This window comes from Maylandia zebra, linkage group LG22, assembly GCF_041146795.1.
Source record: "Maylandia zebra isolate NMK-2024a linkage group LG22, Mzebra_GT3a, whole genome shotgun sequence".
NCBI lineage: Eukaryota > Metazoa > Chordata > Actinopteri > Cichliformes > Cichlidae > Maylandia > Maylandia zebra.
This window is the reverse complement of record NC_135187.1, coordinates 8,157,351-8,228,562: the sequence shown is the minus strand read 5'-3', so window position 1 is coordinate 8,228,562 and position 71,212 is coordinate 8,157,351. Positions and strand designations below refer to the sequence as shown.

At 39.6% G+C, this 71,212-nt stretch overlaps 4 protein-coding genes and 1 long non-coding RNA gene across 10 annotated transcripts; all 5 read right to left on the bottom strand.

Annotated features, from left to right (window-relative positions):
* Window positions 1–2,967: 2,967 nt before the first annotated feature.
* On the bottom strand, window positions 2,968–11,205 carry LOC143414488 (CD209 antigen-like protein A). 6 transcript variants are annotated; one of them, XM_076878942.1, is made up of 9 exons: window positions 11,096–11,205; window positions 7,470–7,544; window positions 5,751–5,868; window positions 5,573–5,647; window positions 5,059–5,169; window positions 4,025–4,102; window positions 3,663–3,814; window positions 3,437–3,561; window positions 2,968–3,216 (listed from the first exon to the last, which is right to left on the bottom strand). In XM_076878942.1, the coding sequence occupies exons 4-9, from the start codon at window positions 5,601–5,603 to the stop codon at window positions 3,057–3,059; spliced, it is 657 nt and encodes a 218-aa protein (XP_076735057.1). In that variant the 5' UTR covers window positions 5,604–5,647; window positions 5,751–5,868; window positions 7,470–7,544; window positions 11,096–11,205; the 3' UTR covers window positions 2,968–3,056. The 6 variants fall into 6 exon arrangements, with proteins under 6 accessions (XP_076735057.1, XP_076735058.1, XP_076735056.1 ...); XM_076878943.1 differs by lacking the exon at window positions 11,096–11,205 and adding an exon at window positions 8,061–8,348 and having other exon boundaries at window positions 5,573–5,673; XM_076878941.1 differs by lacking the exon at window positions 11,096–11,205 and adding an exon at window positions 8,061–8,348.
* A 7,678-nt stretch (window positions 11,206–18,883) lies between these two features.
* LOC111501310 (CD209 antigen-like protein C) lies at window positions 18,884–25,737 on the bottom strand. Its single transcript, XM_076878940.1, has 8 exons — window positions 25,661–25,737; window positions 22,533–22,643; window positions 21,477–21,554; window positions 21,189–21,257; window positions 20,989–21,048; window positions 19,763–19,914; window positions 19,554–19,663; window positions 18,884–19,287 (listed from the first exon to the last, which is right to left on the bottom strand). Exons 1-8 carry the CDS (start codon window positions 25,689–25,691, stop codon window positions 19,143–19,145), a joined length of 756 nt encoding a protein of 251 aa, XP_076735055.1. The 5' UTR covers window positions 25,692–25,737; the 3' UTR covers window positions 18,884–19,142.
* A 12,615-nt stretch (window positions 25,738–38,352) lies between these two features.
* Window positions 38,353–46,104, bottom strand: LOC143414786 (uncharacterized). Its single transcript, XR_013095462.1, has 4 exons — window positions 46,047–46,104; window positions 41,060–41,136; window positions 40,464–40,586; window positions 38,353–39,041 (listed from the first exon to the last, which is right to left on the bottom strand). It is a non-coding gene; the product is annotated as an uncharacterized LOC143414786 (long non-coding RNA).
* Window positions 46,105–52,800: 6,696 nt separating this feature from the next.
* On the bottom strand, window positions 52,801–56,502 carry LOC101479050 (C-type lectin domain family 6 member A-like). Its single transcript, XM_004572704.3, has 7 exons — window positions 56,404–56,502; window positions 56,133–56,213; window positions 54,578–54,691; window positions 54,282–54,326; window positions 53,447–53,598; window positions 53,215–53,336; window positions 52,801–53,119 (listed from the first exon to the last, which is right to left on the bottom strand). Exons 1-7 carry the CDS (start codon window positions 56,486–56,488, stop codon window positions 52,933–52,935), a joined length of 786 nt encoding a protein of 261 aa, XP_004572761.3. The 5' UTR covers window positions 56,489–56,502; the 3' UTR covers window positions 52,801–52,932.
* A 9,092-nt stretch (window positions 56,503–65,594) lies between these two features.
* LOC101484321 (galactose-specific lectin nattectin-like) lies at window positions 65,595–70,834 on the bottom strand. Its single transcript, XM_023154549.3, has 8 exons — window positions 70,773–70,834; window positions 70,587–70,673; window positions 70,107–70,229; window positions 68,729–68,806; window positions 68,170–68,229; window positions 67,912–68,060; window positions 67,668–67,792; window positions 65,595–67,578 (listed from the first exon to the last, which is right to left on the bottom strand). The coding sequence occupies exons 2-8, from the start codon at window positions 70,612–70,614 to the stop codon at window positions 67,407–67,409; spliced, it is 735 nt and encodes a 244-aa protein (XP_023010317.2). The 5' UTR covers window positions 70,615–70,673; window positions 70,773–70,834; the 3' UTR covers window positions 65,595–67,406.
* Window positions 70,835–71,212: the final 378 nt, after the last annotated feature.

Sequence of the window (71,212 nt, the reverse complement as noted above, 5' to 3'; positions counted from 1 at the left end):
ATAAAATAAATAAATAATGAAAATAATAAAATAAAAATAAATAGTGGCATAGCTTATGTATCTATTAATTTCTCTTAGTAGTACACCCTTTTTTGTTTCAGCCTAACGCAACAAAAGGAGGATGGCACCACCTAGTGGCGCTATTCTGCAACTGTAATTGACAAGGAGGCATACAACTACGTTTTCTGTGATGTTATGTCAAAAACTGCATGTTCAACTGTTTAATACGACTTTTTAAGGCAGAATGAGATGGTGGGTCACTGTGGTGTCCAGTCTGGCCTCAGTCCAACACAAGAGACAAGAAGAGACCAATCTTTTCTTTTATATATTCTGTGATCATGACCTCCTGTCTTTCATAGTGAATGATTGGAAGTCAGTGGAAAAAATGGAAGTCAAATTGGAAAGATTGAAAGTCAGCCACCTCCTCTTCCTGTGTCTCCACTGCTCTTCCAGTGTCCTCTCCTTCTTATTTGAGAAGGAAACGGCGCTTTCTCACCTCTACCAGAATCTGTGGCTCCATCTGTGGCCCATTCCGGAGCATCAGAATACTGCTCTGGGGTAAGTGACAACAACTTTTCTCCTTATTATCTCCCCAAGCTGGAGAAAATGAAAAGAAAGACTGTTGATGTTTCCCAGCCTGCTAACCCAGAAACTCTCAACTCTTAAGGTCATTACATTTGCTTTGCTTGACTCACTTACAAAGACTGCTTATTATGTTCCCAAGCTCTCCACTTCTGAGGCTGTTGGAAGTGCTGCTAACCTGGTTCTGCCAGAGACTGAAACTATGTAATGGCCTACACAGAGACTTAGTTTGAGGCTCCAGCCAACCCCCGGCACTCTGAGGGCCGTGGACCAGTGCTGCCTCCTGCATCAACTGGGGGCTCAGCCGTGCCACCCCAGCCTCCTGTGTCAGCTTGTTTCCCGGTGTCTGCTGAGTTCTCAACGCTGCCACCTGCCAGCGTCTTTGTTCGAGACTATGCCTGCTCTCTTGTGCTGAGAATCAGCCACCACCAGAGCCTGCTGTGTGCCCTGCACAGCCCCACCCTGAGCCAGATTTTAGTGGGACCATATTTTTGGTCTTTTAGTACCAAACAGAATTGAAATCAATTAATCAGTGCACACTCTTGTACATGTGCATTCGAATGTGCACGTGAAACTGGTCGCATGACACCCAATGCACACAATCACCACTCTGGTTCTTCTCATCAGTGCAGGTGAAACCTTAACTTTCCATGACTGGGGAGGATGGGGTAAAAAACCTCTCAGTGGTAGCATGGTGCATTTAAACATGCCTAAATCATTTTCAGCACTTTCAAAATTTTTGTACATACATAAATCTGTATGTCTGCTGTGTATATACACACACATGGAAAAAATGGGCCCTTTAAAACTTGACTTTTAATTCCTACAGTAAAACCCATCACCCATGCTGAGAACCTATTTATTTACTTCTAGGCTGGAAATTGTAATCCACTATTATTATGTTCTTCTAAAAGCTCACTGAAAAGCCTTCATTTGATCCAGAATTGTAGTGAGAGTACTGATGAAGTAGAAAAATGTGCTTTATTTTCCATATTAGCTTAATTTCTTTCCCTTGGACTCTACAGACAGAGGACTCTGCCAGTAGTCCTTGGTTAAATCCAGAGTTGTGAAAAAAATAGCAGTGCCTAACTGGTCAATGAGCTTATTGGCCCGGGGAATGGGATAAGCATTAAATCTCATTTACCTTGCGGTAGTAGACATAGAAATGTATAGACCCATTTTTCTTCATCACAAGAACTATGGGGCTACACCACGCCCTGTGTAACTCTTTTATTACCCCCATTTTCAGCATTTTAGCCAATTCTCTCTGAACAGTTTTCTCTCTGAACAATTTCCCACAGGCACAGCCCTACAGACCCTACAGTTTAGACCAGGGGTCTCCATCTCCAGTCCTTGAGAGCTATTGTCCTGCAGCTTTTAGACGCATCCCTACTCCAACCAAGCTGAATCAAATGGTTGAATTAGCTCTTTGGAATGCCATCAAGTTTGGCAAAGGCCTGGTAACAAGCCATTCATTTGATTCAGGTGTATTGTAACAAGGATGCATCCAAAAGCTGCAGGACAGTAGCTCTCTTGAACTGGAGTTGGAGACCTCTGGTCTAGACTCTCTGTTGTACAGCCGCTGCTGACATTCTTGGGCCTGCAGCAAATTTTATTGTGACAACATCCCCAAAGTGTGTGGCTTTGCTCTCATGTCCACAAGGTATTGAGTCTCATTTTTTGCTGAGCTTAAACCTTCCTCCCAGGTTTCTTTAATTCGGTCCTACAACCCTTGCTGCTTCTGGCCAAACATTAACTCAAAGGGAGAAAATCCCATGGAGGCCTGGGGAACCTCCCGCATTGCAAACAACAGAGGGTCTAACCAGCCATCCCAATTGCGTTTGTCCTCGTGAATGAATTTATGAATCATGGACTTTAAATTCTGATTCAGCTGCTCCAACAGCCCATCCTCTGTGGTCTTCTGCCCGCTTTACCATGATATCCAGGCCAGATGGTGGCAGTGGACCCATTCCGGTGTCTGCCAGGAGCCCTTCCACAAGCACTGCCATATCCAGCAGACGAGCTTCTCACTCTGTGGGACCGGGCTGCAGCCACCTGGCCACTGTGTTGTGCAGCTGCCTGGTGTAGGCAAAGGGCAGATCCTCTGACCCCATCCAATCTCCCTGGAAATTGCGGCAGTGGTCCGCTGGGGACACCCCCAGCCGTCTTAAACACCGGCCCTTGCTGTTGCCGGGAGGTTGAAGGCCACCACCATGAAACCAACCAATTTACATTAAGTCAACCAATTCTGCATAAAAGAGTGGTCAAATATCAAACCACAATTATGACAGAAGGCTGGTGATGTTGCTCTTTTAGCACATAATACATGAATAAGAAAATCAGACACAGAATAATTATTAAAATGTATTTCATTATAAACAGTGTATATAGTATTTTTTTCATTAAACATTTCTGGATGTCTTTAAATGTTTGCAGCATATCGTCTGCTCATACTGTTGTTCCTGAACTGAAATTTAACCACACAGAATCAAAGCCGGTTTCTCACAAATACTTCTTTGTGGTACTTTGCAGGAATTATCAAACCAATACATTGGCCCCATCCCCACACAGTCGTCTCCATCGGGATCTTCTCCACTCAAATCATCTGCCTCTTGATCCTTCCAAAATGTCAACCTAAGGGATGAAGAACAAAAAGAGCAGTCACAGTAAAACGGGGTCACCCAAATGTCGCTAATAGATTGTCTGATTGTTGGATATCTTAGTGTCTTTTCCTTACACTATAAAGCACCTTTAAGGTGACTGTTATTGTGAATCTATCTATCTATCTATCTATCTATCTATCTATCTATCTGAAATGTAATATATAATATAATGTAATTGGATTGAATCAAACCTTTCGTTCAGTGGTGAGCCGTCCACCCACAACCATTTGCCCTCTTCTGCTGAGCCTGTCAGGCCGACCCAGAAAAGGTCGTCATATCCCGTCGTTTTTTGTTGAACATTTTCCCCCAAGAAACTCTAAATGAAAAAAAAAAAGATTCAATTATTTTGTAAAACTTTCTGTTCTGGGATGACGAAACATGAGGGTGAGAACATGAGCCTGCAGCAGTGTTTAATACCTGCTCCTCGCTGCTGTCTATCTTAACCAGGCCTCCTCCTTTAGTGCTACATTCAGTTTTGCTCTGATCCCAGGATGATTTTCTTGTGGAGAAATAATAGCACTTTCCTCTGTGTTGCTCCCAGCCATCTTCACATTTGTAATATGGTTCAACTTTGAAGAAATTACATCAAAGACAGGCAGGTGGAAGAAATCATGTTTATGGTTGTAAGTATGAAAATATTTCCTGCTTAGGATGTTGTGAAAAAAAAAAAACAATGAGCAAAGTTTAATAATACTAATATTTTGTGTTGTGTGATTAAATTCCAGAGGTCACAAACAAACAAAGGTTTAGTACAATAAGCAGGAGTCTCATATTCTTACCTGTGACATCAGTTTTTACAGTTACCTGCTTCAGTTCAAGGTTTCTGAGCATTTCCCTGGTTTTCAAAAGCTCAAACACTTATAAAAAAATACAAAAAAGAAAAAATGCAAATCAGTCAGTAACATTTTTGGTTTCATTTGCATTTAAGTTGCAGAGTCTATAGCCAAGGAGAAGATCTTTGTTACTAGAACTTCTCTTATGTCAGTAAATTTGTCCCAATTTTGATCACATTTGAGGAGGTTTTGGTAGCATGCAGGTAAAAAATATATCTATATAAACAGAGAGTAGAGTAACATGGCTACTGAACTGAACGCACAGCACAACCATTTAAAAACTGTTTCATGAACTGTATAGTAAAATGATGATTATTTCTAATTAAATATAGTTGTTATATATATGTAGTATACTGAAAAGTCATATATTTAATTTGTTTAAAAACAAATGTCAGATATTCTTCTTCCACTGACGGTGACAGCACACTAAGACTCATAAAGAAGAATATCTGAGCTGCAGTTTAATTATGATTTTTAATTTATAGGTTACAAATAAAAATAATCAATTACATATATTTAACATATGAATTACAAAAAAACCCATTGTGTTAAAATGCATAGTTCCACCTCAGAGTAAAACACATTTATGAATGACTTTCCCATACATCCAATTTATTAATGATGTTATAACTCAAAATTATGTAATGTTATGGATTTATTAACCTTAAATAAATAAACAATTAACTGTAATAAAGTGCACGTGTTGGTTAAGATGCAGGTGATTAAGCAGGTGATTGTATAGCTCGCTGGACTTTAACAGCTAAATTACTGTTAAAATTTATTTTCTTTTCAATTAAAATTCTGGAAAATTTGTCCTGAAGCCTGGATTTTAAAATAAAAGGATTAAATATGATGCAGATTAATTAAAAAGTCATAAGTTAAGGTTTTCTTCACAATTTTATAGTAAACATTCTGATAATCAATTTACAGTAGATCAGACACTTATCAGTAAAGCTACATGAATAGAACTACAAACTCACAGAGATAAATTACCACGAGAGCCGATACCAGGAGAACACAGACAACCAGCACGGCCACTCTGAGCTTTAACGCATTGTTTGATTTTGCATGTTGGGAGTGAAGAGCTTCACCTGATTCAGAGGAGACAGAAAGTGAACACACAAGTACGTAAACATTTAATAAATAGTGCTAACTGTAGTGCAGTTGAGGAATGCTGTAAAGATATGTGTTTGTGTTTGTCTTGTTTAAAATGATATTTTTTTAAACAGGTGAGAATCAGAGCTGGATTAGACCAATGAGAAACATGACACAGTTTATGTTACATAACAATATGGTTGACTTTCTTATTCTTTTTCTTCATAAATGAGGTTTTTATATTTTTCTGTGATAAAACCCAGAATACAGACTTAAGATATTTCACCTAAAAGAGTATTGTTTAATTTCAGAACACGTTGTTCTATGAAAACAGCATTGTTCATAAAAAGTGTAGATTTTCTCCTCCCTGTTGATTTACCACCCCATTAATGTTCTTACCTTCTATGTATTTCTGTGGACGGCTCATCATGCTGAGGCTTCAAGCTCCCGACTTCAGAGTTAGTCCACCTGTGTCTGAATCACAATAACAAAACAGCAAACTGGTGCTAATCATTTAATCAATTCCTTCAATATCTATAGAAAATTAAGCATCAAGCTTCACCTCTGCGACCCTCACCTCAGGCTTTTCAAAAAGAAATGAAGCACAACACCTTTCACAGCTCTCTGTTAAAAAAAACAAACTTCCTGGTGACTTTAAAGGATGGGGAGGAGGGTCTATCTACAGCGCAGCTCATCTATTTCAAGACAAATTCAAAATTGTATCAGTGGTATTCAGCCATCTTTTATTTTTCTATAAAGAAAGAAAAAAACTGAAACACAAAACAAAGCTGTTGGTCAGTCTTGACTAACTCTGTAAAATCACTGTTGGTTCTCATCAACTTTGTTACCTGTGATCTCATCATTAACCCCTGATGGTTTCATTTAATTTCACTTGAAAATATATAAAGTGAAACAGGAGAGTAGTTTCTGTATGTTTAACAATAAGAGTACATTTTATGGCTGTTGTTGAAAACATGTTTCTGTCTTTCTTGTTTAGCACTATACACACATTTAATATATTCCTAACATACTGTAGCGTTGTGCAGCTGCAAGGACATTAACCCTTGTGTCATACTAGGGTTGTGTTTTTCAAGTATTACAATTTTTCTCACATTATCGCATAGCAGTTTCTCACAATACCAAATGTGAGAACCACAGCCACAGGAAACAAGACCTTTTATAGATAAAGACCAAATGTGAAAATATCACCTAATCTAACAGGTGGTTCCTCCTTTTTTTTCCTTTCTTCTTTTTTGGGTTAAATATTATCACATTCACTGCTATGTCGAAAAATTGAATGTGGCTTTAAGTTTTAGGTTCAGGTGTTGTTTTATTCCTGCATTAATTTAACACCACACTGATATTCATACCTTATGTGTAGCTCTGCAGACGGCTCATCATGCAGATGTGATATCATGAAAATATTTATTCTGCAAGTATTCATGTTTTGAGCTTTAAAAAAAATGGCAGAAAAACATCCTTCTGTGGTATTTTTTGGATATTTCATGAAAGTCTAGTAGACAGTCTCTTTAAAAAAAACATTTATTTAATAAATAAATGTTTTTACTGTTTTCTAATAAATTAACTTCCTGTTAAATGTAATAGGATGAGGATTTTTCAGTAACAGTTTTATTTTCTTTCATTTAAAACGATGAAACAAATTATTTTCAGTATCACTGAGCTCACCTAAGCTATGCTAGTCCCATATTTAGTTAGTCTGATTTCATACAGACGAGATCTCAAATGCTGGTTTGCTTAAATAACTTGCTCATCTGTGCTATCTGTGTATCTTTTTGGGGGAGTTTTGAATGTTTTATTAATCTGCGTTTGTCCCTTATTTTTTTTTAAATAGATGTATGTTTTTCATTATTATTATTTTAGACATCTTTAATTTCAATAGACTCAGGGCAGGAAAAAATTATCACAGTGTTCACCATAATTTCTCAAACTGCACATCTACAGCTCACAGTTGTATCCATGACTTTTCTGGAAGTTTGCATACACAATTTACAAATATTGTTCAGAATTATTTTATTTATTTTTATTAAGCAGTTTTGGAAGGAAGGTTTAAATGCACTACTCAACTTATTTTACAGTTTGAACTGACTTTTAGACACATACAGATTTATGATGTCCAATCACTGCTGATTTACCACAAATACTTCCTTTTTCAGACTTTATAATTTTGCAAAAAGCATTTTTTTCAGACTGTGGGGTTGAAGTGACTACTCAAATCTGAATGAAGCTCCCTCTTCTTCAGGTTCCTGTTGATTTATCACCACATTAATGTTCGTACCTTGTATGAAGCTCTGTGGATGGCTCATATTGCAGAAGCTTCAATATCCTGACTTCGAAGGTAATCCAGATGTTTCTGCACCACAAAACATTTATTCTGTAAACATTCATGTTTAAATTACGCTTTGACAAACAGCAGAAAAAATATCTTTGCATTATTTAAAAGAGATTCCTCAAAAGTCTTCATCATCACTTCATTTTAAATAGCAGTCTTATTTTTTATTTTATTTAACATTTGCTGCCAAACTGCTGTGAAAGCTCAAGGCATGAGCTCCACTAGACCCCTGAAATTTTGCTGTGGTCTCTGTCACCAAGATGGTAACAACAGCTAAATTGGGAGGCGGAGCCTCCATGCATTGGACTTAATGGTCCAGCACATCCAACAAATGCTTGATTAAATTGAGATCTGGGGAATTCGGAGGCCACGTCCACCTCAAATTCATTTTTGTGCTTTTAAAATCTTTGCTGAACTATTTTGGCTTTATATCAGGGCACATTATCCTGTAGAAAGAAGTCACAGAAGTTTCATTAAAGAGTGTACATGGTCTGCAGCTGTACTTAGGTAGGTGGTATGTGTCACAGTAACACCCACATGGATGGCGGGAGCCACGGTGTCCCAGTAGATCAAAGCATCACACTGCCTCTGCTGGTTTGCATTCTTCCCATAGTGAATCCTGGTGCCACATGTTTCCCAGGTAAGCGATGCACTTGATGTAAAAGAAAATGTGGTTCATCATTCACCTTTTTCCAGTGCTCTGTGGTCCAGTTTTGAAGCTCACATACCCATTGTTGGTGCTTTAAGTGGAAAGCGATCAGCATGGGTACCCTGACTGGTCTGTGACTATCCAGATCCAAACAAAACAAACTGCAATGCACTCTGTATTCTGACACCTTAGTATCGGAACCAGCATGCAACCTACAAGAGCTGCAGTTTGGAGATGTAGTCATCTAGCCATCTTGCCCATTTTTCCTGCTTCTAAATGCATTTTGTCATGTGTCAGTTGACCACCTGTCTGGTCATAACATTATGCCTGATCAGTGCACATTCCCTTTAAACATGGACACAACATCCTTCAACATATTTATCCTCGTTTGACGTATGTATCCTCGTGAGCCAAATGGTCGACTTACTCACATGAAACAAAAACTGAGTATCTTCCTTCTTCCTGGGCACACTGGTCTCTGCATAAAGGTCTCAACAGGAAAAACACAATCAACAAAAACCCTGATCCTCCCACACAGAACCTTAAGTTTTAAAACATGCATGACAGAATAGTTTCCCTGATTGCAAAAAACAAGAGAATACACCCTCATCCCATTCCGTACCAGTTCTAAAGCAGTAGGTATGCCACATTGTCTTAAGAGTTTGGTGGAAGTACTCTAGTGCCTCCGGGCTTTCTGCATGATATGCACTAAAGACTTGATGCTTCACAGCCAGGAGCTTCAGTATCTAATCAAATACTTCAGACATAAAGTCAGTACCTTGGTCTGTTTGAGTAATCTTGGGCAAACCAAAAGTGGGACCAAATGTTTACTATTATATATAGAAAGATTGTTACTGTAATCTATTGTTTTTTTTTTCTAGGAAACATGGAATGTGGGATGAATCTTCATACAAGGAGACCACTTAAATGAACAGCTGCAGGATTGTCAATTTTCCCAATGTCATTTGTGCCAATGAATCTTTGACCTAGTTTCATAGAAAGAAATTTCCAAACTTTCTGACCCAAACTATTCTGTGAGGCCGGAGACTTCAGCTGATCAGCCAAACTCCAATTCTTCTCAGATGTTTGGAGATGTTTGGTTTGTCTACAAAAATGGCAGCAACGTCAGACATGATGCTGGATGGAGATACAGCCACTTCTCTTTCTATTACAGGGGATAATGCTGGTTGATAATCCAGAAAGGCCTCAAAGGATGGTAGTCTGGTTGCGGATGAAGTGAGTGTTTTGTGTGCATACTTTATCCATGGGAGCGGTGAACTTCAGGAAGCAGGATTAGTGGAAACAACGCAGCAGAAAGCACCTCAAGTTTTTGATTGACCTTCTGAGTTTGACCCTTAGACTCTGAGTGAAATGCAAAAGCCAGACTGACTTTTCCTTCCAAAGCCCCAAGAAAAACCTTATTTGCAATATAAACTGGGGTCGAAGACTGGAGTCTATGTCTAAAGGAATATCATGGAGCTAGAAAACACGTTTAATCATTAGTAGCGCTGTAACGACTAGTCAAATAATTTGAATAATTATTCCTTTAAAGCACGGCAAATGTGTTAAACGCTGTAAACACGAGTGCTTCATCCACATTTGCGACTAAAAACAGACGTGCAATGCAAACGTGTGAATAAAAAGTCTGACAACAACAAGCCCACACAGCCTGCACATTTAAACAGAAACACTGATAACACAACGATGATGAGTTATGGCAGTAACGATGACGCTGGCACAGCTGAACGTGGAGCCGGAGTCTGTTTACACACCGTGAAGAGCAAAGAGGCGGACCCTTACCGAGACGCTGAGCTCAGGCTGAGTGAAAGAAAACGTGTTTTTAGCGTCCAAAACAGCAGCGCTGTTCCTGTAATCAACATTTAAATCTTTACTGACAAAACCCGAGCGTGAGTCCTCCATCAAAGCGCCTGATCAACACACTCCGACGCAAAGAAAAGCGAACTTTGCAGCTGCTCCATCCACCGCCGTTTGTTTTATATAGAGAAAAATCTGCAGCAAGTCTCCCGAAGTTGTATTAAAATATGCAGGTGAACTGTTAACTGATACGAGACTGGTTAAATTATACAGCTCGCTAAAGGCTGAGGCAGCCGTCCTATTTTACATGGAAGTGATACCTGCAGCAAACAGGGGTGAGTCTAAAGGGGGGCATGGGGTGTACTAGGCCATATTAACTTCAAGGGTTTTGTAACATGTTTTGAATTGAATGTGAAATAATAAAATAATATAAAGTATTTTATTAATTAAATTGCATTAATATTTTAAAGTATAAAAATAAAAGCTTTTTTCACAAGCCAGTAAAAATGTAAATGGGCCATTAAAACTCTGAGCCACTGACCTGAAGGCTGTTAAGTTGGACACTGAATTATTATTAATATTAATTAATGTCTGCACCATTATAACATCTTTTTTTTTTTTTAGCAGCATAAAAACCTCCTATCAATATCAGAAAGCCTTCCAAGAAGACAGAGTTAGTTTAGGTTGCTTATGCATTTTATTTAATTTGACTTTGACTTTTGACTGTACTTTAGATTATTTATATATTTTTGCATTTCAGAAAATGTTTTCTTTAAAAAAAATAATTTCAGTATGGCATGTACATACAATCGAAGGGTTTAGTTTTATTTATTTATTTTTTGACAGATGTTGTATGCAGTTAAACTTTAAACACTGCAATTTCTAAAATGGAAACCAATGAGCAGTTCATTTTGAAAGACTTGTGTTTTTGCCCATTTGAATATTTATTATTGGCGCATTGGCATGACCATGGGCAGCTAGGTATACACAGTAGCTGTAACAGGCCTGCGATTGGTTGAGATTTGCTCTTACTTCTTGTGCAAACTGAGCATTCTGGATTGTGTTCCTTTATAACCTTGCCAATTGAGGATGAAAGAATGTGGCTTACTCCTGGATGGCAGGTAAAGTTGATGGTGTGGACCTAGTGGATAACTTGTGAGTGGACTGAAGACAGGACATACAGTTGGTTTGTGAAGCTGATTCTGGAATCATGTTCATTCTGCTGAGCCTGTTGAATGACATCTTCATTTTCCCAGGTCAGCTCTACAGAAATACAGGAACCAGAACGGTAAGTCATTGAATTTGCCAAAGAATATTACAGTCTAGGTTGCCTGGAATTGAGATGTTGTAGGTGACTGAAGATATGACAAATTTGGATGATTCTTCGAAAGCTAGTTGAACTGCTAGCAGATCACTATGAGTAGAATGTGCAGAATGTGCACGAGTGTAGTTTACTTTCTTCTTACAGTACGGTACTGTAAGAAGATTGCCCCCACCCCAGAGTCTGAAGCGTTGACCTTTACAACAAACTATTAATGGGGGTGAAGGCTTGGGGTGAAGGTTTTCTCCTGAAAACCTTCTTGAAACAGAAGTAAGGTGATATAGATCCTTGAAAACAATCATAGTATTGTCAAGGTAAAACAAAAACAAAAAACAACCACATTCAGGAAATTTCTGAAGACCTCATTAAATAAGGCTTAGAATACTGCAGCCACATTTGTTAGACCAAAAGATATTACCAAGTACTCAAAGTGTCCTCGTGTTTATCAAAAACGTCTTTTCACTTCTTTTTCCTCTAGTGATCTGATTTAGTCAAATACATGGTCTAAGAGTTTTATCTTTCTACTCAACAAAAAGCCAGCTATTGGGCATGGTCCTGCTGAGGATCAGAGAAAGATTAGGTGACTCACATTCAGCAGGCCCAGAGACTGAGTTAGCAGGGCTCATTGTAAGCGGTTTGACTGGAAAAACAAACTTCAACTTAGTTCTTTCTTCCGACCAACTTATATGTGGGTTGTGTCCTTCTAGCCAGGGATTTTCTAGGATCAGATTTGTGAGGTGCAGAAAAAACAAAGAACTCTGCGTACTCAGGGTGGTTTCCATAGATAATGAAATGAATTGGCTCAGTCTGATGTGTAATGGTAGCCAGCTGTTGTCTGTTTAGGGCAAAGATTGAAAGATGAGTGGTTAATAGTTTGGTGGAGATTCCCAGTTGATGAGCTAGCTTTGTTCTACACCAGAGTCAGCAAGGACTTCAGAGAGAGTGCTCTGCTTAAAGTAGATAGTTGCAGGCAGTGATCAGCGAAGAAATAACTTAGCCCTGGGAACACCAACAAGTATCCCAACCTCTACTGCAGACTGTTCTGTTTTGGCTGCACTGGAAAGCTGTCCACAGTAAATCAACACCTTAGCCTCAAACCATCTGTCTCTCTGCAAGGGATAGTTTTGCTCAGTTGAGCTACATCAACACATCTGGATTTTCTCCCAGGAAGACAGAGAGGAAGAAGCAGGGTGACTGAAAAAGCAGTGGTCGTTGTTCAGGATTTACTTTTTGTTTTCTTTTCACAAGCTCTTACCCTAAGATGACTGACAGCTTTAAATGCTAGGGAAAACAATGCAACTATAAAAGATGGTTCATCACAAGTAGATGAACCATCTGTGCACTGAGCCGGAGATCTCTGGATTGGGTGAGTTCTTTTAAAAAGAAAGTAAAAACTCATCTTTTTAAACTTTTGGCTGACTTTTTGTTTTGATGTTTTAGCATTTTTATTGTGAAGCATTTTGTAATATTTATTCTGAAAGCTCTATATGTAATTTACCTTTACTTTAATCAATGTTTCTTTAACCATAATAAGAAAAAACAAATGTTGTATAATTCTCAATCATGGTTACTTCGGGAAGCTGTGAACATGTGGGCTATACCATGTTGCATAGTTAATTTCACTCTCTATTAAAATAAAGTAAAAAAAAAAAAAGAGTAAACAACAAAGTTCTTTAAATCAGTCATTCAGCAAGAACATAAAAATGTGTAACAAATTTTTTTGACAAGATACAGCAAGCATGGCATGGTAACAACAACTGTGTGCCATCAGAGTAGATGTACTGATAATCCAAGTTTAATTCAACTTTGCAGTATATGAGTCTCCTATCCTTACCTGTGGCATTGCCTTATGTGATTTTCCACCTTAATTCAAATTATTTGAGTGTTTCCTAAAACTACAACAACAAAAACAACAATAAGGCAGTCTGTTTATTTGTAAATGTTATCTTAATTAATAATAAAACAAAGCACACTAAAAGTGAGGGCTTGACATTAATTGACATTGTTATAGTTATGTAATTTTTAAAAAAACCTTTCTCTTTAGATGCCACAGTCACAGTTGAAACAGTCGCCCTTAGTTTTTGTATAAGCAGTATTCACAGTCATACTGAAAACATTCTCCTCCTCTAATTTATGGTAAATTAGATAGCTGTGGGAACCGCAGCTGCATTAACCAAACAGGAAACACAGCAAACTGTGTATCAGACAACAACGTGGTTGACGGAAAAAACCACACAGGAAATTATCACAAAATCTAAGCGTCAACCCCCCACTGTTCTTGTTTGTTTCTTCTTTGTTGGACTAAGTATTACCAAATACACTCATATGTTAAAGCATTTAGTCTGCTCTAAAGTTTTGTTTTAACTTAGGTTTAGATAATATTGTTTTATCCTTGCATACCTGTTTCAATCTGCAAAAAGCAGTTTTGTTTTTCAGATTTGACTGCATCTCCCTCTTTATCACCACATGAATATTCTTACAGTCTATGTACCTCTGCTTCAACATCCTGACCTCAGCCAGTCCTGCTGTTTTGCATCACAAACACACCCATTTTATTCTTTATTATTTATTAGCATTTAATACTTTGGCAAACAGCAGAATTTTTTGGTATTATCTGCAAATATTTCTTTGGCTGTTGGTGGGCAGATAAGCCTTAAAACTGTCTCATTGCTTTTCTTAGAAGAAACACTTGTGACAGCTTCCTTTTTTACAGGTTTACATTAAAAGAATTTTCTCTTAAATTTTAATAGATTACACTTTATCATAACTTTATGTTTATGGTTTAAAAAAACACATGTATATATCTGTAAATTCCCCTCACCCCTACAGGCGGTCTATCTGTCAAGCTCGGGTCCTCTACTAGAGGCCTGGGAGCTTGAGGGTCCTGCGCAGTATCTTAGCTGTTCCTAGGACTGCGCTCCTCTGACAGAGATCTCAGATGTTGTTCCTGGGATCTGCTGGAGTCACTCGCCTAGCTTGGGAGATTTTTGAAAGGGAGCTTTAATTGTTTGTGACTTTAGCTTTATAAAAGTAGCCTTACTGTACTCCCTGTACTCTCAACTTATTTTATATTTGACTTTCAGAAACATACAGATTTATGGGGTACTTTGCAGGATATATCAAGCTAACACTTTCTGACTGGAGGATATATTTCTAACATTTCCTCCACCCAATCATCTGGTTTATCGCCTCTCAAAAATGTAAAACTAAGAGATGAAAGATATCGTCACAACAAATCACTGTTCATGTTTTTACGACTTTACATTACATCAAAATGCAGTCTGCTGAAAAAGACTAGAGGTTAAATTTTTTTTGACTTTGTTGTGGCAGACAATGTTCAGAACTTAAAAAAAAGAAAATCAAAAAAGAACTGGAGAAAAAAGAGAGGAACACAGTATGATGCAACACGACAGACAAATTGAGACTATAAAGTCACATGACGTAATGAAGGAATTAGAAACAGGAGGGAAACTAAACACAGTTGAACACAACAAAGGTGAACAACAGTCAAGAAATAAAACTAAACACAATGCATGGGAGACCAATAAAAAAAGGAACTAAACAAAAACAATGAAGATCAGTGAACTTAACACAGGATAAAGAGATCAAATAAACTCTAATGCAAGTAGAAGCTGGAACTAAGAGCTAAAAACTAAAAATACTAAAGAAAACACTTCAATATAAAGTAGTACGTTCACTCTGTTAAAATAAAGGATAAGCTCAAGCATGGTGATGTCATCCTGGGGAAGAATAGGTTGTTTTTTGTTTTTGCATGACTTTTTCAATCTTTGACAGTAGAGTCATTTATCTTTTATATTGTGCTTTTAATTTTTTATAGCTATTAGTGTTATTGCATGCTTTTATTGTGAATTTTGTTTTTAGTTTATGTTCCCCCAGACCCCCCCCCCATTACTAATTTTTCCTCTCCTGGGAGAGGTCATGCCATGGAATGAACCCGCCATTAACCAATCAGGGTGAGCCTTTCAACCACCAAAGACCAATAAGAGGGTCTGGCGGTATGGATGGTCATAGCAGCCATGAAAACAGCAGTAATGGACAGAAAGAATCAACCATGATGATGATGATGACGATGACGTGGCCATGGAGACACAGGCAGATGTTATTGAGGGAGGTGAAGCAGAGGGACACCTTTGAGTGGAGCGTCTGGATGTGCCAGGAGATCGTTTTGGTTTCGGCTAGTGTTGCGAAAAGCTAACGGCTGCTGACAAGTGACGAACAGTGGCAGGCAGAGTTCTGAGCTCTGTACCAACTACTGACTAAATCTCAATTGTCGGGTCAAGTACCGACCCAGCCAGACAATTTTTATATTTTGTTCCTGTATATTAATTTTTATGCCCCCTGGTCATGGCTGTTTTTAATTGTTTTTATTGTAAATAAATAAATTTTTTAGCTTTCTTAAAAAGCGCCTCTATTGCTTCTTGGTTAAACACTGCTCTCCACTCAGTCACAAGGGTCTTCCTTCTTATTGGGACTTTTCCTTCTACATGAAATTGAAATCAAGAAAAATACAAAGGAGTTGGTAACATTTTGGTGTCACTTTATCTTTTTAAAAAGACATTTCTATAAATTTGGAGTTTACCTGGGGATTTTTAGTACCGTTCTAGCTTCTGTTTTCATTCTGCCTGTAGTGCTAATTTTATTCACCAGTAACATTTGAAAAGGTTGTGGTTGCATTCAGGGAGACTGTATAGTATGTGTAGTATGATATTTGAAAAAATGCAATCAAAAAACTGTAATTTTCTGACAACATTTTGTGAATTCAGTCAGCTTTGACTGAATTTATTATATTTAACCAATGATTTGCTTCATTTAAAAAAAGTAAATCACTTTACCTTCTACATTTGTATCTTGAACTCCAGTAAGTTTAAGATACAAATGTCTAAACCTTTCACAGAAAACTATAACAAAAAAGGCAATCTTTTAATTATAAATTAGGTCTTAAGTCCTCATAAAACAGAATCTACAAGGAGGGGTTGGGATTCATTCCCATGTAAACTCAGTTAATAGTAGATATATATTTATCTTTATGTAGATGCTGGACCATTTGTGTTATAGGTTGTCTTCTTTTAGGTGTTGTTTTGCTCAACTGAATTAAAACAATGAAGCTGGCCTTGATGTTCATGCACACTGTATTTTACACTTTTATTGTAAACATTCACTTCCTCTTATTTACAGTAAACCAGATAGCTGTGGCAAATACAGCTGCATTAACCAAACAGGAAATGGCACACTGTGTATCAGACAATAACATGGCTGACTGAGGCAACCACAAGTTAAATTAGCCCCTCCTTTTCTTCTTTATTCTTTGTTGGACTAAATGTTCAAACACTGAATTGGTTTTCAAGTTTTGTTTTAATTTATGCACAGATAATATTTTACTCCTGTATACCTGTTTTAATCTTTGAAAAGCACTTTTGTCCAGATTAGTGGGTGTTTGATGATCACTCGGATCTGAATGAAGCTCCTTCCTGTTGTTTTTTCACTGCACGAATGTTATTATCTTCTATGTAGTTCTGCAGACGGCTCCTCATGCTGAAGCTTTGGCATCCTGACATCAGAATTGGTCGAAAGAAAGGCATTTGTCCTGTAAAATTTATTTTTTACTTGAGCTTTGTGAAACGACAGAAAAAAATCTCTTTGTCTTATTGCAGATAATTCCTTTGGTAGACAGATGAGACTTAAGACTCTAAATATTTGTTCTGTTTCTGTAAATTAAACATGGAGTTATTTATACAAAACAACTTTCTGTTAAATTTAAAAGTTTTGTAATTTAAAGGAATGCGATTTGATTTGAACACTTTTAGCTTCGTTTCATTTAAAACTATAAAACCAATTACTTTCAGCATCATCAAGGTCACTAAAGAGCCACCCACCCCATTTGTGTCTGTTGAGTTTTTTCTTTTTTAAATAGATGTGGTTTCCATAGATTGACAATTTGATTATACTTTTTCCCACTGCACAAACTACACAATACATTTTGGCATTGAAATATTTCAAACACCAGAGAGAAATTAACAGACTGAAACTGTTTTTCCCAATAAACATATAAAGTGACACCTATGATTTTTCAGGTAATACATTTTGTAAATTCAAGATCAGAAAAACAAGAGATTTCACTGGTTATGTTGCTGTTTTAGCACAATTATATTTTATTTGTCAGATTCCCATTTCTGTAAGGGAGTTTCAAATGTAAATTTAGAAACACTACCTTTTAAAAATAGCATCATTTAAGCCCATGTGTCTCCTTGTAATTGTGTTCTAGGCTAAGGGTCAGCTGAAAGTGTACAGTCACTTCTGATTTGTCAAACTAAAGAAAAAAAATTGTCAAGGACAAAAGCAACATAGCTTGCTAACCTATTAATATCTTAGTAGTACACTTAGGCTCTCCAGCTTAACACAACAAAAAGGAAGAGGCCGCCACCTTGTGGCGCTTTTCTGCAATTATGCTTTAATTCACAAAGGAAGGAGGTGCTGAAAGGGGAGAACCTAATGGGGCTTTTGAAAAATTCTGAGATCTGTTCATTAAAGTTGGAAGTAAGTTAATGTTGCAGAAAGATTTATAAGGAAATCGGTGAAGGAAATGGGTGACTTCTGTTTAGGATCAGCTAATGCCTGATATGACCACAGGTTCCTTTATCACTATGTCCCCCCCCCCCCCCCCCCCCCCTTTTTTTTTTTCTTTCCTATGCATGGATATTCTATATGTAGCTTCTTTTGCATCCTCTACTTGACTGTACAGGAGGGAAGTCAGTGATGAGTGGACCTGGAAAGCAGGATGGCAGCTTTCTGCCTTAAAGCAGTGCAGAGATTTTTATATGGTGCTGGTGTGAGCTGGGGGTAACCAGCCTGTGCCCTGTTGAGGATGGCTGGAAGATGGGGCTAGATGTTGAACTGACAAAATCTCAAGAGCTGAATACTGTCGGGACTTCTACAAAAAGTATGGAGTTTTTAAGTACATGAATGGATGGGGGGCCTGGAAGTGGGGCTTTGGGCATGGGAAGAACCCTGTTTTCTCAAATCCAGTTTTCGGTTCATCGTGATTTGTTTCTGTGAGCTGGAAACAGAATTATGAGGACAGGCGTTGGCAAAGCATCTGTCACCTGCCTGAAGGGACAAGGTAGTGAGACACCAAAGGAGTTCAGTAAGCTGACTGGGCTTACAGACTGGGCTTAGAGTAGTCCAGAAGGCTCTGCCGGAGTTGGTGAGGAGCTGTACAGTAGTGTCGCAGGAGGAGGCTGCTGATTTTCTTTAGTTGATTGTTTTGAGCAGCTGCAAGCGGAGGTGAAGTTTCTCTCCATGTGAACTGCATGCCTGGGATAATTTAGTCAGCTGCAGGATAAAGCCTTGTACATGGCCTGTGTGAAGGTGAGTATGGCGGGGTGTGGTTTGTAGCTCAGCTGCTGGGGAGGGGTGGAGCGGCGGGTTGTGGTTTTCAGAGTGTTGTGGAAATGTGCTGAGGGAATGGAGCATGTTTGGAGATAGGCACCGAAAGGAGAAGGATGGGTGTAGTACCTTTCTTTAATATTTATACACAAAACATATTTAGTTTCAAAAGAGTGTGCAGCAGACTGAAGCTTTATTTTTTTCCACAACACATTTACCAGGAAACCAAGGAATTTCACTGGTGACATTGTGGTTTTAGCACATAATAATAAAATCTGGCACAAGATAATAATTCACATTCATTTCATTTTAAACAATCTATATATTTTTTTCTTTAAACATTTCTGAATGGAAGCTTTAAATGTTTGCAGCATTAGCTTTATAAAAACTTTCTCAATGTGTCCTTTACTTCCACTGAACTAACTGAATTTTAGTCACACAGAACCACAGCTGGTTTCTCACAAATACTTCCATGATTTACTTTGCAGGAATTATCAAACCAATACATTGGCCCCATCTTCACACAGTCCTCTCCATTCCAATCATCTGGCTCAAGAAAGGACCAAAATGCCAACCTATGGGATGAAAAACAGAAAGGACATTAATTGTAAAAGCTGAACTTTGATTCTGAGAAAGAACAAAAATATTTTCATAAATTGTTACATTTTTTTTAAACACATATGCCACTACTGCATATCATAAAATGTGTATACTCTTTTCCATCGTTTGTGTTTTGTTATGTCCAATATGAATATCCAAATGTCTTTTCCTTACATTATAATTCACATTTAAGGTGACATTTATGAGAAATGTAATATAATCTAATTGTACTGAATCAAACCTTTCATTCAGTGGTGAGCCGTCCACCCACAGCCATCTGCCCTCTTCTGCTGAGTCTGTCAGTCCGATCCAGAAATAGCTCCCATATTCAATTTTTGTCTTCAAGAAACTCTAAAAAGGAAAATTTGATCAAATTAGTTTGTAAAACTTTCAGTCCGGGGATGATGAAACATGAGGGTGAGAACATGAACCTGCAGCAGTGTTTTATACCTGCTCCTCTTTGCTGTCTATCTTAACCAGGTCTCCTCCTTTAGTCCTACATTCAGTTCTGCTCACATCCCAGGATGATTTTCTTGTGGAGAAGTAATAGCACTTTCCTCTGTGTTGCTTCCAGCCATCTTCACATTTATAACATGAATCATCTTTGAAGAGATTACATCAAACACTTGGTTCAGGTGGAAGAAATCCCTGTTCATGCTTGTGTGATTTTGGAGTCTGTCCTACAGTTACATTCTAACGTTTAACGTATGTCTGTTTAATCACAGGATTTAAAACAAACCAAAACAGCAAGAAAAGCAACCACAAAAAAAAAAAAACCATGACAAAGACAAAATATAAAGCTTACTCTTAATTATCTCAGGAGTTTGTGGGGATGTAAGCTGTATTCGTTAGGGTTCTTAGCCCATTGACCCAGTGTTTTGTGTTTACTGTGTTTTGGTGTCTTGTTTATTCATTATGTTCTCTGTCCATTTTATTTTTCCTAGTTTAGTTTGCTTACACTCTTGAGTTTATTCAGTATTTCTTGTTTAGGTTGTCCTGGTTGTTATTTCAGACCGTTTATGTCTTTGTCTCGTCTATGTGTCCTTCCTTCAGCTTTACCCCAGTTAGGTAATTGCTCGTTTCCTGTCTCTGTGTTTCTGTCTGGTTTCTCTCGCCCTCTCTATCCTCCCTCTTTTTTTCAGTCTGCGTCTCAGTGTGTGTGTCGTACTTCCTGTTTTAGTTTGAAAGTCTCTTGTTCTGTGTGTACCATGTTCAGCTGTGCTTTCCTTGTCTCGTCAGTTGATTGTTTTCAGCCGTGTTCCCGGGTGTTTCCTCTCTGCCCTAAATCCCTCTAATGCATTTTTAGTACACCCCTCTGTCTAGCATTGCGTTATCCATCATGCGCCGCTGTGTGTTCTACCTGCTTGTCTAGTGTCAGTTCCTAACAGATTGGTTTCTGTATTGTTTTAGTTCAGCAATAAAGCTGCGTTTGACCTTAGCTTGCCTCCCCGAGTCTGCATTTTGTGTCTTCCATTCCTGCCTGTCTCACACAGCTTATGACAGAATGATGCTGTAAGATTGTGTTACTGTTATGGAAAAGAGACGTTTTTCTTCATTTTTGCAAAATTTTCAGCGTGACCATCTACTTTTGATTTGACAGCAGCAGGATGCTCCTTTGATCCTGTTTCCTTAATCAGAGAATAAAAAACACGTCAAAGACAAAATATAAAACTTACTCATGTTTATTTCAGGAAGTTGTGGGCTTGTAGTTTGTATTGGGCTGCACGGTTGTGTTACTGTTATAAAAAAAGAGATTAAAAAAATGTTTTTCATAGATTTTTTCAGGCAGGAGGATGGTCCTTGCGTCATGCAGCTGTATATTTGTTTACGCAATTGTTTTCTGCAGATACAAATGTGTTCAAAATTCATAACGTACTAATTTTTACTTCAGGCTCCGGGCATGTGGGCTGCACTGTACTACATGGTTTGATTTCAGGAGGTCTCTCTAAAAAACAAAAAAAAAATAAAAAAACAGGCTTAAAAACAATAATTATTCATCAGGATCAGTTATGAGAATCACCATAACTTAAATATTAAAATGTTGGGAAAAAAAATGCTAAGCAACATTTAATAATATAAATAATACTGTGTGTTATGTGATTAAATTCCAGAGGTCACAAACAAAAGTTTAGTACAAAATTACAGTGTAGTCTCATGTTCTTACCTGTGACATCAGCTTTTACAGTTTCCCGCTTCATCTCAAGGTTTCTGAGCATGTCCCTGGTTTTCAAAAGCTCCAACACTTATTAAAACAATAAAAATAAGAAAAGACAAAACTCAATCAGTAATATTTTCGGTTTCACTTTATCTCTTTATCTACACAGCCAATGAGACAGTTGTTGTTACCATAACCTCTTATTTCAGTTCACCTGTAGTGCTGATTTATTCACATTTGAGCAGGCTTTGGTAGCATGCAGGTAAAGAATATGTGCATATAACCAGAGACCAAAGTAACTTTTTTAATCTTAAAATCTTTGGCTACTCTAATATTTAATTTTTAATTGAATATAATTTTTTATATATATGCTAGCCTTAACATTTAATAAAGTTAATGTGTTAAAAATAAGAAGCTAGCTAGGTATTCTTCTTTCATCGATGGCTACAGGTGTGTTGCTTAAGATTCATGAAGAAGAATGTCTGAGTCACAGTTTAATTATGATTTTTAACTTAGCGTACAAATAAAAATAATAACATATTAATTATGACAAAAATCATGAGCTAAAAAGCATAGTTTCCCCACAGAGTAAAACACATTCAAAAGTGGTTGTGTTATCCATCCAATTTATGGTTTAGGTCAGCGGTCCCCAACCTTTTTTGCGCCGCGGACCGGTTTATGCCCGACAATATTTTCATGGACCGGCCTTTAAGGTGTCGCGGATAAATACAAGAAAAATAAAACTAGTATCGGTACTGAAAAAAAGAAGATTTATTCATAACACACGTGAAAAGACCAAGGAAAACCGAGTAAACGATAACAAAATAACGCTAAAAACCCTGAAAACTATACATTTCACACCTGAGCCTCAACTCTCGCGGCCCGGTACCAAATGACTCACGGACCGGTACCGGTCCGAGGCCCGGGGGTTGGGGACCGCTGGTTTAGGTCACAACTCAAAAGTTTTTCCTTCACAATTTTATAGTAAACATTCTGATTGTTAATAAATTTATGGTAAATTAGACACTTATTTAATTAAAGCTATGAAGAAAACTACAAACTCACAGAGATAAGTTACCACAAGAGCCGATACCAGGAGAACACAGACAACCAGCGCGGCCACTCTGAGCTTTAACGCATTGTTTGATTTTGCATGTTGAGAATCAAGAGCTTCACCTGATTTAGAGGAGACAGAAAGTGAACACACAAGTACATAAACATTTAATAAATAGTTCTAACTCTAGTGCATCTGAGGACAGATGCAAAGATATTACACTGCTTAATGTCATTTCAGTGTTTGTCTAGTACAAAAGTTTAAAATTGGTGAGAACAACAGCTGGATTAGACCAACGGGAAACATGAAACACTGCATATTACAGAACAACATGGTTTCCTTTGTTATTTTTTTCTTCATAAATGAGGTGTTAAGGAAGAAACGCTTTTATGAGTTTTATGTTGCATTAAAGTATATGTTCATATTTTACTCTTAATAGGAAAAGAACAAAATGTACTACTCGCTCTGTCTCTAGAAACAGGAAGCTCACCCTGTGACATTTACCACAAGAGATTAACACACACACACACACACACACACACACACACACACACACACACACACACACACACACACACACACACACACACACACATATGCAAAATTAAAGGAAACTGCTATGCTTGTTTCACCCTGCTATAAATAAAGACGATTGCTGTAGCTCGGTGTGAGTCCCTCTCTGAACCCTCACCCGTCCAGCACGTTAACAGTCTCCAAGTGTCTCAGTGTTGTTTATTCACCTAACTGTTTGATAACTGTATATCTCTGACATGAGGTTTTTCTTTTTCTTTTTCTTTTTTTTTTTTTGTGTCCCGTTTGGATCTTTAGCCATCAGAATTGTTGTCTTAAGGCCAAGAAAGATGCCAAGCGGATTTATTTTACCAAGTGGATCATCATGGCCTTGCCATATTGGTCCATTTGATTGACCTTTATTATAATTATGAATTTATTTTATTTTCAGTTGCTACAAACGGGACAGACATGACTGGGGGATAGGACAGGGAGAAAGAATGAAAGAAAGATTGCTTGTGGTGTACCCCAAGGGTCAGTTTTGGGTCCAAAATTCTTCAACTTGTACATTAACGACATCTGTAAAGTGTCCAAAGTATTAAAAATGGTTCTCTTTGCTGACGATACAAACATTTTTTGCTCTGGTGATGATCTGCAGAATTTATTGGAGGATATGACTAATGAAATAAGTAAAGTGAAGTTCTGGCTTGATAAAAACAAATTATCATTAAATTTGAATAAATCTAAACTTATGTTATTTGGAAATAGTAGTTTAAATACAAATGCAAAGATTCAAATAAATGGTGTTGATATTGAAAGAGTCAGTGAAAATAAATTTCTGGGGGTAATAATAGATGAAAAACTTAACTGGAGAGCTCACGTAAGATATATTCATTCCAAAGTATCACGAAGCATTGCAGTACTAAACAAGGCAAAACAGGTATTCGACAGAACATCACTTCATATTCTCTACTGTTCACTGGTTTCACCATACTTAAGCTATTGTGCAGAGGTCTGGGGCAATAACTATAAAACCACATTACATTCACTTTTTACTCTTCAAAAGAAAGCAATTCGAATCATCCACAATGCAGGTTATAGGGAACATACAAACTCACTATTTTTGCAGTCTGAAATATTGAAAATTGACGATATAGTGAAATTCCAAACAGCACAAATTCTATTCAAAGCAAAAAATAAAGAACTGCCAGGTAATATTCAGAGTATGTTTTTTTTGAAAGAAGGAAGTTATAATTTAAGGGGTTTTTGTAACTTCAAAACAATGAAGGTACGTACTACAAGAAAAGGCTTTTGTGTTTCTGTTCAAGGAGTGAAACTATGGAACAAACTGAATATGGAATTAAAGCAATGTCCAAACATAAAACTGTTCAAAAAGAGTTATAAAAATATGATCTTCTCGATCTATAAAGAAAAGGAAAATATTTAAATTAAGTGAATGTCTCTATTTAAAAACAAACAAACAAAAAATTCATGATGTGATATTATAGTATATAGTATATCAGAAATCTGTTCACTATTTTTATTACAAATTATATCAGTAAGGAAGCTGACTAAATATTCACTGATAATTTATGGGACAGGGGTGGGATTAAATAAGTGTATACTTCTTCCCACTCCCTTTCAACATGTAAATTAATCAGAATGTTTTTTTGTATGTAATTTGTATAGTATATATATATTTTTTTCTCTCATTTCTTTTCTAAATGTACTTGTATATTGTTCACATGTTGAAATAAATTACCAATCAATCAATCAATCAATCAATCAATCAAAGAGAGGGAGAGAAAGAAAACCAAAGGGGAGAAGAGACGGTGAGAAGGGGGGGAAGAAAGAAAACAAACAAACAAAAAAAAAAAACACCTGGATCACCTGTATGGAGAAAAAAAAAACAGAAGAGAAAGCAAACAACAAAGAGCAACATAATAATAATAAAAAACGGCACCATCACAATTAACTAGCTAGCAGTAGATATCAGTAGATACTAAATAATAAACAATATTGTGCAGCACGCAAGATAGACAGACATGAGGTTTTTTCACATTTTCGTATGATAAAACCCAGAAAACAGGCTTAAGATATTTTACCCAAAAGAGTATTGTTTAATTTCACAACACGTTACGTTGTATGAAAACAACATTGTTCACAAAAAGTGTGTATTTTCTCCTCCCTGTTGATTTACCACCACATGCTGGTTTTTAAGGTTCTTAACGGTACTGCACCTCCTTACCTGGCAGAGCTTCTTAGCATTTACCGCCCCAGGAGATCTTTGAGGTCAGCAGACCTGATGCTTTTAGATGTTCCCAGGTACAGATTAAAGACTAGGGGAGAGAGGGCTTTTGCTGTGGCTGCACCCAGACTGTGGAACAGTTCCTCCTCACATCAGATTCTCCACAAGCCTAGGAACTTTTAAAACTGCTCTTAAAACTCACCTCTTCTCATTGGCTTTTAGCAAGGTTTAACTTACTGTATTAACTTATTGTTTTATCAGTGAGGTGTTTTATGTACTTGTGTTTAATTGTATTTTATATTTGTATTTTATTGTACAGCACTTTGGTCAGCCTTGGTTAAATAAACTTGACTTGACTTGACTTGACATTAATGTTCTTACCTTCTATGTATTTCTGTGGACGGCTCATCATGCTGAGGCTTCAAGCTCCTGACTTCAGAGTTAGTCCAACTGTGTCTGAATCACAATAAAAAAACAACAAACCAATTATTTTAATCAATTCCTTCAATATTTACTGAAAATTTAGCATCAAGATTCACCTCTACGACCCTCACCTCAGGCTTTTCAAAGAGAAGTGAAACACAACACCTTTCACAGCTCTGTTAAAAAAAACAACAACTTCCTGATGACTTTAAAGGATGGGGAGGAGAGCCTATCTACAGCGCAGCTCATCTATTTCAAGACAAATTCAAAGAGATACTAGAGCAGAACAAATTATTTCAGCAACAAAGCTTTTCAAACATCAGTTAAAAAACCTGCTCAACACTAATGAGCTGTACGAAAACTAGTTTCAGTTCGTTAAGCTACAAGTATGACAAATATTATCATTAAAACATCAATATTTGTGTTTATTTACCTTAAACACAACAATAAAATATAACAAAGTGGAACAGAAGACCAGTTACTGTATATTTAACAATAAGAATAAATGTTATGATAGGAACTTTTATGCCTTTCTGGCTTAACATGCTAAACATTTTCTTGTGCATGACTCAAGTTGTGTTTTGATTTTTGTCAGAAACTTTGAATTTTAGTTTTTCACAATAAACTTTCAAATGTTTATGAAAAGACATTTCTGTCCTGCTTGTTTACTATTTACTACTTTACTACTTCACAGTGTAGCTTTATGGAGCTACAATGACATTAAATGTGTTTGTCAATTATTAAGATTTCTCTCACTGCACACTCCACATTTCAATAACAATTTAATTTGTCTTTCATTTAAAATTATAAAATTAATTATTTTCAGTATCATCATGGTCAGCTAAGCTCTGGTGGTCCATTTTTAGTTAATATGATTTAAAACAACAAAATATGATTTAGTAATAATGGCAGTTTACTCTAAGTTTTGTTCCCAACTTTCTTTGAAAAAGTAATAAATGTTTTGAGAAAAAAAACTTAATAAGAAAAGCTGGGTAATAATGGATGTGAGCCATCATATCAAATTGCACTGATGGTCCAAGTTTAATCCAGTTTTATAGTATAGTATAGGAGTATCCCATTCTTACCCGTGATATTGCAGTTTTACAAACTTCAAGGTTTGTGACTTTTTCTGTGGGTTTTTTTTTTTTTTTAGCTCAAACAACTGTTTAAGAAATTTAATGCAAATCTATAGCATTTTAGATTCACTAAACTTGATAAAAAATACATCAGATTAAAAATTAGCAATTCAACCTAATTCTTTAGTACCTTTCTAGCATCTGTTAATTCTGCTTCTACAACTCACTAGTTGGGGGTTAGGTTAATTTTTTTAAGTACTTTTTTAGTTTCTATTTTCATTCTGCCTCTAGTGCTAATTTTATTCACCAATAACATTTGCACAGGTTGTGTTTGCATTCAGGAAAATGGTACAAAGTATAATATTTGAAAAAACGGCATATTAAAACCAGCCGCTATCCTCTGACATTTTGTGAATTCACTCAGTTTTGATTGAATTCACTATATCCAACAAACAATTTGCTTGTTTGTTGAAAAAAAAAAAGTAAATAATTTTACCTTCAACATTTTCAGACATGTGTACCATCAACTCCAGTAAATCAAAAGTATAAAACTATAATAATAACAAAAGGGCAAACCTTTAATTATAAATTAGGTCTTAACTAATGAGACTAACAACACTACAAGGAGGGGCTTGGCAAATATTGCCATGTAAACTCAGATAATAGTAGATATATATTTTTATCTTAATTTAGATGCTGGATTCATCTGTCTTGTAGCTTGTTTCTTTTTCTCTTTTTGAAATTAAAGTTGTGCCAACTGATTTAAAACAAAGAAGTCATAAGCTGGCCATGATGTTTATGCACACAGTATTTCACAACTTTTCCGTGAACATTCACTTCCTCTTATTTATGGTAAATCAGATAGCTGTGACAAACACAGCTGCATGAACCAAACAGGAAACAGAGCACACTGTGTACCAGACAACAACATGGGTGACTGAGGAAACCACAAGTTAAATTATCACATAATCTAAGAACACTAAGCACTACTTTCCCCTCCTGAGTTGATTGAGTAATATTGAAGTCTGTTTACGTAGTTTAAGTTTCTTACAGGCAAACGTTTCAGATGTCGACATGCAGCACATAATATTTATTCACATTTATTTTATTATACACGATGCAGAATTTCTTTTTTCACTGAGCATTTCTGAAAGGCAGCTTTAAATGTTTGTGGTATTAGCTTTACATACTCTGCTCAAGTTGTTTAAAAAAATACATGCTGACCTGAATTTTAGACACATACAAATATATGGTGTCCGACCACTGCTGATTTCTCACAAATACTTCCACAAGATCTTTTGCAGGAGTTATCAAACCAATACACTGGCCCCATCCTACCACAGTCCTCTCCATCAGGATCTTTCCCTTTCCAATCATCTGGCTCAAAAAACCTCCAAAATGTCAAACTAAAGGATGAAAAACAGAAAGAATGTTAAGAGTCAAGTAAAGTAAGTAAGTAAAAGCTGAACTATGATTCTGGAAATGAACAAAAGTGTTTTTGTAATGTGTTCAGTCTTTTTTACGCCACTATTGGATGTCATAAAACTTGTCTTCTCTTTCCCTGTGTTTGTGTTCTGTCCTGGTCTCTGTGTGTGTTTCCTCTCTTTCTTCACTTTCCACTTACCTCCTCACTCACTTTAATAAAATGCTACTGGGATTGTCTGATTTTTGCGGTCCCTTTTTTCCTCACAGTATAATGCACCTTAAGGTGACTATATATGTATATATTAGGAGTGCAACAATACTCGTATTGATATTGAACCGTTCGATACAGTGCTTTCGGTTCGGTATGCATATGTATCGAACAATACAAGATTTTTTATTTATTTTATCAACTTTTCTTCTGACGATGCTGTCTGTGTTGAGCGCTCAGTGGATCTGCGTTCGACTACTCCGCCTAGGCTGCACTGTCGAGTGCAGATCCACTGAGTGCAGCGCAAGCTAGCAAGACAGAAGCTAAGCTCGTTGCAACATGGCAACTGCCCCAACGCTATCCAAAATTGAACCTCCCCACCCTCATTCAGATCTGGCGTTTGGAACTATCTTGGTTTTCATGTGAAGCATGACCCTGATGGTAAGCGCATCATGGACAAAAGTAAAACAGTATGTCGGATGTACCACGCAATGCTCAATTGGTGGGAACTAGTGCGTTAGCGCAGTTAGCTTGTTAACGTGTTGACGCCGTCCAGCCCCACGCACGGGGCGATGCGCGGTAACTCGTTAACGGAGATTTGTGGCGTTATGGCGTTAATGTAATTTTAACGAGATTAACGCTGACAGCACTAGTGGGAACACAACGAATATGACTGCACATTTACGCCGAAAAAATATCGAACCGTATCGAACCGAACCGTGAATTCTGTGAATCGTTGCACCCCTAATATATACATATATATCGATACTTTGGAGTCACGGTTCAATATTTTTTCGATACAAAAAAAATGTTCATGCCTTTTTAATTTGTCATTTATTAAAATTATAAATATATATTTTAACTCAAAAGTACAATTTTTAAATTTAATGTTGCTGAAAGAACAAAAATAATAAAAATAATTAAATCTATCTGATCGAGGAATCACTCATCTTTGGAAAAGAGAGTTTATTACAGAGAAATGTCTCTTTCCAAAATAAAAGCTATACTATACGCTTCTTCTGGGCTATATTCTCAGCAGCATATTAAACATATCAGGTCCCCATAAGGAGAATCATGTGCTAACGGCTGTCTAAATGACTCGGGTAAAGTTTGTAGCATGCGTGCTTGTTGTTTTTGTCTGCTTCAACTTGTCTGTGCACTAGGATGATGTTGGCGTTTATATAGATCTATCTATCTATCTATCTATCTATCTATCTATCTATCTATCTATCTATCTATCTATCTATCGATCGATAGATATATAGATATATATGTGTGTGTGTGTGTGTGTGTGTGTAATGTTGTATAATCTAATTCGATTGAATTAAACCTTTCATTTAGTGGGGAGCCATCCACCCACAACCATCTGCCCTCTTCTGCTAAGTCTGTCAGTCCGATCCAGAAAGGGATGTCATGTATCTCCATTTTTTGTTGAACATTTTTCCTCAAGAAATTCTAAACAGGAACATTTGATTAAATTATTTTGGGAATCTTTCAGTCCTGTGATACTGAAACATCAGGATGAGAACATGAACCTGCAGAAATGTTTTATACCTGCTCTTCTTCGCTGTCTATTTTAACCAGGTCTCCTCCTTTAGTTTTACATACAGTTCTGCTCTCATTCCAGGAGGATGAATTGGTGGAGAAGTAATAGCAATTTCCTCCATGTTCCTTCCAGTCATCCTCACATTTATAACATGGTTCATCTTTGAAGAGATTACAGGAAGATATTTCTTCAGGTGGAACAAATCATGTTTATGTTTGTGAGATTTGGAGGCAGAAGGAGGTGCCTCTGTGCTGCAGTTACAGTTTATCTTATCATTTCTGTCAGTCCATCAACTTTATTTCAATCACAGGATAAAAACATTGTCAAAGACAAAATCTAAAACTTACTCATGTTTACTTCAGGACGTTGTGAGGTTGTGGTTGTAGGCTTTATTGTGCTGTAAGGTTGTGTTACTGTTATGAAAAAGAAATTTAAAAAAGTTTACTCAATAAATTTTTCATCACAATCGTCTCTTTGTAGCAGGATGCTCTTTTGATCCTGTATATGTTTTTATTCCATCTCTTTCTGCAGATACAAGTCATGGCGAAAAGTTAATAACTTACTTATTTTCATTTCAGGCTGCAATGGACATGTGGGCGTCACTGTATTGCATGGTTTGATTTCAGCCAATTTCTCTGAAAAAAAATAAAACAAAAACAAAACAAACAAAAAAACAGAATAGAAAATGAATGTTGGGAAAGTAAAGTAAAAGTTTAGGAGAAATGTTGTGTTATGTGATTGAATTCCAGAGGTCATAAACAAAATTGAAAGTCCACAATTGCAGTGTAGGAGTCTCATTTTCTTACCCGTGACATGAATTTTTACAGTTTCCCGCTCCAGTTCAATTTTTCTGAGCATTTCCTTGGTTTTCAAAAGCTCAAACACTTAAATAAGAAAAAAAATGTAACTCAGTCAGTACGGTGTTTGGCTTCACTTAATCTCTGTAAAGAATATCTGCCTTTGATTTTCCAGAGTCAATAGCCAAGGAGAAGGTCTTGTTACTAGAACTGCTATTATTTCAGCAAACTTGTAGTCACGATTTTGTTCACACATGAGCAGGCTTTGGTAGCATGCAGGTAAACAATATACCCATATAAACAGAGAGTAGAGCAGGGGTGTCAAACTCAAATACACAGTGGGCCAAAATTCAAAACTGGAACAAAGTCGCGGGCTAACGTTAATATTTATTGAAAAAAAAAAATCTTCCTCCAGATATAAGAATGAATCTTTTCTTATGGACTCAAACAAGTTTTGCTGAAAAACTGAATATGGAAAAGCAAAGCTTAATACTAAACAATATATATATTAGCTGTATAATACCAGTAGGCCAGCTCTAATAGTAATTTGGTATGGCTTCGCGGGCCAAATTTAATTAGGCTGCGGGCCAAATTTGGCCCGCGGGCCAGAGTTTGACACCTATGGAGTAGAGTAACTTGGCTGATTTTGGTTCAGCTTAAAATCTTCTTTTTTTTAATTGATGTGTTTATTTTTGTCTTGGACATCACTGATATGTGACAAAGAAGGTGTGAATTCCTTCAGATTTGGTCTGAGTGTGATAAAGAATATTTAACAAAACATCCTGTCAAAATTACATTCATGAGGTTGCACTAAAGCCGGTAATAAATTTCTGACATATTTTGATTATGTCATAACCTATTATAGATATGTTATAACACAATTTTCATCTTTTTTTAGTTATGAATTGATATTTCATTAACTGAATGCAGTATGAATCAAGTATTTTATTATATAACTGTATGGTAAAATCATATGTTTTAAATGTTATATAATTAGTATGTTTATGCTAATATTAAAAATTAATATAATTAATATGTTAAAATAAATGGCAAGTCAGACATTTAGTCAGACAACTTTCACTGATGGCTAGTGTGTTGCCTGAGACTCATGAAGAAGAATGTCTGAGTTGAAGTTAGATTATTTTTAACATGTCAATTACAAATAAAAATAACAAGTTAAATATGTTAACATAAATTACTATAAAAATAATTTAATGTAAAGTAAAACATTATGACTGACTATTTCTGACAGGTTTTAATAACTTTAATAAATACAAATTTGACTGTATATGTTGCTTCTGTAGCGCTACAGGAGCAAGAACTTGATGCTTATTGTGGAAATTAGGTGATAGTATAGTTCACTGGACATTATTAACAGCTAAATTACTGTTAAAAATGTTTTTATTTTAATTAAAATACAGGACAAATGTGTCCTGAAGCCTTTTAGAATTTTAAAATAAAAGTATGATGTAGATTAATTAAAAAGTCATAAATCACAATTTTTTTTTAAAGATCCTGATTCTCATGTAAATTTATGATAAACCAGACACATGAAAAGCTACATAATGCTACATGAATAAAACTACAAACTCACAGAGATAAGTTACCACGAGAGCCGATACCAGGAGAACACAGACAACCAGCACGGCCACTCTGAGCTTTAACGCATTGTTTGATTTTGCATGTTGAGAATCAAGAGCTTGACCTGATTTAGAGGAGACAGAAAGTGAACACACGAGTACATAAACATTTAATAAATAGTGCTAACTCAACGCAACGGGAATCTTGACACACTGTATATTAGACATCAACACACTTTCTTATTTTTTTCATAAATTGATAAAACCCTGAACACAGGCTTAAAATATTTTAGCTACATTGGGATCATTTTCCACTACATATCACATTGTATGAAAACAGCATTGTTCATACAAAGTGTAGATTTTTCTCCTCCCTATTGATTTACCACCACATTAATGTTCTTACCTTCTTTGTATTTCTGTGGACGGCTCATCATGCTGATGCTTCAAACTCCTGACCTCAGAATTAGTCCAACCGTGTCTGAATCACAAAAACAAAACATCAAACTGGTGCTAATATGGAATCAGTTCCTTCTATATTTAAAAGAAAGATTAGCATCAAGATTCACCTCCGCGACCCTCACTTCAGGTTTTTCAAGTGAACCACAACACCTTTCACAGCTCTCTGTAAAAAAACCAACTTCCTGATAGGTAGGGAGGAGGGTCTTTCTACTGCTTACTTCAACTATTTTGAAACAAATAAATAATACGTCTTTGTACATTTATTAATACAGCAAGTTTGATAATAATACAGTAATTATTTTTAGTTTCTATGCCTGACGTTACATTAGTGTATTATGACATGCTAAAGGTTTTCTCTTGCGTGAGTCAAGTTTTATTTTGCTGCACAGACTTGTAATTTTAGTTTTTTTTACAATAAACTACCAAATATTTTTTAAAACATGTTTCACTCTTGCTTGTTTAACACTATACAAACATTTCAGTAAGGACAGATCATTCAAAGGAATAAACATGATTCATTGATGAACAAAATATAGATAAATGTTTGGCGGTTTGCCCGTCTCAGCCGAACGGAACCCCAGCTGTGAAAGGGATTAGAGCAGGACCTGAGCCTATACGCTGATGGTGATGATGAAGGTGGCTTGAGAGATGAGAGGTGGAGATGGGGAGGAGGTGGGTCGCACAAAGGAGAAAGACAGATGCGCAGTGAGATATAAAGTACGTGGCATGAGTGCTGATTGGCCTGGAAAAGGCCGGGATAAGGTGATTGGACTAGACCAGTGATGACACAAACAGCTTGACAGTGTGGCAAAGTGGAAGTGATAAAGCTTATATTTAGCTGGCATAATCAAACTTTATCAAAATTTATTTTATTGCATTCGTGTTGACTTGGTAAAGTAAAACTGTGAATACGTTTGCTTTAAAGGGTATTTTACAAGCTGCAGAATAAACCTTTGTTTGTATCTTTTCACATTGGATTTTGATTTCTTTAACTGATTTGATTCTGATTCAGTTTTGACTCAGACAGTCAGAAATATTATAATTTTGATCATTTATCAGTACATATCCATATTTTTATATAAAAACAAAGCTGACACTTGTGAGACTTCATCAGAGGTATGAGCATCACAGCAGACACCTTTGTGTCAACGTAACTGAGGAGAAAACAGAAAAACATGAAGGAGATTTTCCTGGCCTGTTTTTTTTATAGCAGATAAAATGTTACTTAAAAATATTCTGCAGTTGTTAAAAAATGGAAGAAAACCATGAAACAACATATGAACATTACCTGATGCTGCTGAGAGCAAATTTACAGAGGTTTTGTTGGAGACCCAGCTAAGTATTTTGCAATTTGGTATAGTTTGTAAAAGTTTTCTTCATACTGAACAGCAGAAATTAGGCTTTCTTGTCAGAGGTCATTTTTGAAAAAAAAACAACAACCCCTAAACAGTGGCCTACAGCGCTGTAAACAATGGTAGACTGGTGCGCAATAAGCAAGCAAATAATTCAGAAAACAGAGATTTGAGATGGGAAACTGTTCTTGAAGTACACTGAGAGAGAGAGGGAGAGGGAGAGAGGGAGAGGGCGAGAGAGAGAGAGCTGTGCAGGAAGTGCCATTTTATTGTGGTGAAAACAATAAAATCACAAAACAGACAAAGTAGGAAGTGTACTTTTCATCCTCTTTTGCTGCTGGTTCAGTGAATTCTGGTTGGAGAGTGACGAAACCTACAGCTTCAGAATCTGTGAGATGTCGGATTCCAACACCCAACGGCATGTATATGTACGTGTCGTCGGGTGAACGGAGGGATGTGTTTGTGTCTGTGTTCACATCTTTGTGGAGAATCTGTTTACTTGCTCTCATTTGCTGTTTTAGCTGTTTGGTGGTTGTTGAAATGGTTTTGTGAGTTTTAACCTGAGATTCTGGGGTTTGTGGCAAAATACATTTATATTTAAAAATCGATTCAGGATTTAATGAATCAATATCACGTTATTTAAGCTAAAATTGATTTTAATCGGAAAATAAATTTTTTAAACCCACCCTTAGGCGCACCCCCTAGGGTTGTTGAGAATGACTTCCAGACAGATGGACAAACCGATGGTGACTAACCAACCGGACAAAGAACACGACCACAGTGATAGATGTAGCTATACCGAGTGATAGCAACATCAGGTAAAAGGAGCACAAGAGCTCAAGAAGTACCAAGGGCTGAGAGAAGAGCTTGAACTGTCTCTGTCCAGAAGAGCACAGTCCTAGGAGTCTCTCCCAGGCCTCTGGTAGAGGACCTGAGCTTGAAGGATAAAAGACCGCCTGCAGGGTGAGAGGGGATTTAAAAAAAATTGAAGCTGTAAACAGCGATGAGAGGGCCCCTGCACTACCAGACCCGCTTAGGTTGTTCTGTGCTGTGGTCGACTTGACTTGCAGCTTGGGTGTGCTGTGGGTCAGCAGAGTGAACACCTCTTATGCCCACTAGGTGGCAATGGAGAACACCCACTAACTGTGTGCCCTGATTTATATCATGCCTCAAACCACCAACTGAGCCAATTTTACACAGGTATCTGTACTGCTACCTAAGTAAAGAATGCCTGGTCTTTTGCCACCTCTGCATTTGCCAATGTTATGGGAATGTTCCCGACTAGCGGAGAGTGCAAAGGAACATTAGCAAAATAGCATGCTAACCCATTAATCTCTTTTAGTAGTACAGCCTTATGCTCCAGCTTAACACAACTAAAAGGAAGGGGGCACCATCTTGTGGCAGTATTATGCAATTGTGCTTTAATTCACAAAGAGGCAGACAATTTCTTCTTCTATGGCATTATGAAAGTAATAGTGGGTCAATGTAGTGTCCAGTCTGGCCTCAGTCTAACATAAAAAGAAGAAGAGAGAAAACTTTTCTTTTTTACAGACTGTGATCATGACCTCTTGTCAATTATACTGAAAGAGTTGAAGCCAGTGAAATAATAAACACAAATATGTTGCTAAACTGATGTATTTTAGTAAACATGTCATTTAATGTCCCTTCTCTGAACAGCTGCGTATACACCCACAGTAAATGAACAATGATGAGCCTGATTCCCTGAATGTGATTTTGTTAGATGTTATGAGAGTGTTTTTCTTACTTACTAAATTATTCTGTCATCATCCACTTTAGTTATCTTCTGTGGGCTTTCAGGTCCTCTGGTGTTGCTGAAATGACAAGTTCATTCAACTTATCAGGCATGCTTTAGCTGCTCCTTGTGTACCTTGCTCCCTCAGAGTACTAATATCATCTCTCCTTGTTTTCCCAGTGTGGATCCCTCCTTTGGCCACAAGAAGTGGATCCCTGTTCATCATTACCTCACCTGCTGCTGCAAGAGCTAGTTGCTTTTCTTGGGGTGGCTGTGGCTCAGGAGGTAGAGCAGCTCACCTACTAATCAGAAGGCTGGTGGGTTGATCCCTGTCTACAAGGCAATTATATTTGAGCAAGATACTAATTCCAGTGCATCCACCAGAGTGTGAATGTTAGAAAGCACTTACATAGAAACAGTATGAAAAAGCCTGTGCCTCCCCTAGTCCTGAAAATCCCCATTGGTTCTCATTGCTGTTACCTGTAATCATTTTGTTAAATTACAACAACTTTAGAAACGAATCATGGTCAACATACAACGCATACAAATCAAATCAAATCACTTTTATTGTCACATCACATGTGCAGGTACATTGGTACAGCACATGTGAGTGAAATTCTTGTGTGCGAGCTTCACAAGCAACAGAGTTGTGCAAAATACAATAATGTAAACAAGCAAAATACAAGAATGGCTACATCTGAAACTAATAAATATATGTACAATATATAACATCTAATGTGAATTGCAGAAGCATCAAGTGAGGATTGATTTCTTTTTTGTGGATTATTTTTTAAGTATATATGTTTTTTCCCCTTATTTTTAACAGGCTTTAGGTGCATAAATGTAAACAGTCATTGTGCAGCATAAAAGAGGAACTTAGTGGCCAAAATACAATTGTTCACTATCTATGGAGCATGACTTAGCTTTTTCTTAACTTTTCAAAATGTATCAGTGTTTGTGAACAATGACCTGTATCTACCTTTAGCATTGTTGGTGGCTTTCCAGATGTACACACACATTCAAGACAAGCTGGATGATCGCTCTCATCTTTAGTCCAAAGGATGTGGGGTTCATGTTTTCCAAATATAACTTTAGATTTCAGTTTGTCTGATTATAGAACAGTTTTCCACTTTGCCTCAGTCAACTTTAAATGGGCTTTAACCCAAAGAAGATGGTGGTGTTTCTGGTTTCTGGGTTATGGTGCCATCATCATGGCATCATCTCTACATGACAGAGCTTTGACCTGCATTTGCGGATAGCACAGTTAGCTGTTTTTACAGACAGTGATTTCTGGAAGGGTTCCTGAGTCCATGCATGGATTTTCAGGTTTGCCACTTGTGGACAGAGTTTGTTCAAGATTGTCTGAATCGTTTGATTTATGTACTGTAGATAAGATATTGAAAATCTTCTCAATTTTTCACTGAGGAACTCTGAAATTGTTCAATTTGTAGACGGGTCATTGATGTGACATGGCAATTTCACTGTCTTACCAGACAAAAACGAAGCTTATACGTAAGTTCATTAAGGAAGATCTGTAGTCACACATCGATCTGCTTCCTGGATGATTTGGATGCTTTGCATCACTTTCATGCTGTTAAGCTCACATCCAATCATCTTTCTGCCTGCCTTCTTCAGGCCAATCAGCCTCCACTTGGCATGCTTTAAATCTCACTGCTCATCTGTCACTCTCCCTTGCAGTCGCCTCCCTGCAACCCACCTCCTCTCCCATGTTACTCAGGCTCCATCCAAACCTCCATCTTCATCGCCATCACTAGCGTCTAGACTGTGGGAAGTACTTCCCTAATTCTTATCACCACTGGGATTCAATTTTGCTGTCATGGCCCATCTGAATCTAATCACCAAATAGTTTAATTAATTTCTGTATATCAATAAATCATGTTCAGTTGCTTCTAATGATCTCTGCTTATTGAAATGTTAGTTAATATTGTCCTCATTTAAAATGCTGCAAATGGTTCAAAATTTATGTTTTACATGGACGTGTTAAAAAAATACTTTATTTTTTAAAAACTTTGTGCCAAATACTTGGCCCTGTGTGAAAAATTCAGCCTTTGTCTCGTCAGTTCATTTTGTCCAGTCTCTTATTGTCGACTTGTGAACTCTGACTTTAACTGAGACCAGACAGGCCGGGATTTCTTTAGATCTTGTTCTGGCTTCTTTTGTGAGCTCCTGCATGAGTCGTTGATGTCTTCTTGGAGTAATTTTGGTAAGTTGGCCCCTAATTGAAAGATTCCCCACTGCTTTCTTCATTTGTGTATAATGACTCTCACTGTGGTCACTGGAGTCCCAAAGCCGAAGAAGTGGCTTTGTAACCATTTCCAGACTGACAGATGTCAATGGTTTTAAGTGATTTCTTGATTCAACAGGTCTGACAGCAATCAGTAACCACATTATTTTCAAATATTGAAAACACAATGACAAGAAGTCAGCAGACTGGAGGTGTTTATTTCCATCAAGCACAATAGTTTTTTCTAGATCAGTGTCATTCAAACTCTTCCAGGAAATAGTTTTTGCAAAAGCTTAAAAAAATAGAAAAAAACAAAATAAATGGTTGGAAACTGTTTCACAGAAAGCACGAGAACAGCGGCTCATAATAACAATGTGAATGAAGACAAAAGATATAAGACACGAAATATTATTCAAGTATATATCTGGCATGTAACTGGTGACCTGTTGAGGGCGTACTCCTCCGCTCGCCTTCTGACACTTGGGACTACACCCCTCCCCCTCCTTCTCCCCCCACCAAAATTTAATTGATTAAACAGGTAAAGCAATTAGAAGGATAGGTTTTCCATGTTATATTATTCAACACTTCTCTTTAAGTTTGTCCTTGTAGTTTCTTTTAAGAGTTGGTGACATCAGAGTTGAAAAGTGTCATTTCACTATCTTTACCCTGTACTTAGATTGTTTTGTACGTGAACTTGATGTAAACTGAATACAAACTGTCCAGTTAAGTTATTTCTTTGAGGTATAGTGCACCATTTATCAAACCAACACTTCAGGCCAGGAGCGCCACCTTTTACCTCCGTCCTGTCACAGACTTCCCCATCAGGATTTTCCTCATACCAGTTGCTGGTATGAGGAACCAGTTGTCTGGTTCTTTGTTGTTCCAGTAAATCACCCTAAGAGATAAAAACAAACAAACAATAATAGCTTCAGTAAAAACTGGTATTTTTAATTCCGGGAATAAAAAACTATTTTAATAACAGTGAAACTTATTTATTAGTGATGAGCTGCTCACCCACAACCATGCACCCTCTTTTGTAGTTAAGTGTTCTTTTCTAAACACTAATATAGACTTAAGTGTCACCTCAGCTGGTACAATCCAACTTTTATTATGCACAAGTATTGGTTAGCATTGCTGCCTCACAGCAATTTCAATTCCACCATTAGTACTTCACAGCACTAATGTACAGTAGTTTACAATTTCACAGATAGTGACAGAAGTTCATGTTACAGATAGAGACCATTGTGCATTAATGCAATCATCAGAACAAATGAAAAACCCATCGTGGTAGTATATCACTTTTATCCAGATCAGTAGATGTTTAAAGCGTGGAGACTGATTCATGCTGTTTTTATAATATACTGCAGGGGTGCAGGGGAAGGTAGGACCGAGTCCCCAGGAGGGGCAATTGCAAGCCTTGAATGAAAAGGTGTTTTTGTTTTTTTGCATTTTTTTTTTAAATTTCTTGCAATATGTGTCATAATTGAGACAAATGATGCAAAATGGTTATGCCCACCCTGCACTTGGACTCAGTCACCTACACAGAATAACTGCATTAGCAACTTTCTGTCAAAAGAAATGTGCGCAGACACAATGAACAGGTTAAGAATGATTTAGCTATAAGCAGAATCAGTGACACAATCGAAATAACTCAGCACAGCTTAACACCATCAAATCCTTTAATTTCAAAAAGAGCCAGAGAGAGTGAAGCAGCAGCAGGTCTGTCTCCAAATGATGTGACTCAAACTGAGATCATGTAGCACCAACCAAACGTTATTCCAAGCGATCCCTCATTCACCTGTAAGCTTATCAACACTAACACCAAATGACATTAAGCTTTATTGTATGTTGGCCCAGTGGTTCTTAACGGGTGTGCCATGAGGTAAGCAAGACATTTTGAGGAAGTAGGTGTTCTTCAGGGAGATGAAACAGCATTTTAAAATGCCACAATGAAAAAAAAAAGAAAAATGTAGGGAGTCACATATATTGTCTATAACAATTTTTGTTGCTAGTTTTAATTAAATGTGAGCTGCAAGCCTACACTCTTGCCATGTTTTCATGTCTTGTGTGTGTGTGAATTGTCTTGTGTATTGACTTTCAAGTATCTTTCATGTCAGATGTGATTTTGTATTTGATGAGCGTGAAATCGTCTCTTCACAGACTTCCTGTGGCTGCAATAAAGTGCTGAAGTCAGAAGATGGCCAGTGCATTTGTGAGCTGACAGCACATATAAATTCTGTTTCTTTGGTAATTTAAAGCAGATCAGAAATGTTATTGATTTTAAATAAAGTTTATGAATAAAAGTGTTTAAACTCACAGAAGTAGAACGTCAAAAAGACAGCAGTTGCCAGGAGAACACAGACAACCACCACCGCCCCTATTTTTGTGGTGACCATTGACCCTCTGTTTACTTGTTCATGTTGAGGTTCAAAAACTTCGTCTGTTGAATATTTAGAGGAGACAGAGGGTGGAATAATTAAATAACACAAAATAGTGTAGCTGTGTACAGGTAAAAGGACTGTAATATTTATTAGTAATGATCTAGTATTTATGAGTTATAGCATTTAAAGGTTGCAGGACCACAGCTGCAAAGAAACACTGACATGCTAAATAAGGGATAACTACATGTTAAATACATCACAAGCCCCAATCGTTCCTCTTTTTTAAATCATTTTCTAAGTTACTTTAAACTTACAATTAAATATCTGTCTTGGCATTTTCTTCTATCAATAAAACTAAAACTTAATAAAGTCTGAATGCTTATATTTTGCAAATGTGCAAAGTAAATATCATCATCTAGACTTGCAGCATGATGATAGATTTTAAGATATGTGCAGATGATCCTGTTTTTATTCCAGAATAAACATATTATGTTCAAATAGCTTTTATACAGAACAAAAGAGTCGTCTTTACCTTCCCCCACATCGCTGTCTGAATGGCTCATCGTTTCAGGCTTAAAGATCCTGAGTTCAGCGTTAGTCCAGCTGTCTCTGAATAATAGAAGTACTTTAATAAAGATTTATGTTTTACTGAAGCTTTTGACAAAAGCAGAAAAACACAAGTACTTGGCGATATTTCTCCTGAAGCTATGTTTGCTCTTACCTCTCTTTAGGCTGTTCAAAAGAAACACTGTACCTAATTTTCATGTTTCACAACTTTTTCATGAATCATAATAACAGGGAGGAGACTTTCACCACAGTCTACTTCCTCATATTTGAATAACACTTTTCACAAAATCCATTTTTATACATTTCATGGAAACTACTGTTCTTTTGTAAATTAATAAAAATAGCACAAGGACCACAGCCCTGCAGGCGCTGCAATCTTCTCCAGAGTTTGATTGCAGGACTCACAACCTTCATCTCTTTTCCCCTTCCTCTTTCCAGTTGTTCAGCACCAAGAGCTCAGACAAAAAACTGACATCACCAGGAATTAGGCATAGAGAGCTACTAAATGCAAAATATAACCTCACAGTGGATAAGGAACAAAAAGAAAAAGTAGCCTTCAAAATAAAACAGGAAAAACTCAGAAGACAAAAACCATATAATCATTTTCCAGAGAGGACTCTCTTTTAACTTGTGGATTTTACATTTTAATCAACTATACATGCATGCATGGTTGATAACCCACTATCTTCTTCAGGTCATCTTCTACCTTTACTGGTCTTGTGGTCTCAGCGAAAGCTCAAGAGAGACAGAGTATTCTGAACTCTTGTCTTTCCTCTTTCACTACTAGCTGTCAATCTCACTCACACTGCATCCTGTAGTCATGAAGTCACAACTGCTCTCCAAAGTTTTCTTTTTACCATTACATTGTTGTCTGCGTATGACAACAATGAACTTGAGTGACATCCCATTTTCATCTGAAAGGTGTTTTATTGAGTTCAGGTCAAGACTCTGTCAGTCTTCCACACCAAACTCACTTATAAATGTCTACATGGACCTTGCTTTGTGCACTGGCAGCAGTCATGTTGGAACAGGAAGGGCCAGCCACAAACTCTTCCCACAAAGAGCATTAAATTGTACAAAATATCTTGGTATGCTGAAACGTTAAGAGTTCCTTTCACTAGAACTAAGGGCCCGGGCCCAGCTCCTGAAAAAACAATCCCATTAATGTACAAACTGTAGCTGCTGCCTCTGTCCTCTAGATGGAGCTTTAATAACTGAATCAAGACCATCTGCTGGATTAAAATAGGAGGCTTGAGGCAGAGATAAAGTGCAGACTAACCAGGCTTTTATTCACCAAGATTAACAGAAAGCAAAACATAAGAAAAACTAAAACAATACAGCACAGAGATGTAGCAGGACAGTTATCCAAAGTGTAAGTCACTTGTTTTCCAGCCATAGGACCTGAGCACCTTGCAGTCATTGTTTAAACCATGAACTTCTCTGTACACCAAAGTATTCAAGAGTCAAATGTAACGCAGAGATAACAATGATCCCAGGCACAGCAGCAAATCTGCAAAACAATTCTGAAAAGGAAAATAGTCAACATGTTGCAATGGCCCAGCCAAACTACACACTTCAGCAGGGCCGTGCAGAGAGGTTTAAAGGGGCGGGTGCTCAAAGTTAAAAAGGGGCACATTGAACCAGGCTGAATAACAACAACACACATTCATCAAGAATCTAATATGGGCAACAAGGCAAAGCAAACGTAGCCAATGTTTTAGCTGTTGAGGGGTTGCTGCTGATAGTGCTGGAGGGCAGGGCTGTGTTGATCTGAGACTGTAGACAGTAAAAAGTCCATAGGAAAGATGGTAGCTGATTAAACAAGTATCATGAGATAATAACAAAATGCAAGGATTGGTGACAGCGCTTGGAACCATAAGGCAACAAAAAACTGTGAGAAATAAATTAGGCTCTGCCTGTGAATCACTCTTTGCTTCTCTTCTTCCTTCCATCCCATCATTTCATATATCACTCTCCACTTGCTGTCTATGTGAGAACAAGGCACAACTTGCTATTGCAATAAACTATAATTTAATTATCCACACTTAACAACTCCAGCACTTAATCTATAATAAAATGATGACAGAAAAATGTTATAGCACTGCCTTTAGTAGCCTCACACAGCTCCTACTGTTTCCTCCTCATGTCCTTACCAGGCATGTCTGGACAATGTTATATCATGAGTAATATTTTTTTTTAAAAATCCATCTAAATAAAACACACACATGCACGCACACACAGTGACATTTTAGACCTTCTTCAGAATACTGTATATACTATGGGCATCATGGTGCTGATCCAGAATCTTTTTTTTATTATTATTTATTACTAGAGCTACAATAATAAAGCAATGAGGAGGGGGAAGTAATAAATATGAAATAATGTATTTATGATGATTCCATTTGTTTCACACAAAGCTTATTACATATTTAAACTGTAGAGATACAATAATTTTACTGCTGTAAAATCCAAATTTTGTCTTATTTAAAATATAAATCTAATATAATCTGCTTCTTAATGTATGTTCTTTAAAATACAGCGTGTGTTTTTAATATATTATAATTATAATAATGCATAATTATGTGGACATGCATATTAGATCATTTTTTAGTGAAATATAATCCCTCCGGCTCTGTGGAGCCGGAGGGCGCTACTGCACTGGGCCCCGGTCTGATGGGCCTGGGCCCCCCTTCCCTGGCGGGTCGCGGAGGGTGGGAGTGCCTACTGGGGTCAGCGGGGGAGCTGGCCCCAGGGAGGGGTTACCTGCCCCTCCCTTCCTTCCCTCCCCATCTCCAGCTGCCTCCCTCTTCCCGCTCCTCCACAACCACCCACACATGCAGGGCCTTGGAGTGGGGGTATGTCACCAGGGTGCAGAGGAGGCTACCCCCCCCTGTCCCCTTCTGGCTGCCTCTGCCTCAATTTTATCCCACAACTTAGACATTCACATTACTCACACTCTCATTACACATACATATAGGATCTTGGGAGTGGGCACAATCACGGAGTCCAAATCACCATCAGGGTGTATACCTCACCCCTGACGTCGTTGCCCACCTCTCAATTTTAAATACACTTAGTCATTGAGGGCTAGCAGGAGGGACTATGCGCTTACCTGCTGCTCTCTGGCAGGTAGCTCCAAGCCCTCCTGGGTTTTAATTGCACCTTAGAACACATATGCATCAACACTACAATGAGCGGGTGGAGGGAGGTTTGGAGTCTTCTCCCACCCCCATTCTCTGCGGCCTGCTGGAGCGGGAGGGCTAGTAGGAGGAGTTGGCCGTCCGACTGCGGTCTGGGGTGTGGGGCCTCCCTGCTGCTGCGGAGTCGGGGTGGTCTGCCTCTCCCCACCGCAGGGAAAAGGGTAACACCACCTGGGTCTGGGTGCAATTCCCCCCTCCAGGGGCAAGGGTACCTAGACCCGGTTTGTAGAGTACGCTTGGGGAGTGTGATTGTGTGTACAGCGTCTCTTTATGTCTGTCTCCACGTTGGTTGAGTGTGGAGTGAGTGCATATGAGAGCATGAGGGTGGGAATGGATGTTTGTGTCTGTGTGTGCCTGTATGTCTGTGTCTATATGTCAGGTTGGGTATCAGACGCCACCTCTCTGGGGACACCTCAGGCCCTCCAAGGTTTGGAGGCCTATCTCCACCCACCACCACTTCCCCTGCCGGTGGCGGACTCCCTCAGGTGTCGGTGTGTTGGTGGTTCTTTGTGTCTGGGGGTGGGCGTCCGGGTACACACCGGCTCACTCCTTGGCGGCCGCTTGTCGGGGCCTGGGGCCTGGGGCTCGCTCGGGCCCCTTTGGAGGTGGGGTGCCCCCGGCCTCTCGGCCTGGGGCTCGGTCACTCAGGCGCAGCTGGGGGCCGGCGGAGCTCACGGGCGCGTCACTGCAACTCCCCCTGACTTCTGCTCCGCGGCTGCTGGGCGAGCCCTCATCTGGGACTCTCCTCAGCTCTTACTGGAACAGTGGCGCGGCTGCCCCTCTGTTGGTCTTCCATGGTCTCTTGTATTCTGGGGGCCTCTGGATGTCTGGAGTTTTGATCTCCTCCATACCCGCTTCACACCCTGGAGGACGGGGCTGTGGCCCCCCCACACTCCCTAGCAGATCATTACATGGAGAAACCTTTGGAATGCAAGCATGCTGATCCACACAGGTATGCACACATGGGTATTCACAGACGCGGACTAAAGCTTTCTTGGCTGCTACCTCAAAGCACACTGTGCGCTGTCTATCTTGCGTGCTGCACAATATCGTTTATTATTTAGTAAATATTGATATCTATGGCTAGCTAGTTTATTGTGATGGTGCTTTGTTTTCTCTATTATTATGTTGCTCTTTGTTGTTTGCTGTCTCCTCTGTTTGTTTTTTTTGTTTGTTTGTTTTTTTTTTCTCTCCATACAGGTGACCCAGGAGTTCTTTTTTTTTCTCTCTCTTCCCCCCCCTTCTCACCGTCTCTTCTCCCCTTTGGTTTTCTTTCTTTCTCTCCCCCTCTTTCTCTCATTCATTCCCCCTGTCCTATTTATTAAAAAAAAAAAAAAAAAAAAAAAAAAATGACAAAGGATGAACTGAAGCTCTGCCATCACGTAATGCCGCATACTGCTGTTTCTGATGTCATTTAAAAAAAAAAAAAAAAAAAGAAAAAAAAAAAAAAGAAATATAATCCCTCCAGAAAGGCAGGAAAAGCCTGGAAACTTACTTTAAAACTAAATATGCTCCTAAAACAGTGACAGAGCTACAGACCCATGACAGCCTTACACAGGTAGCCAGCAGCTATGACCAGCACTACTTGTGCAGTTAATAAAAGGACAGGTAATGTTTGTCGCGCTGTTGCACACACAGCACGCTCGTTTGTTTCAGTTCATCAGTTGCAACAAGACAACTTACCAACGTGTACGTAATAAGCTAATACCCCTGTGTGCTACACACTACAGTGTACGCTGTACACCTACTTACTGGTTTTGTCACATCAGTCTGTGTCTCTGAGTTAACTTGTGTTTCTCCTACAGCTCCGTGTGGTGTTATCTGTTTAAGTATATCCGGTTTTATGGTGGAAGTGTGTTGGGTACCGGAAGTGAGAAAATAAAGGTTGAAGTTGTTTGCTCTACAAGGTGTCGTCTCTTTCCCTACCGAAAACCACGACATGGTGTCAGAAGTGGGATCGTTGTAAGTGCCTTATCATCGGGGAGTGACAGCAAGCGACTTTGGGAGTGGTAAAGAGTTTTCTCGAGACGAAAGATGTCGGACGAAGAAGCGGGAGCTAGCGCAACAGTTATGCGGCCTCGCACGCCACCGCCCCACCAGCGAGCTAACGGCGGCTACAATGCTAACGCTAACCTACCCCCGAATGCCACTTTCACCATCCAGCCCCCCGAGCTGTTCGATTTCTCGAAGCCACAGCATTGGGAAAAATGGATACGGAGGTTTGAAAGGTTTCGACTCGCAAGCAACCTACACCTTAGCTCCGAGGCTAACCAGGTGAACACTCTCATCTACTGCATGGGGGATGAAGCAGATGATATCCTCCGAGGACAAGCGTTATCTGACATACAGAGACAGCAGTATCAAGCAGTAAGAGACACTTTGGAGATGTACTTTGTTCCCAGGAAAAACATTATCTATGAGAGAGCCCGCTTTAATCAGAGAACACAGCAAGCTAATGAGACTGTAGACTCGTTTGTCACTGCACTTTACGCTTTAGCTGAAAACTGCAGTTATGGTGCGCTGCACGATGAGTTAATAAGAGATCGCCTCGTCGTGGGTCTGAAGGACATCAGCCTAGCGGAGAGACTTCAAATGGACAAAGATTTGACGTTAGAGAAAGCGGTTAACCAAGCCAGGCAGTCAGAAGCCATCAAGAAGCAGCAGTCGGACATCAGAGGGGAAAATAAAATGGAAATAGATGCTGTGTCAGCTAAGCACAAGGAACAAAGGCATTCAACGTTCAAACCCCGTGGAGATCGCAAATACACATCAAAGGACAAAACATCTAATGGGAGATCATGCTACAGGTGTGGGAAAACCCCTGCACATGGTAAAGATCAATGCCGAGTGAAAGATGTATCTTGTCACTCATGTGGTAAAAGAGGTCATTTCAGTAAAGTGTGTAAATCTGTTAAGTCTGTGCATGTGATAGAAGCCGAAGAAAGCGATGTTACACCCGTGTTTCTTGGTTCTGTAGACGTAGGCTCAGATCCTTGGTATGCAGATCTCACTATCAGAAACCACAAGGTCAGATTTAAGATAGACACAGGAGCTGACGTATCTGTTATCCCTGCCCAGACGTTTTACAGCATAAACCAGAATGAGACAGGGTTATGCAAACCAGATAGACCGTTGTTTGGTCCGAGTGGTTCCCCACTTGACGTGTTGGGTATGAGCAGAGAAACACTTTGCAAAGGTGAACAGGGAATACAGGAAAATGTGTACATTATCAAAGATTTGCACGTAGCACTGTTAAGCAGGCCGGCAAGCGTCAAGCTGAACCTAGTGTGTAGAGCCGACAGTATCGACATGAATGTGCTGCACGGAAAATACCCGAAACTGTGTCAGGGTTTAGGCTTAATGCAACAACCTTATTCAATCAAGTTGAAGCCTGAGGCTGTGCCTTTTTCCCTGGCCACACCAAGACGGGTCCCCATCCCTTTGTTAGGAAAGGTGAAACGGGAACTGGAAAGAATGGAGTCCATGGGAGTAATCAGCAGAGTTGAAGAACCAACAGAATGGTGTGCAGGTATGGTCCCAGTGCCAACAAAAAACGACTCTGTGCGTATTTGTGTTGACCTCACTCACCTCAATGAAGCAGTGTGCAGAGAAAAGTACATCCTGCCTTCGGTTGAACAGACTCTAGGTTCTCTGGCGGGAGCTAAAGTCTTCAGCAAGTTGGATGCAAACAGAGGCTTCTGGCAGGTCCCATTGTCACCAGAGTCAGCACACTACACGACATTCATTACACCCTTTGGGCGCTTCTACTTCAACAGACTTCCTTTTGGAATAGCGTCTGCCCCAGAACATTTTCAGCGTAGAATGTCAGTAATCCTTAATGGGCTGCCAGGCGTGGTCTGTCACATGGATGATATTCTCATTTGGGGACAGGATCAGCAGGAGCACAACGCCAGACTGCACACAGTGCTCAATAAACTACAAGAGGCCGGTGTCACACTAAACCTGGAGAAATGTGACCTGAGCAAACAGGAAGTGAAGTTTCTTGGACACATCTTGTCTGCGGACGGAGTACAGCCAGACCCAGACAAAATTAGAGCAATTTCAGAAATGAAAGAGCCATCAAATGTCAGTGAAATGCACAGCTTTCTTGGGATGGTAAACCAATTAGGCAAATTTATCCCAGGACTTGCTGAAAAAGATAAGCCCCTAAGAGACCTGCTCTCGAAGAAAAATCAGTAGGTTTGGAGCTGCGCACAGCAAAAAGCATTCAGGCAGCTGAAAGGCGATCTGACGTCAACTCCCATCCTTGCACTCTATGACCCAAACAAAGAGTTAAAACTGTCTGCAGATGCTTCCTCCTATGGACTGGGAGCAGTCCTATTTCAAAAAGAGGGAGAGCAATGGAGACCTGTTGCATATGCGTCTCGTTCTTTAACGGAAACAGAACAGAGGTATGCACAGGTGGAGAAGGAGGCGCTTGGACTAACATGGGGTTGTGAAAGATTCAAAGATTTCCTCATCGGGAGACACTTCTCCTTAGAGACTGACCACAAGCCACTCATCAGCCTGTTAGGCCAGCAAGCCCTAATCGAGCTTCCACCCAGGATCCAACGATTCCGCCTAAGGCTTATGAGGTACAGCTACACCATCTCACACACTCCTGGTAAAGCACTCCATACGGCAGATGCGTTGTCACGTGCACCTGTTAACCAAGACCCTGATTCAAAAGCTACAGCTGAATTTCTGGAAGACACAAATATTTATGTGGATGAAATTGTCAAATGCATGCCTGCTACCTCGACATACATCACACAGGTAAAAGAACAGCTAAAAACCGACAGCATATGTTCAGAGGTCATGACTTTTTGTCAGAGCAGCTGGCCAGAATACAGCCATCTCGTAGGCCCAATCAAAGCATATTGGCCACACAGAGAGACCTTAACTGTACATGACAATCTGCTACTGAAAGGCACCAGACTAGTAATCCCCACTGCTATGCGCCACTCTGTCCTAAGTGCCCTACATGAGGGGCACCAGGGAATGTCTAGATGCAGAGAGAGAGCCAGAGAGGCAGTGTGGTGGCCTGGTCTGAGTGGGCAAATAAACGAACTTGTGAAAAACTGCACCATTTGCATCAAAGAGCGTACTAACCCAGTACAACCTTTAATGCCAAGCCAACTCCCGGAGAGGCCATGGCAAAAAGTTGGTGCAGACCTTTTTACACTCAATGACAGCAACTATGTGCTTTTGGTGGACTACTACTCGAAATTTGTGGAAGTAGCCAAACTTACCCCCACCAGATTGGAAGATGTTATAGTACACCTAAAATCTGTCTTTTCCAGACATGGAATTCCAGAGCTTTTCTACACTGACAACGGACCTCAGTTTTCAGGACAACAGTTCAAAGACTTTGCAGCAACGTATGGGTTCAGACATGTAACAAGCAGTCCTAGATTTGCACAGAGCAATGGCGAGGCTGAGCGTCATGTCCAAACTGTGAAAAACCTGCTAAAGAAGGCAAAAGACCCATATCTTGCACTTCTAGCTTACAGAGCAACACCATTGGCTAACGGATATAGCCCGGCGCAACTACTGATGGGACGGAGACTGCGCACGCCAGTTCCCCAGCTTCCTTCCCTGCTCAATCCCAGCCTGCCCAATAAGAATACAGTGTTGGCAAAAGCGAGAGAGAGAAGGGCGAGGGACATCGGGCGACTGAACTTCCTCCACTCGCACCGGGGCAACCAGTGTGGATTACAGACACTAGGCGTGAAGGGACTGTCATAGAGTAGCTATGTTTCTGCAGTAGGTTCTAAGAAGTAACGAAAGTACAGTTTCCCATATGCAGTAAATGTTTCAATAAGTTGTTGTTTTCTGCGAAAGGAGGATGTGGTGTTATCTGTTTAAGTATATCCGGTTTTATGGTGGAAGTGTGTTGGGTACCGGAAGTGAGAAAATAAAGGTTGAAGTTGTTTGCTCTACAAGGTGTCGTCTCTTTCCCTACCGAAAACCACGACACTCCGGACCGCTAAAAATGCGCGTGCTCTTTGTGAGCTCGTTCCCGGCTCGTAACCAGCGCGTTCTGCCGTCAAGGGCGATCATTGGTTAAATATGATCATGTGAGTGATGCAAGCCAGATCCTTTTATTTAGCAAAACTGTGATTAATATAGTTAAATATTATTGTTGAGGGGCACAGACAGGACTCCGCACGCACACACAATTTAAAAATTTTTTTTTTTTTTTTAAAGTTGCCTCAACAAAAGGGCACTTTGGGCACCCATCAGGAAAGGGGCGGGTGCTCAAGCCCCTCTAGCCCCCCCCCTCTGCACGTGCCTGCTCAGCTTGTGGTACTGTGGTGAGAGATTAATGAGCGGAGTGAGACTGATGGTCATACTGCTGCTTCTACTACTGCTAATATACTACTAATAATGAGGTTATTGCTTCTAAAGGTGATAATCTTTGCTGCTAATCTGCTAATCTGGAACAGTATAGTTTGACATATTCAAGTCATCAGGACTTTTTTACTTCCAGTTTTGTTTTGTTATTTTCTGAATGAATGTGAATCCCAGGCCCACATCACAGGTGTAGGTGTAAACAAAGGGAAGGTCTAATTGTAGGTGTCCTAGAATGGGTGAAAAGAGCAGATGAGTCTGGAGATCTTCAAAAGTAATCTTACACTCAGGTGTTAGCTTAAATTTGGCCGCATGTTTATGTTTTAGTGGATTCAACAGTTTGGAAAGTTGGGAGAAATTTTTGGCAAGCTAGTAGCACAGGCAGTGTGGTAAATTTAGCCAAAATAAAGTAATTGAAATTTACTCAGTAGATATTCATCATGATAAAAGAGGATCTTTGTAAACCAGTTCGACCAGGAACTCGGACATTACATACAAATGGAAGATACTTCCAGGGATGAACAGCTGGGCTGATGTTTGGTGAAGAAGTTTGGGATCGAACCGAAAAAAAGACAGAATTAATAAATGTCAATTGCTGAGAGGCTGCCACGACCACTTGGGACAGCTTGACCTAATAGCACGGCGTTTCTTTTTGTTAATGTTAATTATGATAATGTAAGAATACAAACCTGTAAGTAATGTTTTATATTGCATTCATTTCTCTCATCTTAGAAATAATATTAGTTTATTTTGAACTCAAAGATGAAATTCATGTCAATGTCGGTTTCCCTAATATTTAATCAATGAAAGTTAATTTGAGGCTTTACAGAGAAAAGATAAGTGAAGCTTTGCATCCCTCATCTAAAAGATACAACTGCAGTTAGCTATAAGATATCGGGAATTTGATTTTCAAAACTTTAAATGCTGACATTTTTTGCTACTAAAGCAATACTGCGTGATACATGAATAGTATACGTGTCAAGTTTTACATTGATAGTAAACATTTATCTGCTCTGGGTTTCATGGTCTGGAAACATTTACCACAAATGTGTAATGGAAACATTTTGTTATCTGATCATGTGACGTGAGAAAAAGTCAGTCCCTTCACTGCTGCTTTTAGTTTAGATAAAACTTTATTAATCCCTCGGGTGGGTTACTCCGGGAAATTCAGTTCAGTTCACTTTTCGCCTCATTATTAACACTTGACTGATTCTATTCTTTCTTTAAATTTCACCAAGTATTCTTAAAACACTGAAAGTGGCCTCAAGTTTGCTGGTACTTAAATAAAACTTCCTAGTCTCACTGACAAAAAAAAATTAAATAAAATTGTACAGAAAGCAAATTCATAGAATCAGTGGCTAATCCTCGTACATGTCTTAGGATTGTGGAGGAAGAGAAAATGCAAATTTCACAGTGAAAGGCCCAGGAAGGTTTGAGCCCAGAATGTTGTTGATGTGAGGCAACAGTGCTAAACACTGCACCACCATGCCAACTAAGTTTTATGCAGATAAAAATATTTTACTCCAGGATATATGTTTTTCTTCTATTCTGGGAAGTTTTGTTCAGACTAGTGGTTGTTTGATGATCAACCCTCACGTCTCACTGGAGCTCTGTTTTTCTTCACCTTCGTGTTGATGAATTTAAAGGACTGAGAGTTCCTCGTGCTTAAATAGTTAAATTTTCCTTAAATTCACATCAATGAAACATTCTGTCATTTTAGGATATATATAAGTTGTTGGTCAATAAGCTGATATCTTTTAGACATCTGGTATATTTAGCTTAGATTTAGAGCAGGGATCGTTTACTGAGAAAAGTATGACAGTGTTCACTGAAACCACACAGTAAATCATCTTCGTATGAACTGTTCTGGAAACGTGTGAGAATAACACCAACAAGATGAAAGTATTTATTACTCAAAAATACAGTACAACTAATATATATTATATGAGTTAGTTATATTATATTTATAAAGCATAAAACTTGGATAAATGGTAACCAAACTCTTCCATTAAACTGAAGTTTTTGTATTTTTTTATAAATTTCTTAACGAAAAAATGAGGCAAATTTTTCATTTCCACAGCAGCAACGCCGCTGTACACCACAACAATACTGTTAATAAAAACAAATCACCAAAATATGTTATTCAGATTTATTCAAGTATATTTTATTTTTTACTAAAAGCAAATCTAGAAGAGATATACAGTTTAGATATTAACTTTGTAAACAAATCGCAACTCCAACGTCTGTATCTTTTACTGACACTCTTTTATAGACTGACTGAACTTTAGACAGTTGCACATTTACAATGTTCAGTCACTGTTTGTTTCTCACAAATACTTCTATGACGTGTTTTGCAGGACAAAAGCTTAGCTCCACCTTTTGCCTCCAGCCTTAAACAGCTTTGCTCATCAGGATTTGCCCCTTTTGTCCCATTCTTACTGTCTTGATCTTTGTTTTTCCAAAAGGTCAAACTAAGAATTAAAACAAAACAAAACAGAAGATGTTCAGTAAAAAATGGTGACTTTCATTCTGGAAATGAATACAAATATTTTCACAATAATTGAACCTTGTGTTCAGCGGTGATCCGTCCGTCCAAACCCATGTGTTGTTTTTAGCTAAGTATATCAGTCCGATCCAGAACTTATCATCAGAGTTATTGGTTCCTTTTACTTTACTCTCCAGGAATTCCTGAAAGAATTTGTATTCAAATTATTCTGAGATGTTTCTGTTATGAGATGATGAAACAGCAGGATGTGATAAAATACATGAGAACATGAATCTGCAGCAGTGTGTTATACCTGCTCCTCCTTGCTGTTTATCTTAACCAGATCTCCTTTTTTAGCTCCACATTCATCTCTGCTCTCGTTCCAGAAGGTTTTAGCGATGGAGAAATAATAGCACTTTCCTTTATGTTTCTCCCAGCCATCTTCACATTTACAACCCGTCTGATCTTTGAAGAGATTACAACAACAACTTCAGTCTGGCGGAAAACGTCATTGTTCATGTTTTGTCCTCTTTCTGTCACTCCAACAGTCAATGTTTCTTTAAGCATCATCAGAGGATAAAAGTAATAAAAAGAAAATATAAAAATGTAAATGTAAAAAATACTTGAAAATTTACTTTTTGCATTAGGACATTGTGAACATGTAGGCCGCACCGTGCTCCATGGTTTTGGTTCTATTTTGGGGAAAAAAGGGGATCGGACTGTCATCCGTCTGATTTAAACTCGTCTTCGTGTGGTTTGGGAGCAGCAGGAGGCTTCTTCTGTCCTCCGTTTATATTCTAACTTCCTCTTTCTGTCAGTCCATCAATGTTTATTTAATCATCATCAGAGGGTACAAATATGTCAAAGACAAAATTCAAAACTTACTTTTCATTTCAGGAGACTGTGGACATGTGGACTATACTGTATTGTATAGCATCTTAGCACAATTTTTTTTTAAATTAATCTCTTGTTCATCAAGAATGTCTCTGTTTTTCAAATACTGAACAGAAATTAACAAAAGTCTTATACAACAGGGTTTGGATATTCATGTAAGATCAGCTGTTGTGAACGTTGTAAATGAGAGTTTAGATGTCTGAAAAAATCCACCTTCGATCCAGCATTGCAGCTTTGGAGTTTCACATGCTTACCTTTCTGTTTGTTTCTTCCCTCTCTGTGATGTCCTTGCTTGAATGCTGATTTAAAAAAGTGTAAGAAAAAAAAACAAAGAAATCAGTCAACAGCAAACTAAAAGACATGTAGATGTTTGAATTCCTTAAATTAAAAAAAGTATTTTATGACATGAGCCCTAAAAAGTTAAAACAAGTAAACACATCCACTTGAGAAATGTTAAACAGAAAGATTATCACTTTGCCCTCATTTAATTTTTTTTTAGAACATTATCCTTGTAAATATTATGAAAGAAAATTAAAATTGTAGCGCTCACAGGTAACACACAGAGCAATGACAGCAGCAGCCAGGAGAGCAATGACAACCAGCAGGACCGCTCTCTCTGAGAGTAGCTTCGAATGTCCGCTCAGCTCTGCTCGTTGAGGAAGCTCTGAAGAGTTAGCAAAGACAGAGATGTCACAGATATGAGAGATAAACGTGTACAGATTGCTGTCACAACAACGTGAGTTTAGAATATACAAGGTGTGATCAAGAATTTCTGACTCAGAAGAGTCACAAATAAGATGCTTCTTACAGCTGGCAGTTTAGAAAATAAAACACAATAACCCAGGTAATTTTATGTCGCCGATATTAGATATAAAGACTGTAGTCCTTCATGTGGACTTTCATTGAGCTGCAGTTTACTGGTTCTCTAAGTACCACCCAGGAAGACATGAAATAGCTTTAGCTGAGAACTCCTCAACCAAACAACCTCAAACACAACGCTTCACTTCCTGTGGTTTCCAGAATTGCTCCTACTTTAGCATCAGATTAAGAGTTATTGAGAAATGTTAAAAGAACACAAGAAAACCTCTGAGTAAATGTTTGATTTTGTTTTTAATATTTTTATGATCCACTTTGTGATTTTGATCCTGAAAGCTCCTGTATATTTATATTTTACCTTTACTCACTGCTTGAAGTGAGATGAAACTCCTTTAAAGATACTTTCTCAGTTTCCTTTTTTCTGGCCTTTTTCTGGCTTTATAAAATAGGCGAAGTGAAGAGTGACAGGAAAGGGGAGGGAGAGAGAGGGTAAGACATGTGGCAAGGCCTGTGATGAGCAGACGATTGGCAGCTCATTCCAGTGAGCTAAACCAGCACCCACTTAAATGAAAATTAGACACCAGTATATCTCGATGCTTTATACATATATATACATATATATATGTATGTTTATAGTTACATGTAGACAATATCCATATCAATTTTATTTCCATCATTTTAACACTGACAGTCTACGACACCACCGTAAGTTTGTTAGTGAACAAATGCACATCTTTTTTTCCTTTTACGGGAACGCTGTCCATTGAATAAAATTCTGTCCATGTAATTTCTCTTTAACTTAATAAGGATATTTATTACCTTCTATTACCTTATTATACTTTAGATTAAAAAAAACTTTCTGTTTTTTCAGTACTACTTTTAATGTTTGAAGCCGATTGGCAAATTGCTCCCTTCTTCTGGGTTCTTCCTTGTAGAGTCTTTATTGATTGTTGGGGCTGTTTTTGTGAAATGCTGCCATATAAATAAAACTAAATGGAATTTAACTGATCTATTTGGTGCACACATTAACTGTAAAAATGCTATATACAGTAACATACAGCAAGATTTTTGGAGAGATTCAAATTAATTCATCCCCCCCCCCCCTTTTTTTTTCATTGATTCACTCTCTTTGTTTCCAAAGTCAGCGCTCTGTGTGACTTAAGAACATGTTTTTATTTTTAAGTAAAAAATACAAAATAGATTTATCTGATGGCTGTTTGCTTCCTGATCGATACTGAGTGCTGTTCAAAGTTCATCCTCCTGTTAAATAAAACCTCGTCTGTACCTACCAGACACATCTGTCGTGGACGGCTGAGTCCTTGAAATATTGACTTGAGAGAAAGTGGGATTAGCCACTGGAGAAGCTCTTTCTACAACACAAAACATGAAACCAGACTCTTAGTTAGTTAGAAATTCTTGTCTGTTGATAAATTTTATTTTAAAAATTCCCTACAAGGTTGTACTTAAAAAATAAAACAAGAAAACCACAAGAAACTGCTATTTTGAGTTTTTTTCTGAGAAATCTTATTACTTATTAGAAAGATGAATATACAGACTCACCATTGGTCTCCCTCTTTGCTTTTATAAACCTCACATTAGAATAAAGCACTTCTTCTTCAGGCATTTTAATGCTTTGTGCTACCATCAGTGAGACTGAAAGAGAAGTTACACAACACACAGACAACATGAAAAACAACTTCCTGTAACACGGAAGAAAGGGGAGGGCTTTATAAACCACAACTCCACAATATCTGACTTTTTCAATCTCATGTCATTTTCAAAAGAAATGTTTCACATCCATTTTTTGTGTGGATAAAATAAATAAATAATAAATATATAAAAAACGAAGAGGTAATTGAGATGACCAGACCGAATAACTGTTCGTAAGCACAAAGAAGTTGTAAATAATTCTCTTCATCTGTAATGAATCAGTGTGCAATGCTTTCCTTTAAAAGTTAAGATCTTAAAATGTCGAAATGTCTTTTGTTATGACCTAAGATAATCTGTTGCCTCGAAGGTGTGTGTGTGTGTTGGTGGAGCTGCTGATTGGTTTGTAAAAGTTCCTGTGGCTGGATTGGATAATTGAATGGACCTGAGCATCTTAAACTCCAGCTGACAGCCACGTCTGTCCACTCCTTGTCGCGTCTACAAAGAACAAAGAACCAAGCAGTTGCAAGTAGCACCAAGTAGTTGTATGAGAAGCCTGAACAGAAGTCCATTAGGGAATTTTGTGAGCTAAGTTGTGTTTCTGATATGCTGTTAGTTAAGAGTGTTTTGTAGAGAAATGTAAATACTTATAAACTGCATATATTGAGCACTGCAGCAGTAGCAGGAGTGAGACGAGTGTTTGTGTTGAAATCCATTTTGGTTATTGGTTAGAAACATTGGTTCAATAATTGTTTTTTGTTTTCCTTTTATTGTCGCTTAGAGAACAGTAGGGATCACTGGATACTTTTATTTGTTGACATGGCACTGCTAACCTCCAAAGCAGATAAACTGCTGCTTAGCATCTTCAGCTGTTCTGTGTTGCTAGCCTTTTCTGGGAGTGGCAGGAGTGAGGAGTTGTGCGTCATGTTATGTCGAGGGTACCCCTAGACCACTAGGCAAAGTAACACTTTCCTGTTCTTGTCACGGTCCGCTGTGACAGTGGTGTGTATGGTGGACCCAGGTGCGAACACAGGTGAGCAGGCGGGAGTGAACTTTAAACAAAAGCGAGCCTTTATTGTGGCTGATGACAAGGTATACAAATACAGCAGGGATAGCGTGGCTAAACGGAAACCTAAACTGGGAATAACTAAGGTAAAGCTATGACTAAGAATACAATAGACCAGGCGTGGAAACATAGAGGGTGGAAACACAGACGACGCGACGCAGACTACATGAAACACAGAGACTAAATACACATGAGGGATGATCAGGGGAAGTGGCCACACATGGGATCACAGCTGACACACATGAACCTAACGACAGGACAGGAGGGTGCAACTGAATACACTGACAATGAATACAGACTTACAAAGTAAAACAGGAAACATGGAAATTAGACATAACAAGAACTAAACACAACCACGCAGACAGGACTCATGACCCAGGGAAACTTAGTACAGGGGAGATGACATAACTGACAGCAAGAACTAGACAGTACAAGACACACAGACATAAACACACGAAGGGCAAGGGAGACTTAATGCAAGGGTAATAAATACAAATGGCTGGACTACCTTAAAGAACCTAAACAAACAAACATCAAAATAGGCTAAACATAACACACTGGGTCACACGACCCAGGACCATGACACCACCCCCCCACCAAGGGCTGGCTCCAGACAGCCCTAACCCAAAAGAAACAGACCACCGAGCCCGGGCGGGCGGCGGGGGACCAGGACGGAGGGACCAGAACAAGAAAGAAAAAAAACAGCCAACAAAAAACACTGGAGCACGTGACAACAGTCCAAACATAGCTCAGGGGGTCGGCCCAGAGGGTGGCAACACACCAGCCCATAGTTGATGAGTTCAGGCGGCCGACCCGGGGGTTGGCAACCCAACAGGCCGTGCCATCTCCCATCAGGAGGCCGTCCATGCGGGAGGCAGTGGCGGTGCAGTTCAGGAGGCCGACCCGGAGCCCACGGGCACAAGAGTTCAAGGGTCGCACGGTCGGGGGACCGACCAGGCGGGCGCCACAGGTGACAGAGCCGGTCAGGAGGCCAGCCGTGCGGAAGGCAACGGCGGCGGCGAAGGGGACGGCGAAGCAGCTCAGGGAGCCGACCGCGCGGAAGGCAGCGGTGGCTCTCCAGTGTCAGGCGCACTGGCCGAGGCCCGGTGGGCACAGGACCAGTCGAGGCAGGACCAGACGAGGCAGGACCAGGCGGTGGCATGCCAGCCACAGGCGACGGAGCCGGACCAGGCGGTGGCGTGGCAGCCACAGGCGACGGAGCCGGACCAGGCGGCGGCGAAGCAGGCGCCGAGGCTGGGCCAGGCGAAGCAGGAGCCGAAGCCGGGCCAGGCGAAGCAGGAGCAGAAGCCGAAGCCGGACCAGGCGACGGCGAAGCAGGCGCAGGGGCCGGACCAGACGACGGCGGGGCCGGACCAGGTGAAGCACAGGCAGAAGCTGGACCAGGCGACGACGAGGCGGCCGCAGGTGGCGGCTGAACGGGCCCCTCGGACCCTCCAGCGGAGACGTGAGGCTGAACGGGCCCCTCGGACCCTCCAGCGGAGACAGGAGGCTGAACGGGCCCCTCGGACCCTCCAGCGGAGACAGGAGGCTGAACGGGCCCCTCGGACCCTCCAGCGGAGACGTGAGGCTGAACGGGCCCCTCGGACCCTCCAGCGGAGACAGGAGGCTGAACGGGCCCCTCGGACCCTCCAGCGGAGACAGGAGGCTGAACGGGCCCCTCGGACCCTCCAGCGGAGACAGGAGGCTGAACGGGCCCCTCGGACCCTCCAGCTGACATGGTGTGAGGCTGAACGGGCTCCTCGGGCCCTCCAGCTGGAAGAGACGGCTGAAGCAGAAGGCAGTCTGAGGCGGAGAGAAAGCTCACGCCATTCCTAGAAGGCTGAGAAGCAGCCTGTACAGCTGACGTGGAAGGAAGCTGAACGGGCTCCTCGGGCTCTCCAGCTGGAAGAGACGGCTGAAGCAGAAGGCAGTCTGAGGCGGAGAGAAAGCTCACGCCATTCCTAGAAGGCTGAGAAGCAGCCTGTACAGCCGACGTGGAAGGGAGCTGAACGGGCCCCTCGGGCCCTCCAGCGGAGACAGGAGGCTGAACGGGCGCCTCGGACCCTCCAGCGGAGACAGGTGGCTGAGCGGGCCCCTCGGACCCTCCAGCGGAGACCGGTGGCTGAGCGGGCCCCTCGGACCCTCCAGCGGAGACCGGTGGCTGAGCGGGCCCCTCGGACCCTCCAGCTGACGAGACATGAGGCTGGACGCATTCACCTGACATCTTACAGTTAACAGTCCAGAAGCAAACAGGTGTCAGATGTCCTGAGGCACAGACCAGCTCATTCACTTCAAGACTCATGTAGGCTGGCATAACAGGCTCCAAAACAGAAAGTCCTGCTTCTATATTCCTCCCTTCAGTCTCGAGCAATGACAGGGCTTGACGGCCCAGATAAGCCGGGTCAGCCACAGGGAAAACAAGGACTACAACATTCCCCAGAAAAACACGACTTAAGCCTCCACGGATAAACTCCTGGGCAAACATGAAATGTTCAGGAATGAATCTGGGCGATGAGAACTGACTAGCATGATGGCGGTAAGGGTTATAGTGACTAGGAACCATGCGTGAGGTGGACTGTAACTCAAGGGTGTTATGTAGTGTGTATGGTGAAATGGGTACGGCTAATGCTGTGCTAGCATTCCTAGCTGAGACGGGTGATGTTACACAGTTCATGTTACCCTGATTTGACTCCATGTCGTCATCTTTAAGTTCCAACGTGAGTTCATGATCCGCGTTCTCAGTTTTCAGTTCATTGGGAATAGGAGCAGCATGCAAAACAGGATTACACATCATCTCACACTCAGTACTTTTACACTTTACGTCATGACCCTCCTTTAAATAATCCTTATGTGCTAAGGAAGCACAGGGGCCTACTTTAAGTAGCTCGTTGGTGAGCGGAGCGGGCTCGGGAAGGGAGGCATTAGCCACAGGTAACTCAGTCCTAGATGGAACCCCAGGCACATTAAATGACACAGAAGAAAACACTTCCACCCCACTCCCCACACAAGCAACATCACGGCCTGTGGAACTCTCTTTCAACCCAAGTGTAGTGTCAGGGGCCCCTACAAGATCACTAGGCCTGTCCAAGATCCTCTCTGAAACAAATGCACTTGGCTGTGACTTGGTTAGCAGAGCATTACCCAGCCTGAAGTTAGCACTGGCTAATTCCGAAACAGTGACTTTATTTTCGCAAACAGAAACACACGAAACAGGGGATTCCCCGGTCAGCTTAGAGGCTGGACAGTTAAACACCTGTTCGGGTGGCGGTGACAAGAACACCGGCTGTGACTCCCCAGTGTTGGAACTCACAGTCTGAGTGGGTCTTACTCCCTGTTCGTGGAAGCCAGACGAACAGACCACACCATTCCCAGTACCAGAGTCAGCCATTTCCACACTATGTGTCTCTGTTAAATTTGACCCGTGGCTCTGTAATTCTGAGTCTAACTCATCTTCTACGGCTTCAATGGAGGCTGGTGATGACAGGTTGCACTCACTCACCTCCGGTCGTCGCGCGATGCGGTGGCGACGCGAACGCCGTTTCCTCTTGGCCGTGAGCCCCGTTAACGTGGAAAGTGGAGCCTCTTGCGGCGTCGCAGAGGCTGAGGAGGCGAGGGTTGGCGGAGCATCAGGCGGGAGCTCCTGGCAACTCCGGGGGCCCCCAAAGGCCAGGCGTGTCCCGCGGAAAATCTCACCGTAGTGAGGAGCGAGCCCTGGCTTCCCCCGTAGCTCCTCCTCCAGTTGCGCGCATGCGGCGCGCTGCCGCTCCTCGAGGTCGAGATCCATCACCTCCACAGCCTCCTCGTGTCGCTCAGTGGAGGGCGAGACATGCCGTAGCGATGAGCGACGGCGACGTGAACGCCGCTTCCGTCTTGAAGTGGACGCAGACGGAACTTGGATTTCTGTGGTGACCGGCTCCTCGTCTTCTGACCACATCCGCGCCAGATACGAAGCGGGAGAAGAGTAGTCCGATCGAGGCGGCGAGGACGGGCGGCCAGTCCGAGGCGGGGCGGCTGGCGGAAGCTCCTCCTCGGAGATAAGCCAGGGCTTCCAGCGTAGCTCGTCCTCCCGATACGCCCGCAACACCTGCTGCCGCTCCTCCTCACCGAAGTCAACAACCTCGGGCATCTCCGTGCAGGCAGGCGGTGGCGAAGATGCAGAAGCTGATGAAGTGTGAGCCAATGGTGTGTCGGTGGTGAGCCTCACCGTTCCGACTCTGACCGCTACTGGCTCATGAGGCAGCGGGGTAACATCGCAACAGCATGGCTCTGGCGAAGGTGCACGCACACCGGGCCGATGCTGCTGCGGACGGAGTCGGAGAGCGGAGACGAGAAGGTCGCTGACGAGGGGGTGCAGCGTCTCCCATAACCAGGGGAACACAGACACGCACACCCCTGCCTGGCGGGCGAACTCCTCCCGTTCCTCCTCACTGGAACAGTGCAGCCACTTGTCGCATAGCGACTCCACTGTCCGGACAATCTCCAGTCTTTGTGTCGCTGGGTCCGGCATGGTCGCGTCGTACTGTCACGGTCCGCTGTGACAGACCGTGCGGTGGTGTGTATGGTGGACCCAGGTGCGAACACAGGTGAGCAGGCGGGAGTGAACTTTAAACAAAAGCGAGCCTTTATTGTGGCTGATGACAAGGTATACAAATACAGCAGGGATAGCGTGGCTAAACGGAAACCTAAACTGGGAATAACTAAGGTAAAGCTATGACTAAGAATACAATAGACCAGGCGTGGAAACATAGAGGGTGGAAACACAGACGACGCGACGCAGACTACATGAAACACAGAGACTAAATACACATGAGGGATGATCAGGGGAAGTGGCCACACATGGGATCACAGCTGACACACATGAACCTAACGACAGGACAGGAGGGTGCAACTGAATACACTGACAATGAATACAGACTTACAAAGTAAAACAGGAAACATGGAAATTAGACATAACAAGAACTAAACACAACCACGCAGACAGGACTCATGACCCAGGGAAACTTAGTACAGGGGAGATGACATAACTGACAGCAAGAACTAGACAGTACAAGACACACAGACATAAACACACGAAGGGCAAGGGAGACTTAATGCAAGGGTAATAAATACAAATGGCTGGACTACCTTAAAGAACCTAAACAAACAAACATCAAAATAGGCTAAACATAACACACTGGGTCACACGACCCAGGACCATGACAGTTCTAGGCAAACAGATAATTTGTTATTACATAAAATAAGCTGTAAAATCTTTTAATTCTTTTTATTTAGCAAGTGTAACTCGTGGCAAAACCTGCAACAGACAGCCCATCATGTCCATTTCAGGCTTTGCCTCTCCAAAGCATGAAAAGCACACACATGCAGAAGTTGCAGTAACAACAGATACAGATATTTTATTTCAAGGCAACATAAAAAATAATCACCGGAAAGTGATTAAACAGACATTATTAACACATTTACATATTAGCATCTACAGCACCTGGGAATGTACTTCATATGTTTTTTTTTTTATTCACTAGCAAATTCTTGGCTTTAAATATTCTCTCCCCCTGCTGGTAATGAAACTTCTGCATGCACATCCTTTCACATTTTGGGAAGGCAAAGCATTTTGAGCACACCCCACCTCCATTTTTGACCTATTTTTGATGGTTTGAAGTCAACAAGTCATTTATAGCAGCTTAAATTCCTGCCATAATTTTTTAAGTACCACAAATCACTTTTGGCAAGCGATCACTTTTTGGCACTGGCACATGAAACAAGCATTCCTCAAGCTGCTGGGTAAGGTGCTCGTAGCTTTGCTCATTTGTGTCAGGGAAAAAAGTCCCTCGAATGAGTGCGGCTTGAACCGTGGTGTCCCAAGTGCACTGTCTCTCGATGAGGACGTGGTCCTCTGCGACCAACCCAAATGCATCAGTGGCATCATCATCATCATTGTTGTCATCGGCACCATCGGCAGTGTCGCCAACAACATCAGCAGGAGTAGGACCGAGGACCGAGGACACAAAACGTGTGTCGGAAGGTGCAGCAAGTACATATGTAGGGGTTGTACTGTGCTGTACTGTCCCACGTGTGCAAGCTGGGTCTAGGCAGGTAAGCATTGTAAGTTGGTGTGTAGGTAGGTGGATAGAGAGCAAGTGGTTTCAGGGACACAGAAGAAAAAGAAGAACAAGAACAAGAACCTCATGGTGGGTCTGAATGACTCTTCTGTTTTGTTGCAGGTCAGACTGACCCATCTTAAAATTAAATAATCTAAATTAAGTACAAGAGCAAAACAAAGAGTCAATGCCGCAATCAGTTGCAAAAGCACTAGCGTCTAAATGAATGTTGTCTCTGTTGTCATGAGTAAATGGACACTCGCCCTGCAACGCCTCTGTGTGTGTATCGGGCACTTGTCACTGTTTTATTTTCTGGAAGGCACCATGTGGTTCACTTGAGTACTGAACTCAGTCCTGTTGCGTCTCCAAAGACAACATCCCACCCCCAACAAAACTCACACCCAAACACCCAAATAGTGATAACACTTATACACCCACCCAAATCCATCAAGTGAATGCTGGTGTGATACACTTTTAATCTTGCAACCACGCAATTTAAACAGAGCTTTAAAGTCAACATTCGGCATTACAGTCTTTGTTCTTCAACAAAGGCTGAACTCTCGTGAAACGCTTTCATGTTATTTCTTTAAGTAGTCTCCAGGACCAGTTCTCCAGGCTTCTTAAATGACATTCAAAGCGCTTCTTTATATGTTTGCTGTCATCTGTTACTTTAAATAAATTTGGTGATTTGCAGTACAAAATGTATAAATGGTCAAACTGACTGTAAAGTTTCATCCATTTATTTTACATTTTCAAAAGTTTTTATATTTTAACAGGTGAAAATATTTAATAATGAAATGTGTTAAAAGAATGTGAAACTATACAAGTCAAAGTTTTTGTGAACAAAGCGCCATCTGTAGATGACACTCTGCAATTGCATTAAAGTGACGTATGTGCCGTGGAAAGTGCATACCAGTGGCAATTCTAGGTGGCTGTATCTGTGAACAGTAAACATTTTTCTTTTTAAAGAAAAGAATTCAAAGTGCCAAAAAAAGACGTGTTATCACCCCGGGATCATGATATATGTGTTGTGCAGTGATAGTGCAGCAGAAAATGTTAGCGGTAAAATCGTGTGGATACAAGTACCAAATCAATTTTTACAACCATTCATCATACTCTTTTCATGAAATCCATTAGTCAGGCTAAATTTAAAAAATGGCAACCATTTTCAAGATGGCCACCAACCGGTAAGAACATTTAGAGACAAATTCAACAAGACTGGGCTTTGTGAGTGTCTTCATGCTTAGTCTTGTAAAAGTTGAGTTTAGAAGTCTAAAAGTAATCAAAAGCTATATAAAGGTACTTTTGACTTTTTGTTATGTAGATGACCTTCCTGATGCAACCCTACCATGTATCCGGCTTTGGTATCACCACAAGGACGCCACCAGCTTGTGATATCCTGAAGATTCTTTTTTTGTCATTTCTTTACCTTCTTCACATGTTTTGCATGTAATAAGCGCATATTCTGGCCTGTGAGACTCATTCAGACACTCAGACACCCAATATCATTAAAATGAAGACACAAGATACTCATTTTACATTTTCGCTTGTTTGTTCACTCTTTCCCAACATGCTTGCATTTAAACCGAGTCCCCTGTCTCCGCTATGATACCCGTCTCTCTTTGTATGTCATTTGCTGTTCCCATTAAGTCCAATCCCTGCCTTTATGAATTCTCGGCAGAGCTGAAGATTTGGCTCCCACATAGCCACGGGCCAATAATAACCAACATATGAAATTATCTGGGAGGCTAGTATAACGTCCTCAGCCTAGGGGTAATTTGGGCATAACAAGAAATGTGACCGGAAGAGAGGACGCTCTGCTTATTCCTAAATAAAAACCAGTTAAACTAATCAATTAATCAATCAATATTTATTTCTATAGCACATTTAAAAAGGACAGTGTCCATGCAAGTGCTTCATATAAGGTAGCAAAGCAGATTACAACAAAAGGCAACAATAACAGTTTAAAACAATTACAGTGACAGTTAAACAGCACAAATGCAGACCAGGTGGAAGTCTGAACTAATTTGCTTCAAAGGCAAGATGGAACAAGTGAGGTTTAAGTGTGATTTGAACGATTGAATGGATTCTGACATGCGGACATTTATAGGAAGATTATTCCAGAGTTTAGGTGCGGCAATTGCAAAAGCTCGGTCCCCTCTAGTCTTTCGTCGGGGCCTTTGTTACACCAAGAGCAGTTGGTTAGAGGATCTGAGCGCTCTCTTGGGGCTATACACGTCAAGAAGGTCTGTTAGGTAACTGGGTACAAAAGTTATTTAAAATTTTAAAAGTATACAAAAGGATTTTGTATAGGGAACTGAGGACACTTGTTTGTCTAATTTGAGAGAGCTGTCAAGGACAACTTCAAGATTTCTAACGGTATAAGAGAGATGGCTGGCATAGGACCCCAGTGTATCAGTTAAACCCTTTTTCAGTACAAGCTTCAATGCATGAGAACGCTTCATTGGGCCATCGCTAGGTCTCATCTTAGAACCAGAAACACAACTCGATTTATATTCAATAACGCAATGTTTGGCTAAGATTTTCACACAGAAACACTAAAAGCAATGAGCAGAACCACAGGCTGTTTATTGGGTGGTGAAGCCCAGGACAGAGGGGCAAGGTGGCTGTCATCTGGTAGTTCACAGCTTGCTGTCCAACCAATTATCTAATCCTGGAACAGGAATAAATTCAACCCAACCACTCAGCAAGCCTTTGACTCGATCAAGACACACAAGGAGGGAACAGAGAGAAAAACCCACAACCATCCTCTGGTCGGAGGAGGCGGACATATGAACACACATGACCAACATGATGTTAGGACACCAGATGCAGTTGTACTGCGGGCCACCGTACATTTGACAGCCCTGCTCTAGGTATAAAACAAACACCCATCCATTATATATTCTGCAAAAAAAGTTTGATAAGGATAGTAAATAAAGTAAAGTAAATAAAGCCACTTCAAAAGAACCATCAAATCCTTTTTTGAAAATTAAATTTGGTATTCTTAAGTTTAAGATTTGGTTGACCTCAGAACTGCACAAATAATGCTTAAGGCCGCAAAAACATCTTTGCCTCACAACTTTCAGAACTTGTGCCATTTAAAACCAAATCATCTTAATTGTCCTTATTACTGGCTGTTCAGCAAGCCAGTAATAAGGACAAATATAAAATACCAGCATTACAGTCACAGGAGTTAGTTTGTGGAAGAACTCTATAGAGGAATTTTTTAAAAAAAAAGTACATCAATGCATAACTTCATACCTTTTTTTTAAAAACAAAACAAAACAATAAATTCCATGAATATAGTCATTGAGAAATCTCACTGTATTCTAATGAAGCCCTGTCTTCATTTTTGTTGATTAGAGCGAGAGTAACCCAAGCTGAAAGTATTCATTAGGATATGTGTTACAGAAATACACTTTCATATTAAACATGTACAACCAGAACTCAGTTTTTAAACAGAGAATAAAGGTTTTTTTTTATTACAAGGCACAGAGATTTAGAAGTGTGTTAATAACAGGGTGTATAGCTCAAAGTAAAAATGTAGTTTGCCTTTTTAGTTTGTAAACTTATATTGTTTTATGTGTGTATTTTGCATGTGAATAGACTAGGATCAAATGGTGTAAATTTCATCCTACTACTTTTTGAGCATTTAAGTGGTACACACAGATATTCATGACCACTCAATATATTTTACAATGCATTCTCTTGTTAGTTCAGTTATATTTATATGTTTGAAATAAAACAGTCAGTCAATCTGTTTTTACCCATTTTTCGCATATGCTCTTATTAGGAGCTTTGCAAAACTTATCATACCAAGTCTTCAGGGGTTCTCCTTCTTCTTCCCCCAGCCTTACACAATGCTCTCCATCAGGATTTTCATGAGTCCAGTTGTCCGGCTCATGGTCAGCCCAAAAAGACAAACTATTGGATGAAGGCCGAAAAGAAATGATCACGTTAACTTCCAAACAGCATATTGTAAATGGAAAAAAAAATGTTTATGATAATCAAACCTTGTGTTTAGTGGTGAGCCATCCAACCACAACCATCTGCCCTCTTCCACTGCATCTGTCAGGCCAATCCAGAACATGTCGTCAAAGTTCTCCATTTTTCCATTCAATCTGGTTCTTAGAAAAATCTGAAAAGGAGATGTTTGAGTGTTATTGATATAGAGAAAGATCTTCTAAAGCACATTTTAAAATTTAAAGATGTGAAACAAATGAATGATGAATGAAATGAAAAGTATGTGATTTATACCTGCTCACACCAGTTATCTATCTTAACCAGGTCGCCTCCTTTAGCCCTACATTCATCTCTGCTCTCTGTCCAGGATGATTTATTGGTGGAGAAGTAATAACACTTTCCTCCATGTTCATCCCAGCCTTCATCACATGCACATGGCCCGTCTTTGAAGAATTACAGAAAAGACTTTAGTCAAGTGGAAAATATTGTACAATTCCAACTTTACAGTCATTAGTGGATATCAATTAGAGAAACACAAAATCCATAACTTACTTATATGTACTTTAGGAATTTCAGGACACGTGAGATTCTTATTGCTGCATGATTTTACTTCTATAAAAAAATAATATATATATCATCTGATGTGTCTTTGATTTAAGAAAAGCAGTTTGAATGGTCACAGAATATATTCTATTAAGTTGTGTTACTAGGAAAGATTTGTTTCCCGTTTTGTTTGTTTGTGTACATTAATGCAAAACTCAGTTGAAGAGGCTCCTGTCAGTCTGCTACTGTCAGCAGCATAAAGAGGAATTCACACAGGAAGAGACTAGCAGCTATGCAGAAATGAGAAATCACAGGTTTGGTATGGGGCTAGAAGTTAAATATATCTCAACTTTGAAATGAGCAACTAAAGCAACAACCAATGGCAGCAAAATATACAACTGAAAGACATGATGATATGCACTTAAATGCTTCTCTTACTTTAGACTCACACTGCCCTAACAATGTCAAATAAGAAGTAGCACTAATGCTAGTTCTTCAAACAATAGTTAGGTTGAATACTATTTTCAGAGCAGCTGAATAACATTGAATCTTTTAGAGTTTCTCTCACCCGTGAGAGTTTTCCTCAAAGCTGCATTCTCTTCATTCAGTGTTTGGAGATTTTTTCTGCTAAGCCAGTTTTCAACAGCTGATTTCATAACAAGAGAAAAGTAGTTAGAGTAACACTTTTTGGTTTCACTAAAATGGGACAAAGATTTGTCCTTTCAGATCTTTTCATGACAAGATCTTAAAACAATGCCTTTGAAGTAAAAAAAATGGAGGAAAACATCAAGGGAACATTTCTTTTTTAAAGTCAAACTTATATATATATATACACCTGTGCACACAATAGCTGAAACAGTTCATGAAAAAAAAGACTGTCCCTTTTGGTTTGTTTATCTCGGTTTCAGATGTGTGTGTTGTTCGATTCAGGACATACACAAAAAAGCCTTGCACCAGTAATGAAGGGCAGAAAGGTCGAGTGTCTACTGCAGCAACCAAGTCATGGAAAAATGAAAAACGGTAAAGACAAAGCAGGCCCAGCGATACAGGATGTGCCAGTAGCAGCATCATTTCCATCTCCTGTTTGGGCCCGCTTTGGAGTTAGTGCTACCTAAGATGATGGCAGTAAGAAATTGATTAATTAAAATCCAAAAGTGTGCAAGCACTGTGCATGTTGCTTATGCCAGCTGCAACAAGTCCAATATCTATAGAGATGTCACCCCAATGTCTCAACTTTTAAACAGTCTCTCAGTGAAAATTCAAAACAAAAACACTGGCAGGTTTCATAGATAAAGATATCCAGGCTTATGTCATAGTAGAGGTGACAGAGTGAGACAGAGTCAGTCACTTTAGTCATTATGTTTTGAACATGCAGAAAGGTCTTGAGGACGGCAGGATCATTGCATTTTTAGCATCAAGAAAAAACAGTCTTTTAGTTAAAACGCGATGGTGGATTATTAGTTATGCACTTGCATAATTTAAGTAAACCCTTTAAAAAAAAATTGGACAAACAAATGAAAAGCATTTTTAAAGCATCAGTGTCTCCAGTTTTACTTTAACCTAACTTTAACATAAGAATGTGACAATGACGTCCATTCCAGGCTGCTTCATTCTTTCAGTTTTGCATGACTACATGGCACGTCCTCAGTATGCGTCCTTGCATTTTAAACACTATAAATGGTATATGAATGGCTTCTTATATTGCACTTTTCTACTCTGAGCACTCAAAGCACTTTACACAACTTCCCTCACTCACCCATTCATGCAAGCACTTTTTTCTTTGTTCTATGTATTTGGCAAGCAGACTGGAGGGATCGAACTACCAACCTTACGATTAGCAGATGACCTGTATACATGTCCTAATATATATTACCTGATACCAATAGATTTACCAAAATGAACCAAAAAAACCATTCCACCCCTAGTGCACACACAAAAAAACTTACAGAGACGGTAAATAACAATGACAGCTGCTGCCAGGAGAACACTGAAAACGGACAGGGCTATTCTCTCTGAGGTGACCTTTGACCCTTTGGTTGATTTTGCATGTTGAGCGTCAGGAGCTTCATCTGATGAATCACATAAAGAAGACAGAAAGTGGACACATAATAAATGGTTCTAACAAAGTCTACGTAGTGTAGTTAAGGGCAAATAGAGAAACATTTAACTGTTTACAAATGTTCAGCCTTTGTCTGGTAAAGGCTGGTTTGTCTGGTTCATCAAGCTGCCAACTCTGAGAACCACAGTTAGATTAGACAAGATGCATGTGAAATGTGACACATTTTCAGATCCTCATTTTAATTCTGACTTGAAGTCTACTTTTATATATCAAGTTAGTTTATATATCAGTGTGGGTTTATTCCAGTTAACTTCAAACTGCTGGTTCTACCCTTCTCCTTTCTGTTGAATTAACATAATATTCTTACCCTCTGTGCAGCTCTGTGGACTGTTCATCTTGCAGTCTTCAAGGTTCTGACTTCAGAATTAGTCCAGCTGTCTCTAAATCACAAAATCTAAATAACAAAAACTAAAACTATTTGTGCTTTTCTCATTTTTGTGATTTTTTTTTAGATTCAGTTACATTTAAATGACAGATTAGCAATGAGACTCACCATAAATGTTTCCTTGACCTCGCCTTAGCCTTTTAAAAAGGAAATGCTAAAAAACCCCCAACAACTTCATGTTATCAAAAAACAGCTTCCTGTGAATTAAAGAAGAAGGAGGAGACTTCAACTACAGTTCGTACTGTTTTCATTTTGACTGAGACAAAGTTTTCTTGTGTGTGGAAATGCTGCACACATGTTTGCCATCACTGAATATTTTATTCATGTGCATTTGTTTGTGATTAAAAAACACATTGTTTTTAACACTGTTTATTCTTTTAACTCTTTTATTATTTGATGTCTATGTTTGAGTTCCTTCATTTTCCTTGATAAAATAATTACTAATTTTCAGTATTTTTTAAATTAATTTCATTTATTTTGCCATCTGTCTTGGTTGGTGAGAGAAAAATGACCAGACAGCGTTCCTCCCTGGCCAAGATGTGTGTCTT

Coding starts and splice junctions, on each gene's coding strand:
- LOC143414488 (XM_076878942.1), bottom strand. CDS start 5,603: ATGATGAGCCGTCCACAGAAATACATAGAAG. Junction 3,562..3,662: donor TAGACAGCAGCGAGGAGCAG/GTATTAAACACT, acceptor TTTTTCATTTAG/AGTTTCTTGGGGGAAAATGT. Junction 3,217..3,436: donor GGCTCACCACTGAACGAAAG/GTTTGATTCAAT, acceptor TTCATCCCTTAG/GTTGACATTTTGGAAGGATC.
- LOC111501310 (XM_076878940.1), bottom strand. CDS start 25,691: ATGATGAGCCGTCCACAGAAATACATAGAAG. Junction 21,049..21,188: donor GGAGCCTGAAGTAAAAATTA/GTACGTTATGAA, acceptor TTTTTATAACAG/TAACACAACCGTGCAGCCCA. Junction 19,664..19,762: donor TAGACAGCAAAGAGGAGCAG/GTATAAAACACT, acceptor TTTCCTTTTTAG/AGTTTCTTGAAGACAAAAAT.
- LOC101479050 (XM_004572704.3), bottom strand. CDS start 56,488: ATGGTAGCACAAAGCATTAAAATGCCTGAAGAAGAAGTGCTTTATTCT. Junction 56,214..56,403: donor AGCAAAGAGGGAGACCAATG/GTGAGTCTGTAT, acceptor TTTGTGTTGTAG/AAAGAGCTTCTCCAGTGGCT. Junction 54,327..54,577: donor CATTGCTCTGTGTGTTACCT/GTGAGCGCTACA, acceptor TTTTTAAATCAG/CATTCAAGCAAGGACATCAC.
- LOC101484321 (XM_023154549.3), bottom strand. CDS start 70,614: ATGAACAGTCCACAGAGCTGCACAGAGG. Junction 70,230..70,586: donor TCCACAGAGCTGCACAGAGG/GTAAGAATATTA, acceptor GTGATTCATCAG/ATGAAGCTCCTGACGCTCAA. Junction 68,061..68,169: donor AATTCCTAAAGTACATATAA/GTAAGTTATGGA, acceptor AATTCTTCAAAG/ACGGGCCATGTGCATGTGAT.